General features: G+C 43.4%; 3 protein-coding genes across 16 annotated transcripts; all 3 read right to left on the bottom strand.

Moving 5' to 3' along the window:
* Positions 1 to 21,818: 21,818 nt before the first annotated feature.
* Positions 21,819 to 44,959, bottom strand: LOC109909488 (myelin-associated glycoprotein-like). Of its 10 annotated transcripts, none has more exons than XM_031790696.1 (13): positions 44,541 to 44,660; positions 32,926 to 33,067; positions 31,717 to 31,862; positions 31,369 to 31,444; positions 30,404 to 30,772; positions 29,834 to 30,130; positions 29,290 to 29,547; positions 27,171 to 27,431; positions 26,725 to 27,027; positions 26,335 to 26,434; positions 25,639 to 25,741; positions 25,209 to 25,262; positions 21,819 to 24,492 (listed from the first exon to the last, which is right to left on the bottom strand). In XM_031790696.1, exons 4-13 carry the CDS (start codon positions 31,412 to 31,414, stop codon positions 24,331 to 24,333), a joined length of 1,953 nt encoding a protein of 650 aa, XP_031646556.1. In that variant the 5' UTR covers positions 31,415 to 31,444; positions 31,717 to 31,862; positions 32,926 to 33,067; positions 44,541 to 44,660; the 3' UTR covers positions 21,819 to 24,330. The 10 variants fall into 10 exon arrangements, with proteins under 10 accessions (XP_031646556.1, XP_020364113.1, XP_020364107.1 ...); XM_020508524.2 differs by having other exon boundaries at positions 32,933 to 33,067; XM_020508518.2 differs by lacking the exon at positions 44,541 to 44,660 and adding an exon at positions 39,241 to 39,373 and having other exon boundaries at positions 32,933 to 33,067.
* A 637-nt stretch (positions 44,960 to 45,596) lies between these two features.
* Positions 45,597 to 54,445, bottom strand: LOC109909440 (lipolysis-stimulated lipoprotein receptor). 2 transcript variants are annotated; one of them, XM_020508483.2, is made up of 11 exons: positions 54,144 to 54,390; positions 52,488 to 52,817; positions 52,182 to 52,301; positions 51,581 to 51,637; positions 50,040 to 50,186; positions 49,222 to 49,425; positions 48,979 to 49,038; positions 48,515 to 48,643; positions 47,846 to 48,182; positions 47,254 to 47,713; positions 45,597 to 46,605 (listed from the first exon to the last, which is right to left on the bottom strand). In XM_020508483.2, the coding sequence occupies exons 1-11, from the start codon at positions 54,181 to 54,183 to the stop codon at positions 46,570 to 46,572; spliced, it is 1,920 nt and encodes a 639-aa protein (XP_020364072.1). In that variant the 5' UTR covers positions 54,184 to 54,390; the 3' UTR covers positions 45,597 to 46,569. The 2 variants fall into 2 exon arrangements, with proteins under 2 accessions (XP_020364072.1, XP_020364076.1); XM_020508487.2 differs by lacking the exon at positions 51,581 to 51,637 and having other exon boundaries at positions 54,144 to 54,445.
* An 8,769-nt stretch (positions 54,446 to 63,214) lies between these two features.
* Positions 63,215 to 70,132, bottom strand: LOC109909458 (uncharacterized). Of its 4 annotated transcripts, XR_004203145.1 has the most exons (11): positions 70,015 to 70,132; positions 68,400 to 68,430; positions 67,557 to 68,276; positions 66,712 to 66,759; positions 66,535 to 66,620; positions 66,005 to 66,274; positions 65,743 to 65,778; positions 65,581 to 65,637; positions 64,208 to 64,268; positions 63,953 to 63,970; positions 63,215 to 63,837 (listed from the first exon to the last, which is right to left on the bottom strand). XR_004203145.1 is itself a non-coding variant. In XM_020508502.2 (10 exons), exons 3-10 carry the CDS (start codon positions 67,867 to 67,869, stop codon positions 63,822 to 63,824), a joined length of 819 nt encoding a protein of 272 aa, XP_020364091.1. In that variant the 5' UTR covers positions 67,870 to 68,276; positions 68,400 to 68,430; positions 70,015 to 70,129; the 3' UTR covers positions 63,217 to 63,821. The 4 variants fall into 4 exon arrangements, 3 of the variants coding, with proteins under 3 accessions (XP_020364091.1, XP_020364085.1, XP_020364100.1); XM_020508502.2 differs by lacking the exon at positions 66,535 to 66,620 and having other exon boundaries at positions 63,217 to 63,837; positions 70,015 to 70,129; XM_020508496.2 differs by lacking the exon at positions 66,535 to 66,620 and having other exon boundaries at positions 63,217 to 63,837; positions 68,404 to 68,430; positions 70,015 to 70,129.
* Positions 70,133 to 71,361: the final 1,229 nt, after the last annotated feature.

The following is a 71,361-nucleotide window of genomic DNA, read 5'->3' as shown; positions in this document are numbered from 1 at the left end:
CAACTTTCTCACGGTTTCTGGAAGGAAATGCTGTAGGAACGCTCAACCGGTGTCGCTCATTCAGCCGACAGAAACTTTCAACCGGTTTTCCCCATTAAGCAGCGGGTCGGAGTCAGAGGCCGATTCTTCTCTGGTCTCTACTCTTCCCGTTACGGGGTCTGAGACGCCGAAGCTTCCCACCATTAGCTCTGACAAATTGAAAACTCTAGTCATTGGCGACTCCATTACCCGCAGTATTAGACTTAAAGCGAATCATCCAGCGATCATACACTGTTTACCCGGGGGCAGGGCTACCGACGTTAAGGCTAATCTGAAGATGGTGCTGGCTAAAGCTAAAACTGGCGAGTGTAGAGAGTATAGAGATATTGTTATCCACGTCGGCACCAACGATGTTAGGATGAAACAGTCAGAAATCACTAAGCGCAACATAGCTTCTGCGTGCATATCAGCTAGAAAGATGTGTCGGCATCGAGTAATTGTCTCTGGCCCCCTCCCAGTTAGGGGGAGTGATGAGCTCTACAGCAGAGTCTCACAACTCAATCGCTGGTTGAAAACTGTTTTCTGCCCCTCCCAAAAGTTAGAATTTGTAGATAATTGGCCCTCTTTCTGGGACTCACCCACAAACAGGACCAAGCCTGACCTGCTGAGGAGTGACGGACTCCATCCTAGCTGGAGGGGTGCTCTCATCTTATCTACCAACATAGACAGGGCTCTAACTCCTCTAGCTCCACAATGAAATAGGGTGCAGGCCAGGCAGCAGGCTGTTAGCCAGCCTGCCAGCATAGTGGAGTCTGCCATTAGCACAGTCAGTGTAGTCAGCTCAGCTATCACCATTGAGACCGTGTCTGTGCCTCGACCTAGGTTGGGCAAAACTAAACATGGCGGTGCTCGCCTTAGCAATCTCACTAGGATAAAGACCACCTCCATTCCTGTCATTACTGAAAGAGATCATGATACCTCACATCTCAAAATAGGGCTACTTAATGTTAGATCCCTTACTTCAAAGGCAATTATAGTCAATGAACTAATCACTGATCATAATCTTGATGTGATTGGCCTGACTGAAACATGGCTTAAGCCTGATGAATTTACTGTTTTAAATGAGGCCTCACCTCCTGGCTACACTAGTGACCATATCCCCCGTGCATCCCGCAAAGGCGGAGGTGTTGCTAACATTTACGATAGCAAATTTCAATTTACACAAAAAAAAATGACATTTTCGTCTTTTGAGCTTCTAGTCATGAAATCTATGCAGCCTACTCAATCACTTTTTATAGCTACTGTTTACAGGCCTCCTGGGCCATATACAGCGTTTCTCACTGAGTTCCCTGAATTCCTATCGGACCTTGTAGTCATAGCAGATAATATTCTAATCTTTGGTGACTTTAATATTCACATGGAAAAGTCCACAGACCCACTCCAAAAGGCTTTCAGAGCCATCATCGACTCAGTGGGTTTTGTCCAACAGGTCTCTGGACCCACTCACTGTCACAGTCATACGCTGGACCTAGTTTTGTCCCATGGAATAAATGTGGTGGATCTTAATGTTTTTCCTCATAATCCTGGACTATCGGACCACCATTTTATTACGTTTGCAATTGCAACAAATAATCTGCTTAGACCCCAACCAAGGAACATCAAAAGTCGTGCTATAAATTCACAGACAACACAAAGATTCCTTGATGCCCTTCCAGACTCCCTCTGCCTACCCAAGGACGCCAGAGGACAAAAATCAGTTAACCACCTAACTGAGGATCTCAATCTAACCTTGCGCAATACCCTAGATGCAGTTGCACCCCTAAAAACAAAAAAAATGTCTCATAAGAAACTAGCTCCCTGGTACACAGAAAATACCCGAGCTCTGAAGCAAGCTTCCAGAAAATTGGAACGGAAATGGCGCCACACCAAACTGGAAGTCTTCCGACTAGCTTGGAAGGACGGTACCGTGCAGTACCGTAGAGCCCTTACTGCTGCTCGATCATCCTATTTTTCTAACTTAATTGAGGAAAATAAGAACAATCCGAAATTCCTTTTTAATACTGTCGCAAAGCTAACTAAAAAGCAGCATTCCCCAAGAGAGGATGACTTTCACTTTAGCAGTGATAAATTCATGAACTTCTTTGAGGAAAAGATTATGATTATTAGAAAGCAAATTACGGACTCCTCTTTAAACCTGCGTATTCCTCCAAACCTCAGTTGTCCTGAGTCTGCACAACTCTGCCAGGACCTAGGATCAAGAGAGACGCTCAAGTGTTTTAGTACTATATCTCTTGACACAATGATGAAAATAATCATGGCCTCTAAACCTTCAAGCTGCATACTGGACCCTATTCCAACTAAACTACTGAAAGAGCTGCTTCCTGTGCTTGGCCCTCCTATGTTGAACATAATAAATGGCTCTCTATCCACTGGATGTGTACCAAACTCACTAAAAGTGGCAGTAATAAAGCCTCTCTTGAAAAAGCCAAACCTTGACCCAGAAAATATAAAAAACTATCGGCCTATATCGAATCTTCCATTCCTCTCAAAAATTTTAGAGAAGGCTGTTGCGCAGCAACTCACTGCCTTCCTGAAGACAAACAATGTATACGAAATGCTTCAGTCTGGTTTTAGACCCCATCATAGCACTGAGACGGCACTTGTGAAGGTGGTAAATGACATTTTAATGGCATCGGACCGAGGCTCTGCATCTGTCCTCGTGCTCCTAGACCTTAGTGCTGCTTTTGATACCATCGATCACCACATTCTTTTGGAGAGATTGGAAACCCAAATTGGTCTACACGGACATGTTCTGGCCTGGTTTAGATCTTATCTGTCGGAAAGATATCAGTTTGTCTCTGTGAATGGTTTGTCCTCTGACAAATCAACTGTAAATTTCGGTGTTCCTCAAGGTTCCGTTTTAGGACCACTATTGTTTTCACTATATATTTTACCTCTTGGGGATGTTATTCGAAAACATAATGTAAACTTTCACTGCTATGCGGATGACACACAGCTGTACATTTCAATGAAACATGGTGAAGCCCCAAAATTGCCCTCGCTAGAAGCATGTGTTTCAGACATAAGGAAGTGGATGGCTGCAAACTTTCTACTATTAAACTCGGACAAAACAGAGATGCTTGTTCTAGGTCCCAAGAAACAAAGAGATCTTCTGTTGAATCTGACAATTAATCTTAATGGTTGTACAGTCGTCTCAAATAAAACTGTGAAGGACCTCGGCGTTACTCTGGACCCTGATCTCTCTTTTGAAGAACATATCAAGACCATTTCGAGGACAGCTTTTTTCCATCTACGTAACATTGCAAAAATCAGAAACTTTCTGTCCAAAAATGATGCAGAAAAATTAATCCATGCTTTTGTCACTTCTAGGTTAGACTACTGCAATGCTCTATTTTCCGGCTACCCGGATAAAGCACTAAATAAACTTCAGTTAGTGCTAAATACGGCTGCTAGAATCCTGACTAGAACCAAAAAATTTGATCATATTACTCCAGTGCTAGCCTCTCTACACTGGCTTCCTGTCAAAGCAAGGGCTGATTTCAAGGTTTTACTGCTAACCTACAAAGCATTACATGGGCTTGCTCCTACCTATCTCTCTGATTTGGTCCTGCCGTACATACCTATACGTACGCTACGGTCACAAGACGCAGGCCTCCTAATTGTCCCTAGAATTTCTAAGCAAACAGCTGGAGGCAGGGCTTTCTCCTATAGAGCTCCATTTTTATGGAACGGTCTGCCTACCCATGTCAGAGACGCAAACTCGGTCTCAACCTTTAAGTCTTTACTGAAGACTCATCTCTTCAGTGGGTCATATGATTGAGTGTAGTCTGGCCCAGGAGTGGGAAGGTGAACGGAAAGGCTCTGGAGCAACGAACCGCCCTTGCTGTCTCTGCCTGGCCGGTTCCCCTCTTTCCACTGGGATTCTCTGCCTCTAACCCTATTACAGGGGCTGAGTCACTGGCTTGCTGGGGCTCTCTCATGCCGTCCCTGGAGGGGGTGCGTCACCTGAGTGGGTTGATTCACTGTTGTGGTCATCCTGTCTGGGTTGGCGCCCCCCCCCCCCTTGGGTTGTGCCGTGGCGGAGATCTTTGTGGGCTATACTCAGCCTTGTCTCAGGATGGTAAGTTGGTGGTTGAAGATATCCCTCTAGTGGTGTGGGGGCTGTGCTTTGGCAAAGTGGGTGGGGTTATATCCTTCCTGTTTGGCCCTGTCCGGGGGTGTCCTCGGATGGGGCCACAGTGTCTCCTGACCCCTCCTGTCTCAGCCTCCAGTATTTATGCTGCAGTAGTTTATGTGTCGGGGGGCTGGGGTCAGTTTGTTATATCTGGAGTACTTCTCCTGTCCTATTCGGTGTCCTGTGTGAATCTAAGTGTGCGTTCTCTAATTCTCTCCTTCTCTCTTTCTTTCTCTCTCTCGGAGGACCTGAGCCCTAGGACCATGCCCCAGGACTACCTGACATGATGACTCCTTGCTGTCCCCAGTCCACCTGGCCATGCTGCTGTTCCAGTTTCAACTGACCTGAGCCCTAGGACCATGCCCCAGGACTACCTGACATGATGACTCCTTGCTGTCCCCAGTCTACCTGGCCATGCTGCTGCTCCAGTTTCAACTTCCACCTGACTGTGCTGCTGCTCTAGTTTCAACTGTTCTGCCTTATTATTATTCGACCATGCTGGTCATTTATGAACATTGAACATCTTGACCATGTTCTGTTATAATCTCCACCCGGCACAGCCAGAAGAGGACTGGCCACCCCACATAGCCTGGTTCCTCTCTAGGTTTCTTCCTAGGTATTGGCCTTTCTAGGGAGTTTTTCCTAGCCACCGTGCTTCTACACCTGCATTGCTTGCTGTTTGGGGTTTTAGGCTGGGTTTCTGTACAGCACTTTGAGATATCAGCTGATGTACGAAGGGCTATATAAATAAATTTGATTTGATTTGATTTGATTTGATTTTTCCAGATGAAGTCAAGAAAGGTCTTATTAGTCTCTTTATAAGTAGCTGGATTTACACATAACAATAATGAGGGGTACACAAAACGAGACAGTTCCTCTGCCTTGGACAGAAGTACTCTCCCAAGTATAGAAAGATCTCTTTGTAGCCAATAATTAAATATATTTTTAGCTCAAATTCAAATGTTGTCTGACTAAGTGGTTTTTTGACAGATGAATTCCTAAATATTTAACAGGAATATATCATTTACAGGAATATTTTCTATTTCTTTATCACCCGAGTCAAATAAACATAAGATTTCACATTTAGAAACATTCAGCATTAATCCTGATGCAATAGAAAATGCAGTTATAGTATTAAGGGCATGCAGCGACCTGGTCTTTGTCTCTTAAGAAAATAGTAGTATCATCAGCCAGTTGGGAGATTTTGATTTCTTTGTTAAAAATGGTTAAGCCATACAAATTTGCATTGTTCAGAATATCTAGAGATAGAAGTTCCACAACCAAAATGAATAAAAATGGCGAAATTGGGCATCCCTGTCGTGCACTTCTGTTGATACTGAATCTTTTGGAAGTATTAAGGTTTAGTAGCACATAACTATTTATATCTTTGTAAAACATGCAAATTACTTTCATACAATTTTCACCAAATCTAAAAAGTTTAAGAGACCTAAAGAGAAATTCATGTTAAATTGTGTCAAAGGCTTTACAGAAGTCCAGAAATAGGACAACCGCATCTGATTCAATTGCATCTGAATAATCTATAAGGTCCAAGACTAAACGAATGTTAGAGCTTTTGTGGACACCCCTTCATAAATCCTGTTTGAGTCTAATTTATAATGGTATCTATTCCTTTCTTTAATATTTTGGCATAAACCAGAGCAATCCATTTGTAATCAACATTTAATAAAGTAATTGGTCTCCAATTGTCAATGAGAGAAGGGTCTTTATCGGGAATCAATGAAATAATAAAAATAGTGGAGACCATTTCCCCATTTTTAATGCAATCTTGAAACATATTGAAAATCGGGTCTTCTAGTAACTCCCAATACTGTCCATAGAATTCAACTGACAGGCCATCAGGGCCAGGTGATTTCCCTTTTTTCATTGAATTCAGTGCCTCTCTAATTTCTTCAATTGACACAGGTGAATTGCAAACTGAGTGGAACTCATCCTCAATTACAGGGACATAATTATGAATGTGGCAAATGTAGCTTTCACAACCATCTTCCTGAAATTGAGAGCTGTTAAGGTTTTCATAAAAGGAATTGACAAATGATGATATTGTACTGGGATCTTTGCATAAAACATCATTTGTTTTGAGTGCAGTTATACATTTTCTATTGTAGTTTCTCTTTTCAAGTGCAAAAAAGTAACTAGTGTTTTTTCCCCCCTCTTCAATCCATTTGGCTCTTGACCAGATCCATGTAAAGCTGTTCTAATTCTAGGTGTAAAGAATTGAACATAGACTCATCTTCTTCAGATAGATGATCTTTCTTTAGAAATCTGTCAAGCTTGCTCATCTCCTTTTCTCTAAGGTTCTTTAATTGCATCAGCTCTTTGGAGCGTTTAATGGCTACCACTCTGACTTTATATTTGTCACGTAAATCTAGAATAGATTTATTCCTAAATTCCCCTTTTTTGTTACAATTTGTTATAGATGTAGATCATCAGTTGGCTCCCCTTTCTGATCATCACTTGATTTACCTGAATTTACAAGATACAAAAAAATCAAAAGGTACTCGAGGATATTGGAAATTAAACAACACACTTCTTCAAGATACTACTCTCATTGAAAACATAAAATCATTAGCTAAAGATATATTTTTGCAAGAAAAGACTTGGGTCATGGAAGTACTTGGGAACTTTACCGGTATCATAGCATATGAAATACAAGTGATAGTGTAATCAATGTGTAATCAATGTGTAATAAATACATAAAAATGATTTAATGCGTTCAATTATTGTGTGACGTGCATCATATTCAGGTCCTGATTGGTCAACAAGCTTATTTAGTGTTATTTAGTGTTATTTGTTATTTGACGTGTATCTTTTTTGACACGCCAAGACCCAAACGGTGTTCCATACCACAGTTGCAAATATTATCAAGTGAAATGGTTTTAAAAATGCTTTGTGTGATGTCGCTTCTGCAAACAATGAGGGGTGGTGTGGGAGGAATAACTGTTACATAATGTATTAATAAAGTCATACTAATACATGGAGATATAGAATGTATTTGGGGTGTATTTTCCTTACTGTTTTGAGTATGAGAGAACAGATAACACACTATATAGATAAACTGAGCAGGTCACATTCTCTGTTGTTTACTTTATTTATCTGTTGTTTGGACCCAAAGAAAGATGGCTTTGCTTGAGGCGGGACAGACTTGTAAAATAAAGAGAGTGATCAAACATCATCATAGAGCTCATATTGTCATTAAGTAATAACATTGGTACGTTGCAGAAAGATTGAAGAAAGATTGAAGAAAGATTGCAGGATTCTGACTGGCAGCTTCATTAAATAGTACCGGCAAAACTCCAGTCTCAACATCAACAGTGAAGAGGCGACTCCGAGATGATGGCCTTCTAGGCAGAGTTCCTCTGTCCAGTGTCTGTGTTATTTTGCCCATCTTAATCTTTTCTTTTTATTGGCAAGTCTGAGATATGGCTTTTTCTTTGCAACTCTGCCTAAAAGGCCAGCATCCCAGAGTCGCCTCTTCACTGTTGATGTTGAGACTGGTTTTTTGCCGGTACTATTTAAGGAAGCTGCCAGTGAGGCCCTGGCCTTGGTGAGGATCCTCAAACCCATGATGGCCTCCACCATGCAGGCCACCAGGGGAACAGGGATGGAGGATGTAAACGAGTAGGCAACGTTATTGCCTCTAAAACAATCAGCAAAAGTTGTAATTCCTTTCCCAGTAAGGTGTATTTATGTATTCAAATTTCTGTTTGACTTCCTTGATAATGCTTCCATTTACTCTATTGATACTTAGTCTGAGGTGAGTTTTCAAACAGGGCCTCATGCCCGATATCTGCAAAAGTATCACTTCTCTAAAACAGGGGTTCTCAACTGGTTTTGCCTGTTACACAAATGGAGTCACGACCCAACATTATATACTGTTGATGACTCCATTTTGTAATGTTGTATTGCAGCTGCCTTCTTGGGCAGGCTTCACTTGCAAAATAGACTCTATCTCACGGTCTACTCTTATGGAATCAAATAAAGTCATTACACCTCCATATTAACTGAGAAAACATTTATTATAAATTCAAGACAATAAGCCATTTCAATTAGGCGACCAGTTCAGGAGTGGGGTGTAATAAATTACCACTCAGAACATGACATCATAACCAGTCCAATTATGTTAATGAACAGTAACACATACCCGTTTTAAAATGTATTGAACTGGTTAAAAACTTACACCTTTAAAAAAAAACGTTAAAGTTGTGAAACTATTCACATTGTAATTGGTGATTAAGAATTCCTAATGATTGCTGTTTTTTCAAACGTAATGTGAATGTCAGTATTAATTAACAATAACAATTAACACAGTGAACAATAACTCGTGAATCTGTTTATTTATTGTGTGTGTCTTTGCACGCGCAAATAGTTTGGTAAGTTTATTGAAGTCTGGGGTGCTGGTTGACAGGGCAACTCGGAGGTCATGCTGCCTGTCCAGTTTGTTTCTGCTTTTAGTTTTCAGCACGGCCATAGCAGAGAAGCCACTTTCACACAGATAGGTAGTGCTGAACGGCAGCATGATTCTGATTGCATGACAGGCGAGAGCAGGATATTCTCCCACTACGCTGCACCAGAACTGTGTCAGTGTCATTTCCGGGAAGCGCATGCTCAGTCCGTGATCAAATGACAGTTCCACCAGCTGATCCTCTTCGTTGCTTGGCAACGTGACGCCTCCCATCTCCACTCGAAAGGGGTCCCGTCCCGTATCCTGTCGTCTTGTCTCCTGTTCTCCTCCGGGAAGTAGTCCCTGCAGCTTGACAAGATGCTGTTTAACGTTTTTTCAGTGTGTCACCGTGCGCTTTGTTGATCAGATTATGAATCCCTAAATCATCATTAGGAAACATGATTTGCCCAACCGGTAAGCGTCATCTTGAAGGCAATCATTACGTCCCTCGCAAAGAGGCAGGCGCAATTAGAACTCAGTCAGATATAGAATATTATACCACAGCATTGTTGAATACGCACTTCTTATGGGCTAGAAGTGCATTCTAGAATGGACATTAAAACCAGATAACAGGACAGTTGGAACATTTATCAGGTCACCTTGCAATCATGACGCAATATGCACCTACACATTTAGACTTACATTCAGAAGTTACGTAAAGCTAAACCAACAACCACACAAACTGAAATTGGATACATTGTAAACGCAGGTCCAACGAGGAAAAGCTATTGATTTGTTTTTAGAGACTTATTTTTGTTCTAAAGTGGTGAGTGATGAACATGAATTTCTCCGGTCCCTATGTTGCAGTCATGACGCAAGTGGTGCTATGCTGTCAAATCATCCCACATGTCCGGACCTAGGTGCCCTCATATGTAGTTACGGCCCTGAATGCACATATTATCAATGTCAGAACTTACATGGCTGAATTCAATGTATTTAACGATCCATTTGTGCCTTATTCTAAACCAGTAACATGTTTTCTTTCAATCCACAATATTTCACCTACTATACATTTATATCAGACACACTTTTGAAGAGTGATGATTCCTCTTTCACTGTTATATTACTCTGACTTGATAAAGCGGAGTCCTGATTGGAAGCCTCCTAATTGTCCCTAGAATTTCTAAGCAAACAGCTGGAGGCAGGGCTTTCTCCTATAGAGCTCCATTTTCATGGAATGGTCTGCCTACCCATGTAAGAGACGCAAACTCGGTCTCAACCTTTAAGTCTTTACTGAAGACTCATCTCTTCAGTGGGTCATATGATTGAGTGTAGTCTGGCCCAGGAGTGGGAAGGTGAACGGAAAGGCTCTGGAGCAACGAACCGCCCTTGCTGTCTCTGCCTGGCCGGTTCCCCTCTTTCCACTGGGATTCTCTGCCTCTAACCCTATTACAGGGGCTGAGTCACTGGCTTACTGGGGCTCTTTCATACCATCCCTGGGAGGGGTGCGTCACTTGAGTGGGTTGAGTCACTGATGTGATCTTCCTGTCTGGGTTGGCAGACACATAAACTGCAGCATAAATACTGAAGGCTGAGACAGGAGGGGTCGGGAGACAATGTGGCCCCATCCGACGATACCCCCAGACAGGACCAAACAGGCAGGATATAACCCCACCCACTTTGCCAAAGCACAGCCGCCACACCACTAGAGGGATATATTCAACCACCAACTTACCATCCTTAGACAAGGCAGAGTATAGCCCACAGAGATCTCCGCCACGGCACAACCCAAGGGGGGCGCCAACCAGGACAGGAAAAACACGTCAGTGACTCAACCCAGCTGGAACTCTACCTGGCGACTGTCCACCCTGCTCCTTCGGGACGTGAGAGCGTGTCCGCCCTCATCCGCCCTGGACCATTACGCAGAGTTCACCCGCCGCTTTCGGGCAGTTTTCGTCCACCCGCCTGAGGGTCGAGCAGTGGGTGAACGTCTATTCCACCTGAGGCAGGGGACGAGGAGCGCACAGATTTCGCTTTGGACTTCTGGACCCTGGCCACCAGCGCGGGATGGAACGGCAGGGCCCTGATTGATTACTACAGGTGCAGTCTGCGCGAGGATGCCCATCGGGAGTTGGCCTGCCGAGACACCACCCTCATGTTGGACCAGCTGGTGGACCTGTCCATCCGGCTGGACAACCTGCTGGCTACCCACGGACGCCCGGATCGGGGCCTGTCAGTTCCATCCCCCAGCACCTCCGCTCTGACGCCCATGGAGCTGGGAGGTGCTGCGCTTAGGGCGACCAGAGGAGGGTCCATTCCCTGCACCATCTGTGGCCGCAGAGGGCACACTGCTGGTCGGTGCTGTGGGGGTTCCTCAGGGAGTCGCAGGCTGGGCACTATCGTGTCACTCCAGGTGAGTCGGCACCAGGCTCACCCAGAGCCCCCTCACATGTATGTGTTTATTACATTTCCTGAGTTTTCCCCGCATTCCCAGCATAAGGCGCTCGTAGATTCAGGCGCAGCTGGGAATTTTATTGACCGTACATTTGCCCATAGTTTAGGGATTCCCCTTGTTCCTGTGGATATGGCCTTCCCTGTGCATGCCCTAGATAGTCGACCATTAGGGTCAGGGCTGATTAGAGAGGCCACTGCTCCACTAGACATGGTTATGCAGGAGGGTCACAAGGAGAGAATCAGTCTCTTCCTTATTGATTCTCCTGTGTTTCCCGTGGTGCTGGGCCTACCCTGGTTGGCCTGTCATGACCCCACTATTTTGTGGAAACAGAGGGCTCTCAAGGGGTGGTCACGAAAGTGCTCAGGGAGGTGTGTAGGGGTTTCCATCGATGCGACTACGGACAGGGATTTTGGTCACCTGAGGGCTCTGTTTACCTCGGCTCCCGTGCTGGCTCATCCAGATCCCTCTTTGGTGTTCATAGTGGAGGTGGACGTGTCCGAGGCTAGGATAGGAGCCATGCTCTCTCAGCGCTCGGGTACGCCACCGTAGCTCCGCCCCGTGCCTTCTTTTCGAAGAAGCTCAGCTCGGCGGAGCAAAACTATGATGTGGGGGACCGGGAGCTGTTGGCTGTCGTCAAGGCTCTGAAGGCGTGGAGACATTGGCTTGAGGGGGCGAGACACCCTTTTCTCATCTGGACTGACCACCGCAATCTGGAGTACACTCCCATACTCCCGGCCTCTTGCCTGGTGGCACCGGTAGTGTGGGAGCTGGACCCAGACATCGAGCGGGCGTTACGGACAGAGCCCACTCCTCTCCAGTGTCCAGCTGGGCGTCTGTATGTTCCATCTGCTGTCCGCGACCGGTTGATCTATTGGGCCCACACGTCACCCTCCTCTGGTCATCCTGGCATCGGTCAGACAGTGCGCTGTCTTAGTGGGAGGTACTGGTGGTCCACCTTGGCCAAGGACATGAGGGTTTATGTTTCCTCCTGCTCGGTGTGCACCCAGTGCAAGGCTCCCAGGCACCTGCCCAGAGGGAAGTCACAACCCCTACCCATTCCACAACGGCCATGGTCGCACCTGTCGGTGGACTTCTTGACGGATCTTCCTCCGTCACAGGGGAACACCACGATCCTGGTCGTTGTGGATCGGTTTTCTATGTCCTGCCATCTCCTCCCTTTGTCCGGTCTCCCTATGGCCCTACAGACTGCAGAGGCCCTATTCACTCACGTCTTACGGCACTACGGGGTGCCTGAGGACATAGTCTCTGATCGGGGTCCCCAGTTCACGTCCAGGGTATGGAGGGCGTTCATTGAACATCTGGGGGTCTCGGTCAGCCTCACCTCAGGTTTTCACCCCGAGAGTAACGGGCAGGTGGAGAGAGTAAACCAGGATGTGGGTAGGTTTCTGCGGTCATATTGCCAGGACCGGCCGGGGGAGTGGGCGGCATTCATCCCCTGGGCAGAGATGGCCCAAAACACACTACGCCACTCCTCCACTAACCTCTCCCCCTTCCAGTGCGTACTGGGGTATCAACCAGTTCTGGCACCTTGGCATCAGAGCCAGATCGAGGCTCCTGCAGTGGACGAATGGTTTAAGCGCTCGGAGGAGACCTGGGACGCCACTCATGTGCACCTGCAACGTGCCGTGAGGCGACAGAAGGCGAGTGCCGACCGCCACCGCAGTGAGGCCCCGGTGTTCGCACCGTGGGACCGGGTCTGGCTCTTGACCCGAAACCTGCCCCTCTGCCTGCCCTACCGGAAGCTGGATCCGCGGTTTGTGGGGCCATTCAAAGTCCTGAGGAGACTGAACGAGGTATGCTACAGGTTACAGCTTCCCCCAGATTACCGCATTAATCCCTTGTTCCATTTGTCTCTCCTCAGGCCGGTGGTGGCTGGTCCACTCCAGGAGTCTGAGGTGCGCGAGGTTCCTCCACCCCCTCTGGACATCGAGGGTGCCCCGGTGTATGCTGTTCGAGCCATCCTGGACTTGAGGCGTCGGACGAGGGGCCTTCAGTACCTCGTGGAGTGGGAGGGGTACGGTCCGGAGGAGAGATGCTGGGTGCCGGTGGAGGTCTTTATGGACCCTTCATTGCTGCGGGAGTTCCACCGTCTCCATCCGGATCGCCCTGCGCCTTGTCCTCCAGGTCGTCCCCGAGGTCGGTGTCGGCGCGCTGCTGGAGCCGAAGACGTTCCCTCTCCTTGTTCAGGTGGCATTCAACATCACCGGCCTTCTAGCCATCGCGATCCACTTTTCATTTTCCATTTGTTTTGTCCTTGTCTTACACACCTGGTTTCATTCCCCCAATTACTTGTTCATTATTTAACCCTCTGTTCCCCCATATTTGTTTGTGAGTGATTGTTTGTTTGTAATACGATCCGTTATTGTGGGCTCAAATTATTGCGTTGTATTTGTGAATATATGAGTAAATTATGTTTATTACTCATATCTGCTGTCCTGACTCTTCTACACCAGCTACACACAGGCAATATTACAGCAGCACTAAGGTCTAGGAGCATGAGAACAGATGCAGAGCCTCGGTCTGACGCCATTAAAAGTTAATTTACCACCATCACAAGTGAAGTCTCAGTGCTATGATGGGGTCTAAAACCAGACTGAAGTGTTTTGTTTGTCTCCAGGAAGGCAGTGAGTTGCTGTGCAACAGCTTTTTCAAAAAATGGGAGATTCGATACAGGCCAATAGTTTTTAAATATTTTCTGGGTCAAGGTTTGCTTTTTTCAAGAGAGACTTTATTACTCCCTCTTTTAGTGAGTTTGGTACACATCCGGTGGATAGAGAGCCGTTTATTATGTTCAACATAGGAGGGCCAAGCATAGGAAGCAGCTCTTTCAGTAGTTTAGTTGGAATAGGGCCCAGTATGCAGCTTGAAGGTTTAGAGGCCGTGGTTATTTTCATCAATGTGTCAAGAGATATAGTACTAAAAAATTTGAGTGTCTCCCTTGATCCTAGGTCCTGGCAGAGTTGTGCAGACTCGGGACAACTGAGCTTTGGAGGAATACGCAGATTTAAAGAGTCCGTAGTTTGCTTTCTAATGATCATGATCTATTCCTAAAAGAAGTTCATGAATTTATTACTGCTGAGGTGAAAGCCATCCTCCCTTGGGGAATTCTGCTTTTTAGTTAGCTTCGCGACAGTATCAAAAATAAATGTTGGATTGTTCTTATTTTCCTCAATTAAGTTGGAAAAATAGGATGATCGAGCAGCAGTGAGGGCTCTTCGATACTGCACGGTACTGTCTTTCCAAGCTAGTCAGAAGACTTCCAGTTTGGTGTAGTGCCGTTTCTGTTCCAATTTTCTGGAAGCTTGCTTCAGAGCTCGGGTATTTTCTGTGTACCAGGGAGCTAGTTTCTTATGACAACTGTTTTTTGTTTTTAGGGGTGCGACTGCATCTAGGGTATTACACAAGGTTAAATTGAGTTCCTCAGTTAGGTGGTTAACAGATTTTTGTACTCTGACGTCCTTGGGTAGGCGGAGGGAGTCTAGAAGGGCATCTAGGAATCTTTGGGTTGTCCAAGAATTTATAGCACGACTTTTGATGATATAGCACGACTTTTGATCAAATTAATTTCAGTGTCATTTTGTGTAGTTGTAAAGCAAATGTGCATGTAATCATAAATCAACATAATTGACCACTACTGTACATGCAGAGATCTAACTGCAATTCATCTGAAAATGATACTACTGTAAAAGCCATCATACTTTCTTGGGTTATTAGAACAGTTATTTTAACCAGATCTGTTAGTTAGCCTTGCAGAGTTTGACAACAGCTCACAGCACACTGTGGGCTTCAGTTAACTTCCTCTTTACACTTCGAAAATGTGTTAAAGTGCCCCCACTTTTTTTTAAACAGCCTTGCTATATTTGTTTGTTGGGGTTTTACTTCTCCCAAATACAGATGTAAGATCTTAATTTTAGGCAGTTTCCTACAGCAGGATAACAATCCTGCAGCAACAGGAAATGTAAGTTATTATGTGGATTAATGATTCATGGACATTTTTGTAGGGGTTGATACATTTTCCATAAGGGAAAATCAAGTCTGAAATTTGAAAGTGGAAATTACAAACTTCAGAAGCCTTTTCGAACCTTAAATAAACTGCAATTGCAGGAAAGTTCACCTGCAACAGGGTGATGATCAAATTAAGATCTTACATCAGTACTTACATTTAAACTCTACCTCATGTTCCCTTTAATATATGTGTTGCTGTTGAAAAGTGGTGTTAGTTTCAGGTCTCAATAGTAGGCCTAGTGCTGCAGCAGGGACAGTAAAGTGAGCTAATTATTTATAATAGTTTCTGGATATGCCCTCCTTTTAGCTGAATTTCTGGTGGCCTAAGCCACAACCTGGTGGCTACTCCTGCAAATGCCTTCCAAAGTCCCTCATCAGTATGTACCAAACTACTGATACTCACGCAGTTGGAACCTTCACTTAAAAAACAACCTATATTTAACGATTTAAGCCAGTGAAGAATACATTCTTATTTTCTGTGACGGCCTACCCAGGCCAAACCCAGATGACGCTGGGCCAATTTTCCGCCGCCCTATTGGACTCCCAAACACGGTCGGATGTGATACAGCCTGGATTCAAACCAGGGACTGTAGTGATGCCTCCTGCACTGAGATGCAGTGCCTTAGACCGCTGCGTCACTCGGGGGCCCTAAACTAAAAGCCTTGTAGAGTTATTCCAGTCAAACTGAATGGAATTGAAATTAAATTGAGGTTAAACCTAAGTGGGTAAACAACATACTCAACTAATATATATATACAATGCATTTTCGCACAACCATTTTGATGGTACAGATATAATCATAATGCTGTGAAAAAGTGTTTGCCCCTTTCTAATGTTCTCTACTTTTGCATATTTCGGATACTGAATGTTATCAGATCTTTAACCAAAACGTAATATTAAATCAAAAGGAACCTGAATGGACAAATAACACAACAAGTACATGATTATTTCATTTATCTAATATACAAAGTTTTGCAACAACACTCAATAACTGGTTGTGCCACCTTTCACTGCAATGACTCCAGTTGCTGTGAAGGAATTTTGGCCCACTCTTGCATGCAGAACTGCTTTAAATCAGCGACATTTGTGGGTTTTCAAGCATGAACTGCTCCTTTCAAGTCCTGCCACATCATCTCAATTGGGATTAGGTCTGGACTTGGACAAGCTCAATCCAAAACTTCAAATGTTTTGCTTTTTAGCCATCGGGAGAGTTGTTGCACAATATGCGATAATGTCACTAGAATGATGTTGTAAACAACAGCCAACTTTCCGGGACATAGACATGTCTTAAATGTGCAGAAAGCTTAAATTATTCTGAATCTAACTGCAGTGTCTATTTTACAGTAGCTATTACAGTGAAAAAATACCATGCCATTTTTATATTCAAATGTAGGAACTGGGTTCTACAGTTTGACCCCGCTGCTGTCTCTGGCTTCACACCCACCATACCCATCTAGATGTGTGAAGGTTAGTGTCTTTTCTGTAGGGAAGCTAATGATCCATCATGTATGACATTCCAGGGAGTGTGTAAATGTACATTTTTATTACCACAGCATTTTTGTATATTCTCTATAGCTATGTACTTGAAATGTATCAATCGACCAATTCGGCACATTTGGGCAAACTCGTGAAGTACACCTGGCAGACTTGATACAACATATTGTGTAGTGATGTAATTATTCAATGGATCAGTCTGAAACTTTGCATGCACACTGCTTCCATCTAGTGGACAACATCTAGATTACACCTGGAATTCTACAGTACACCGCTGTCTGGCCTTTATTTTGTATTTCAAAGATAATGCAAAAAAATAAAGATAGATGTTAGATGTTTTATATTCTCCTACATTAATTTCACATTTCCACAAATTTCAAAGTGTTTCCTTTCAAACGGTATCAAGAATATGCATATACTTGCTTCAGGTCCTGAGCTACAGGAAATTGAAAAAAAGTGCCCTATCCTTAAGAGGATTTATAACAACGGCCTGAATGTCAATTCAATATTTTTTGGTTACTTTATGCTGATTTTAGCATCATCTACAACTGTGCCTAGTTGTGCTGACATTAACACAGTACAACAGTTTATTGTCCCGTTAACATTTGGTTGTGAAAATGGGGATCTAAAGACAGATACTGACTCTCAGCTCGCAACCATTATTAATAATAATATTTAGATATATCTGTGATCTGTAAATGTGCTCACAAGTATCAGAGAAAAAGATCTCAACCGAACAGTGAGACCTATAGTGAGACAGGGAGATGGCTGGTACACAGTAGAGAGTGGTAAGTTGATTTATAACATTATAAACAAGAGTAATTTATCAGCATTTTATGAAGTGATGAATTCTTTGTGCATTTGGCTAGCTGTTTACGGGCAGAATTTGTATATTCTCTATTACAGCATAAATTTGTGTCTCATTATTATTGATTCCGTATGTCCTGTGATAACATGACAGCAAGCTGTAGTCTGTGCATAGGTACAGTATAATGCTATATGACTTGACAAAAGAGTCAAGTAAACATGTTTTGGAATGAGGTTATTATTTTTTTAAGCATTGACTGATCAATTGTAAATGTACTACTATAAAACATTTTTATAGAGACTAGAGAGAGAGGGACAGAGTTCTCCATCTTAGTGACCCAAGACGTTACAGTAGAGGCTGGACGGTGTATTCCGATATCATGTAAATTCCAGTACCCAGGCAATATTAATAATTACGTACTAAGAATCTTGTTCAAAGGAGATCCACTTACACCTGTATTTGAAAAAGCTGCAGAGGTGTGCGGTGTTGATTGGCTGTTCCTGAGAGGTCCTGAAAGGTCTTGCAGCTTTTTGTAGAAGACCTGCAAGAAGGAGAAAACGAGTATAGATTCAAGTTAACATGGGGAGATGATCAAATGTATGTTTTTCCTGAGAGTGTACGAGTCTCAGTGTCTGGTACGTAAGAAACTACGTCAACAAATATACTACTTTCTTGCTGTTAAATCACGCTGCAGATTATAATGAGTACTACAGTATTTTTAAATGAAAATGTCACATTATGTGTTCTCACCTCAAGTGAGAATAAATGTAGCCTACACACTCTGAATTATAATATTGTTGAATTGAGGCCTATTATGTAACTATTTCAGAACAACCAAACCATAATAACCATGTTCTTCACATCACAGCATAATCTGCGTGAAAATGCAAGACAAATGAATGGTCAAAGTGATCAAACTTTGCCAAATTCTGTTTAGCTCTAACCCAGAAGAAGCCCACTGTGGAGACACCCCCTCTCACAGAGGGAGAGAAGGCCACACTGACCTGCAAAGTATATTCACTCAAACTAAATGACCTCTGCCCGCAAAGACTAGAAGAAGATTTTGTTGGAATAGACTGGAGAGGGAGAGAGAGTTTAGGCATGTATTTGGGGATAATGGATCCATCAACAGCAGAAAATACATTCAGTGTGGCTGAGTTGTCTTTCACTCTTCAATCCGAACATCACAAAATGAACCTCACATGTATGGGCATCTACAAGAAGGCCAACATTACTGTGGAGAAAACAGTGATTTAACAGTAAAATATAAGTGCATTCACTTTTCAGAGCATTCCCTCCTTATCAAAATACAGTACAGTACTTACTTATTCTTAAGGGGGGAAAAAAGCCATATCTCATGATGTTGAATGTAAAAACTATTTATTTGTCTTCCCTAGACCGTCCCAAGTTCCTGAATGGCTCGGTGTGTGTGGTCCAGGCAGAGGTCCTGACCTGTGTGTGTGTCAGTCAGGGGGTTCCCTTACCAGTGATTGCTTGGCCAATGTTAGGGGTCTATAATAGTTACAGTGTCATCGTCTCTAGGAGTGCCCAAACCGTGAACAGCACCATCACCATGTCTGCCTCAGAATACAAGAACAGCAGCATGGAGTGTGTCAGCAGAAATGTAATTGGCCAGACCGAGATGGAATTCCCCATACTACACCAAGCTGAAGGGAGCCTGAAACGTAAGTTCTTCAGTTGAACATTCTATGTATGTATAGGACTAGTGTTACATTTTACAATTTGAGTGAAGAAGAATCACCAATTCAAGTCTGCTCAAATTCAGCTCAAATCACAGACATCAGGAACAACATTGTCATAGAACAAAAGTTGTGTCAAGTGCAAAATTCACCATTAATCTCATTATAATCTGGCAATGTCTCAGCTCCTGCTTTTCCTAAATTTCTCTTTTTCTCACCCTCCTGGTATTGACCCTTGCCTGTCCTGACTGAGCCCGCCTGCCTGACCACTCTGCCTGCACCCCTATACCTTTGCCTCTACTCTGGATTTGCCTGCCCCTGTTGCTGTAATAAACATTGTTACTTCAACACAGTCTGCATGTGGGTCTTATCTGAAGCATGACAGTACGAACTGGCCATGACTGACCCAGCAGACTTGGACCAGCTCCGCAACGCCATCTCCTCCCAAGGAGCCACCATTGGTAGGCACGAGGAGTTGCTTCGCGGTCTGATGGAAGTGTTCCAGGCCGTGGTCGAACGTCATGATCTAGCATTGGACGCATTGCAGGAGCAATTCCGTGGGTTGCCTACTAGGCAGCCTACCATGATGATAACCTCCCAGCCCCAGCTGGTAGCAGCGACGTCACCCCGGTTCCTTGGGAACCCTGCTTACCTCCCCCGGAGCGCTACGATGGAGATTCCAGAACCTGCCGGGCCTTTCTCTCCCAGTTCTCCCTCGTTTTCGAGCTGCACCCTTCTTCGTTCTCCTCATACCGCACAACGATAGTGTATATCATTATGCTGATTTCCGGGAGGGCACTCGCTTGGGCCACGGTGGTGTGGGAGCAACAATCTGTCGTCTGCCTCGGTCTGAAGGGATTCGTGGCAGAGGTGAAACAAGTTTTTGAGCCCCTGACCCAGACTGCTGTCCTTGTACATTTGCCTCTACTCTGGATTACCGACCTCTGCCTGACCTGACCCTGAGCCTGCCTGCAGTCCTGTACCTTCGACCCGCTACTCTGGATTTACCGACCTCTGCCTGACCTGACCCTGAGCCTGCCTGCAGTCCTGTACCTTCGTCCCGCTACTCTGGATTACCAACCCCTGCCTGACCTGAGCCTGAGCCTGAGCCTGAGCCTGCCTCCAGTCCTGTACCTTCGACCTGCTACTCTGGATTACCAACCCCTGCCTGACCTGAGCCTGAGCCTGCCTCCAGTCCTGTACCTTCGACCTGCTACTCTGGATTACCAACCCCTGCCTGACCTGAGCCTGAGCCTGAGCCTGCCTCCAGTCCTGTACCTTCGACCTGCTACTCTGGATTATCGACCCCTGCCTGCCTTGACCTGTCGTTTGCCTGCCCCTGTTGTAATAAACATTGTTACTTCAACACAGTCTGCATTTGGGTCTTACCTGAAGCGTGACAATTATGAAGTTCATCGTATTTTTTGTACTTATTTTCCACTTTGAAAATGTCACCTGAAGTGTGAAAAGACAATTAATCAAGAAAAAGTATATCAGTAAACACATTTCCATCCAACGTTTTTTACTAGTAAAGCCATAACGTATTAAAAAAATCATGACATCTGTGATGAAAACAGGACGTTTCGGTACAATTTTATAAAAGGTAAAACTATAATCCCACAGTTTCACACATGGGGAAGTATGGCATAAGGTTGGAGCGGCAGCGTAGCCTAGTGGTTAGAGCTTTGGACTAGTAACCGAAAGGTTGCAAAATCGAATCCCTGAGCTGACAAGATACATATCTGCTCCTGAACAAGGCAGTTAAACCCACTGTTCCTAGACCATCATTGAAAATAAGAATTTGTTCTTAACTGACTTGCCTAGTTAAATAAAGATCAAATTCTTATCATTGTTATATTTATATATATTTTGTATCTATAAATGATGCAATGTAGGACTGTCTGAGCAAGGGAAATGATACTCAAGGAAAACCTTTTAGCTCCGTTATGTTAAGTGAAATTTGCAACTAGATACCGTAGCCTACCAGTTAGAGAGACGAGCCAGCAACCGGAGGGTTACCAGTTCCAATTCCGGGTCCGATGGGAAAACAGGAGGGTTTCTGGTAGAAAATATGCCATTGCCAGCCGTTGTTCTCTTGAACAACCCTCCACAACAACAGCTCCCTTGGCACCAAGTCACAGGTTACTGTTTTTTGGCATGAATCTCATTCTGGAGGCAGCTCTGCAGAGTGGTCAATAGCTGACACAGCCCCAAAGTCATAACATCTGATGTTAAACCTAATTAACCCTTGCCTTAACCACACAGCTAAACCTAATGCCTAACCTTAAATGAAATTTTCCATTGCTTTACGTTTTTTGGTGTGTGTGGAAGCGCAGAAACCATTTTTATGTGAATGAATGTGAACAAACTTTTTTCTGAGTTAATGTCTCTGGTTTTATGCAACAACAAAGAAAAAGCTAAATTTGAACCAAATGATGTTGTATTTGAAGTAAAAGCACATAAGGAAGCTACAAGTTGTTGTTATCTTCCTCATGTTCAACTATGTTAATAAAGATGTTATGTAGATAATCAAGGTAACACATTTGCACATATTATCAAGTGAAATGGTTTAAAGAAAAGCTTTGTGTGATGTCGCTTCTGCAAACAATGAGGGCTAGTGTGGGAGGAATAACTAGTACATACTGTATACGTCATACTAATACATGGAGATATAGAATGTATTTGGGGTGTATATTCCTTACTGTTTTGAGTATGAGAGAACAGATAACACACTATATAGATAAACTGAGCGGGTCACATTTTCTGTTGTTTACTTGATTTATTTGTTGTTTGGAACCAAAGAAAGATGGCTTTGCTTGAGGCGGGACAGACTTGTAAAATAAAGAGAGTGATCAAACATCATCATAGAGCTCATATTGTCATTAAGTGAAAAGTGTGGTAATTTGCAGAAGGATTGCAGAATTCTGATCGGAATTATTGTGTCAAAGATATATAAAAAAAAGAATCATCACAATAACAATAATGAATACCACAAAGTAAAGAAAGTACAAATCTGCTTTCCAACACACTATGTGACAAACAAATTAGATAAGACATGAACAGCGCTTCTCCATTTTGTTTCCAGGTTTAGAAAGAACTTAACCCCCCATGAGGCGTTCAAGAAAACTGACGACAGTAAGTGTTACTAAACTGATGTCCATATTGGCATGTCTCAACATTGGGTAACACATCTTGAGCACTCTGACATTACTTCTAGTGACTAAACCATGTCAGAACAATTACATAAAATATGTTGTTAACAGTCATGACAGCTGACATAAGCTTGACAGATGACTTGACACTGTCATGGCACAAATCTTTGCTTCAGTCAGCTTATTGGCTTAGGATACAGCTAGCCAACTAATTTACATAAATATCCATTTGTGTCATGACAGTGTAAAGGGTTGTCAGTATTTTGACATCGGTTTTCACGACCGAAAATGACATGTGATATGTTATGACAGCGTTATGTCACCCTTATGACAGAGAAGTCAGTTAAAGTGTTACCAAACCTGTATCCGACTTGCCTGTGTAAATCATTGTTGTAATACTGAGCATGTACTGTACATACCATAGTATTTTTACACATATGGCTGACAGCATAATAGTCATGCAGGGTATTTATTTACATAATGTATACTGGTATCTTTTTACCCATCCATATGCAGCTTATTAATATTGTATTAACAGTCATTGTTATCAAGTGATGCCATTAGTGAGCTTGGGGATTACATTACATGAGTTGATCGCGTATATTTGAACAGCACAACCAACTGGTATATCAGCTTTAATGTTGTGCCACTCAAACACCTCATCTGATACAACCTTATAGGATTAGGCTTCGATTTCACAATTCACAACCATTGAAGAAGACATTTTGGGAGAAGCGGTCTCCGGTAAAGTGATACTTTGAAACAGCCACAGTGATCAGTGTTCGCTGATCTTTCAGCACTGTTTGCACACACACACACACACACACATTGTCTCAACGAGATACATTTTGGCCTGCTGTGCAAGTGCTACAGTGGATTCATGTATGCCAGATTGATCCAAAAATGTATTCTAACCCATTGGTTCCTGTAAGTTAACACTTATCCTTAGCAAAACAGAGAAATCGTCCAAAAATACTATAATTAAATCATGGGCAACGGCATAAACAGAACATTCTGTGTTAGCCCGGCACAGTTCCCGAAGAGCAAACCACAACTCAACCAGTGCTTATAATGCATCAGAACTAAAAAATCTGCCCACTTCTTGGACGAACAGAACCTTGTGTTCAAGGCTGGACAAACCTCTAAGAGTATCCATCTTCTCTCTTTATATAAAATCAAATAAATATTCATTTCTCATCATCATCAAAAGCCACTGAGTCACAGCACACATCACTATTGAACTATATGTGGGATCAGAATATGTGAGATGAAGACGACTGGCTTCAGTTGGATATGTATCAGGCTTGATGTTTGTTGAACACTGGTCAGTGTTGACAACCACTGGATCAGGAAGAGAGAAGAGATCCTTCATTTCCTCCAGATCCAGGGTCAGAAATAGAGATAAGAAAATAAAAAGCACAAAATACACCCCTTTCCCGGACACTTCGACTGGCAGCGGACACAGTGGAGAAGGACTATAATGGACAGATCTAGATAGTTAGCCTGGTATCCAAGCTGAATGCGTTGCCTTTCACAGGAAAACTGGTGAGCGCAGCGTTCAATCTGGTTTAACCAGGCTAGCTATAAGTATGATATAGGGTGACATACAGAAGGGGAGCCCCAGAAAATGTGTTACTGTGTCCCAAGCTTGATAGCAATGCCAACAATTAATGGTATAGAGATGGGAATAGCAACATTGAATCTAGATGATACAGTACAGTAACTAACACATTGTACCTGTTATGAGGACATTTTCTGACTATGACCAGTAGGGTAAGAGCTGGGAGACCGACAGCTGCTGATAATACAAAGATCTTTTTACATTGTCCACTGGGCCGTGTTCCGACCTTGCAAGTAGCTACCAGCAGTCCTGGGTGGCGAGATGTCACTGGGGCTCCCCCTGGAGGCTTGGGGGTCAACTAACGGGGACATCATTTGAGATGAGTCAGGGACGGGGGGAGACGATGGGGGATCTCGGTGTGATGGTGAAGGGTGGTGATGGTGTCCACGGGGGAGGGGGGAAGACGTTTGAAGAGGGGGTGAATGACGTGAGGAAGGGGGCGACAACATTGCTGCCACTGTGTCCCGCGGTGACGATGGGTCAGGGAAGGATCGCGATTCATTTGGCCTTGATCTCGGTGTAGTCGCTGCCGTCATCCCCCCTCCCTGAGGCCCCCCCATCCCTGGAGCGCCCCCCCAGAAACTCCAGGGCGGCATAGTTCAGCTCTTGCCTCTCCAGTTCTGCCATAGAGCCCACAGGTTGATAATCCCCGTCTTCTCTCTGTTGAAGGTATGGAAAGAGAGAAGGCCATTTCAGACTCACAGGTCATACCTGCGCAGTGCCACCAAAGCCATTGACACCTCAGAACATAGAGTGTATAAAGGAATAACATGACAGACATTGAAAGAGGAGAAAGGAGGGTTAGTGGTTATTGGTGAGCAGAGGCGTAAGACAAGGAGATTGAGGCGGTTTAGCATTTCCTGTTAGTATCGAGGCGGCCATGCAACAACAGTCGTGGAAATGAAAGGAGATACAGCGCATGGAAGCGGATCTCAGACAGCAGACGAATATGGGCCAGATCTGGTTGTTTGGTGACACATACAGTATGGCTCAGTTTTGGCACCACAATGCGTCATATGGCCCAGATCTGGTCCGAATGTAGGAGCTGCGAACTGGGGGAGGGTTGGCACTTTGCTTATGGGCCATCTCTGGCTTGATTTAAGTGGCCCTAACAACATCCCATAGTTATTGGGCCTTTTGGTCAGAATGTGGGCCACATTCACCTTGCCGGGCAAGGTCTGGACATTTCATGCTACAGATCCACTTCAGGACCATAACACCAAGTGGTTAACTCGGCCAAACGGTAAATCATAATATTTTAGATTATGGCCGAATTTGGGCCATCGTATAATTTTGCTGTCTGGGGTGTGTGAGGGATGCTGTCTACCACTGAGATTTGGAGTTGGGGTTGGGGCGGGGTTGTTCAGGAACCTTACCGTGCTCTCCTCTAGAATGGAGTTAAACTTTGAGCCCAGAAGCTCTGTCTTAAGCTGTGCAAGAGTTAGGAAAGAGAAAAAGAGACAGAAGAACGCAGAGAAGCGATGAAGCAGAAAACAGTGGTCTGGAAAGGCTTTGGTCGCAGCTACCCCAGTGGTACTGGGACTGATAGCTATAGTGGTACTGGGATTCTCAGGCTAGGCCAGTAGTTGGCTGGGGAAGTTTACATGTTCTCTTTAACATGAGAAGTTTTATGAGTATTTATGAGTATCTCCACGGAATTAACCTTACTGTACATGAAAAATGGGACATGATTTGAACGAGTATAGTATCAGTATCAGCAACGGGTAAGCTATCATGTTCCCGTCTAAGACAGATCTGAGAATGGTCATTATCTCCATTATTGTCATCATCATCAACATGTCTCACCACTTTCTTCCTCAAACATTGTTTGTCCTTCTTGACTGTGCTGTAGTACAATGCTGGGTTCTCCAGTTTAGAGACCAGGTCCTGCCCAGGGTTTCCATTCTCTCTAGGGGGTGGAGTCACAAGATCAGACTCGGTCTCATGGCCACTAACTAACTCAGGGTGACACTCCAAGCCTGGGCATCCATTTTAAAACAAGGGCCTGTTTCCCAACCTAGTTAATGATCTACAGGCCTATGGTTCATGGTTGTGGTCGACGTTCATGGTTGTGGTTATTGTTTCATGGGTTTAGTTGCGGTTGAGCTGACACCCTCTCTTAGAGCGACTTCCTGTAAAAGCTTTTGTCTGAATGTGATGTATAGCTATAATGCTGAAGCACCTTAGTTAAGTAGGCTACCATGGCTGTGTTTTTAGCATAGCAGGTCAAGGGTACAAAGCAGTATCAAAGCAGGGAATTGAGCCTGCAAACTATAGGCTATGGTTAGTCTGGCTTGCTAACCTGCTAACTCGCTCTGGCGTTAGCATAACTAATGACCATGATTCTCACGTGTGTCCATCGATCAATCATTCACTCATGAATACACAGAGGTGTTTTAGAATGGATGGCTAGGCTGAAGTGTTTCCTTATCGTCAAACAGGAAATGGCTACCTGTAACTCGCATCGACCCCTGTCACAGTTAGCGAAGGGTGGATACTCACTTCTTGTTGTTATGGCCCACATATCTCACTGCTGCGATGATGAAGGCGATGACAGCCACTCCACCGATGGTGCCAACGATCACTGCCATCATGTACTTCTCTAACGTCAGACAAGAACATCATATTGAAGACAATATAGAAACATAAAATACTGTTTAACTAGGTCATGGTACTATAACTTATTTACATTCGAGATAATGCCATTTCAATATCAAGCCAATGGGGTAGCCAGTTGGTGTTCTTACTTATACAGTCAATCTACATATCTTATAAAGGTGCTACACATCTCATTTCAATTCAATCTCTCATGTATGCTTGGCTATACAATTGTTTGCCTTTTAATGGTATGCAGTTCTGTGTTTAACCATGAACCTGAACTTGTGTACTCACTCTCCTGCTGTAGCTCCAGATGAAAGCTCTCCGACCCGTACATGTTGCTAATGCTGCAGTGCACATTGACAGCACCGTTGCCCAGGCGCTCGCCCTTCTCCCGTAGTTTGATCATGCCCGTGGACGTGTGGCCGTCCGTGTGCGTGTAGTAGTTGTAGCGGCCGTCCGTGTCGTTGACGGTGATGTTCTTGTTGGGGAGGTAGAACTCGATGATGGGCTCAGGATTACCCGTAGCCATGCAAACACACTGGACTCCCTCCCTCACCACTGTGCACTTGGACTCGTCCAGAAGGACTGGGGCGTCTGAAGAGAGGGTGGAGGTAGGGCTATGACTGACATGTAGAGTGGGATGGGATGGTGTAGCGTAGTGTAATGTAGTGTGGTACAATACGGTGTTGATATGATACCATATGTTATGATACAACATGACATGATGACCCACTCACATTCCACAGTGATGTTGAGGGAGCTGCTGGCTCGTCCGTGTTCGTTCTCTGCCAGGCAGCGGTACTGTCCGTCTCCCTGAGGGTTGAGCTTCAGAAGCTCCAGCACAGACACCTCCGCGGCCGTGATGGCGCCCACCAGCTCCCCGTCCTTCAGCCAGGTGAGGGTGGGCGTGGGATTGCCTTGTGTGCTACATTGCAGGGAGATGGAGGAACCTTCCAAAATGGTCAGGGAGCCATTTACCACTGGCTCACTGGGAGGGTCTGCAAGGAGTATAGAGAGGTGATGAAAAGTAGAGTTAAATGAGGAGAAAGAAAGGAGTTTAACAAAGGAGTCAGTTACAGAGGATGAAATGTTGTGCTGTGTATCAACAAGAGCAGGAAGCTATGGGCCAGGTTTATCACATAACTAATATATTGTTATATATATTGCGCGTTACTACTTCACAGGAGACACATTTGAATTTTTTTTATTTTTTTTTTATTCATAAAAATAAGTTTTGGGGCAGAAATGCCTTCTGGATTATGTGCACTTTCATGTGCCTTAATATCAAACTTGTATGCCATCTGTAAATATGAATATAATTGTTAAATTACGAGCCTAGTTGGTTTAGCCACGGAAAAAGGGGGAACCTTCCCACTAGCCATGATTGGCTGAGATAATGGATGGGCTGGACAGGCTGAGATAATGGATGGGCTGGACATGCCGAGAGATGAGTTCGGACTGGTCTGCCATGTATGCTTCTGTCTATAATGAGTTGCTCAGTATGTCTAGGTCATCCTTTCTAACACAGATTTTTCTGAAAGATAGTTCTCCACTTTCTGGAGGACCGAGTTTTGAAATCAGTGGAATTCCCTGTGGAAGCAGAGCATGATAGCAAGGAGATGGAGAAAATGTAAGCGTTTTATAGCAAATGTGGAGGGAGTCAAAAAGAAAACACGGAAGTCTGCTGTATAAAACACCTGTCTCCGGATTACATCTTCATAATTAAGGGCAGCCATGTCATCCATGACAGAGGGAGAAGCGTTCATCCATGTACTGTAAGAGAGTATAGCTAGCTACATTTTCAGATACTATACATTTCTAATTTTGTCAGAAAGTCATTTTCATTGCAAGTTAAAGCATACCGTTAGCTAGCTAGTTAACGTTAGCTGGCTGGCTCGCTAGCAAATATTACGTGTATGATCTGTGTAGTAATATTATTCGTATCGCAGAGCCATTTGCTAGTAAAGCTACCTGTAGATTCATGCAGGGTACTAATGCTATGAGTTGGGATAATGGTTCATTGTTTAGCCAGATAGCTAGTTATCTACATGTCTAAACAAAAGACTCCACTATGCAATTAGCCATTTCACTGTACAGTTTACACCTTCTGTATCCTGTGCATGTGACAAATAAACTTTGATTTGATTTGTTATAGTGTGTGTTTACCAGAGACTGTAATGTGAAGAACAGCATGACCTGCCCCAAAATCAAATCAGGATATAACGTTAGGCCAACGACACAGTGTCCAAGTAAAAAAATTTAACCATAAGCTATTTTCTGTAATTAGCGAACCATTAACATGTAAATAATAATCTTGTTGTGAGTTTATTTTCCTGTAATAATTAACTGTATACAGACATGTTGATAGAAGTAGTATAAACCAGCCTATAGTCTTAAAATCTTTGGTTGTTTAGTACATGACCATACTCACTGTTTAGCACATGGCCTCACATGTGAATCCTTACAGAGATGGGTGAGGCTATGTCTTAAGAGGGTGTGAACAATGCTGAATGGGTGTAGACAAAGAAGAGCTCTCCAGTAAGTCTACCAAAACATTCAAGTGCCATTTTCTTAAAAGTGGGGTTACAAGTTAATCAACTTTCAAAGCAGAATTAGTTTGACATTGTTCCTCAACTTTAATGTTTGATATACCATTTTCTAGTCTCTACTTTTATCCAATGTAAAAAAAACACTGTTTCAAATTTGACTAAATAAGACCGACTCGAACCGGTCGGTCACATATGCAAGTGACAGAAACTAAAATGTCAGCTTGGTTGACATACTGTATAACTACAATGATTAAATGTCACTATTTTTGATTATTCCACAAACACCATGTTGCACAATGACACTTACACAAGACAGCCAGGTACATGGATGTGTTCATGACGCCGTAGCCGTTATCCCCCACACAGGTGTAGATACCCTCCTGAGAGGGGGTTAAGTCCTCCAGGGAGAGCGAGGCATTGGAGGCTGTGTCCCACAGCAGCTGCTCGTCCCCAAATAGCCAGGATATCCTGGGAGGAGGGTTACTGTCCACCTCGCAGTGCAGCGTTACCGAGCTGCCCTCCATCACCTCCGCGGACACGTTCACCCACACCGAGCGAGGGGCATCTGGGGTGAGAGGAAGGGGAAGGTGGGGTTAGACTTGTAAAAGTGACAAGTGTATAACCTGGTTAAACCAGACCCAACACTGCGCTCATCATTGTTTCAAAGAAAAACAAAGGTGAAATGTAAAAAAAACAGGTTCTGGATGCCAGGCTAACATACCCAATGCGTACCATGTCGCAATCATGCAATACATTGATAAATCAAGTTGTTATCCTTCTACTGTAGATGGAGAATAATGGGTGACTGTCGATACTGACAATGGTTCTGCAACGGTCAGTTGGTCACTTACACTTGACGTCCAGAGAGATGAGTCTCTCGTAGACCAGGGTGGTGTTGGGGTAGGAGACCCTGCAGCCCAGCAGCTGACCGTTGTGCATGGGCCTGGGGGTGAAGGTGAGCGTGCTTGACAGCACGGCTGTGTTGCTCTCTGCCACGTAGTCTGAGGTATACTCAGGTTCAGGCAGGTAGTCTGTGTACATCCATTGGATCTCTGGGCTATTCTCTGGACAGTTGTCTGGAGCATAGCAGGTCAACTCCAGATTCTCGTCAGCGACTATCTCCTCAGGGATGTCAATGTTCGGCTGGTCTGGGGGACAGAGAGGACATAAGTGAACAAGTGAAAATTTACCAATTCACAATATTTACCTATTCTCGTTAAAACTACAATAATTATAATCACAGCTAGTGCAATCCTAGCCTGGTCCCAGATCTATTTGTGCTTGCAATCTCCTACTGTCAGTGTCCACAGTAGTTGACAAGACAGCACAACATATATGGTACCAGGCTAGGGCAAACCAGCCCATAAATGTGGCACATTCAATTATAAAAATGGCCTCTCAGGGTCTCTCAGCAGGCTTACCCAGCACCTTGAGCTCAGAGAAGTCTGGGTAGGTGTAGATGTTGGCACCGCCCAGGTCGGCACGGAAGTAGTACCTCCCTGAGTGCTCTGTACCAATATTACTGATGAGCAGAGTGCAGTTCCTCTGGTGCAGGTCCCCGATGAGCTTGGTACGCCCTTGGTAACTTTCATGTACGATTTCTGTGCGCGTCTTGAACACCACAGGTGGGAAGAGCTGGGGGTAGGGCTGGCCAAAGTACCAGATTCCGTGGATGCCGTAGTGCAGACGGATACCGGACGGGTACATGAATGTGCAGGGGATGACCACGCAGGAGTTGGTCATGGCCGAGATGTCCCTGGGTATCCATACGTTCCACTGGCCACTGACATCTGAGGGAGGAAATGAGGGATATGGGACTAAGATTGGAAATGGGAATATTGAGAGCGAAACTGTATACTGTATTAATGAACAATAAATCTACAATACATCTAGAGTTTCAAATGGAATCACTGAGAAAAGATGAACAGAGAGACAAAGAGAGAGAGAGAGAGAACAGAGGATGATATCATGATGTTATCCCTGCTTGAGACAGTAAGAGCAGAGACCCTATGTGGAGGAAGCATATGTCTCACTCTCACCACTGGCACCACTGTTTAAGTGAGAGGGACTAGGTTGAGCCAAGATGGACGCCAGCCAGCCATCACAAAGCACTGGAACAGTAGGCTGATTCCCTGCTGCCATGTGTGCCAGTTGGACCCTGTGACAACGCTGTACCCTTTTGTTTTAGTGTTGTTTGCTGTAAGTTTGACACACTCTTAAAAAGTAAACTGTCAATCAGTTTCACATTGCAATTGCATATCTAGATGACTGGATTTCTTAGCATTACATCTGTAGTCTTCAAGGGAATTTACAGTCTTAGTTATTGTGATGTAATCGAGTAGTTATTCACACTGACAAGAGGGAATGAGAAACATACAAGTTTTACCTTTGATGATTAGCAACAGCGGCAGAAGCAGCTCCAAACACCACATGGTGTCTATTTAACCCTGAACCAGAGGCCTCTGCAACAGATATCGGATCTCAATTACACATTCGCAACTTCACACTTTACCATTCTGTTCTGGACCAATGGAGCCCAATGCTATGTGATATATATTGAATATAATATTATAGTGACATATAAGTACGTGGTGACATATAGCTGCAATGGTTAAATGTCTTTTTTTGTTTGTTTACATATTCTTACGAGCCTATGTCGCTTTTATCTCAGGTAACAATGACATATGTCAACATGATTGTGTGTAAAAAGACAGTAGATATTACTGACTATTACCTTGAATTGCTCAATGGGCGAAAAGTAGCCAAGACAGAAAATATCTGATTCCTCAGCTTGGTGGTTGCAGTAGTAGTAGTAGTAATGTTCACTAGAGGGTGCCCAATCACACCCAGACACCTCAACAGCCCTCTCCCTTAACTTCTCTGTAAAAAAAAAAAAACACACAACAAGTGACATCAGCATCAGGCGATGACATCAGCCCTGCTGCCTTAGATGGACAGCAGGCTCTTCACTGGCACTGGCACATAGACATGGTGACGCACACTCTCTCTCTCAGACAGCACCTGTTTGGCCGCGCCGTAGTGGGAGTGCTAGTAGAGTCACTCATTAGGCTATTCATACGTAAGTCCCAGGTCTTCGACGGACAGTCACTGTTGGGACCTGTTCAGAACCATGACTCACTACCCTAGTCCCTAGGCCCTTATCCGTTACATTACATCATGGCGTCAACCATCATCATTTGGTCCGTTGGTTGTTTGGACCCTTTACTCTGTATCTACCAGTCTGTGTCTCCCCCTGCATGTCATCCATGATGCTATGGAGGCAATGACTTGTCTTTGGCCCCCCTCCGAGCAGCCGGTGGCTGCAGATGGTGGGCCTAAGAGTGGATTGTGTTGGAGAGCTCCATGATTAACACATCACTACGTCCCCAGACAGTCTATAGGCTGATAAGCTGTGTTCCTACGGAAAATAAGGGCAAATTCTGTTGGTTTTAGGCAGTTTGGCAACAACCGCGAGAGGTTATTCTGGGCTGAGGCACACGGACATCCCATTCTCAAACTTGAGATTGTACGCACACAAACAGCATGCTCGTGCGCATTTCCAAACTGTGTCGTAACACTTATACACACAGACATACACATTTAAAATCCAAAGTAAAAAATACGGTCCACATACAGATCACTTATAAAGTTGACTTGGACCCCTTCAAACCAAACCATGAGGCTCTAGGTCAGGGCAATCATAGCCAATGCCAGTAATATTTCTTAAACATTGCGTCAAGCTGTACCGTCAAGCTGTACCATCTGCATTAGACAAAACCCCAAGAGAAGGGACTGTGTCTGAGCTGAGAGTCAAATGCATCAGCAATGGCGGGATGAACAGAATAGCCCGGAGAGCAGGGCACTGACACCACCAGCAACAACAACGAGAGCCATTGATTGACAGACAAACGGCCAGCACAGAGACCAGCCACAGACCACTTGCCTCATACCAGCTTCAGCACCAGGCTCCGGCTCCCTCTCGGTTCCTCCCCTCGGTTCTGTCGGTTCTACGTTCTCCCCGGGCGTGTAGTTCCCTTGTGTGTCTCCGCAGGTTGTAAAATCCTGTCTGCCGGGTTCTATGGATTCTAGGACAGTGGATGGGGAGAGAAAGAGGGACAGAGGCAGAAAGAGAGAGAGAGGGAAAGAGGGAAAGAGAGCGACTGTGTGAGCTGCAGGCTGTGGTGAATGTGTGTGGTGGGTAGTTTGGAATATGAATTCAAACATTTCTCTGCCTTTTCCTAGACCCACTCTACACATTCCTGTCCTCTACCGCCCTCTCTGCTGTGGCCAGTCTGTCTCAGACCATGGACCAGGCCTTTGACTCTCACAACCAGGTCAAAGTAACCCTGCTAGCATTAGATAACTTCCCCGCTAGAACCTACTGTATCCACAACGAGCCAGTGACCTCAGGGTGAAGCTGAGTCATAATATCACTATGACTAGTGACTATGACGAGAGGAGCATGACTGGGTTCATACCCATACAGATGAGAATATTCTCAATTTCCAAACAGTTCCATTGGAATCATACATCACCCTCAGCTAGAGGCTTTAGTTATTGTACAGTGCCCTCGTTGACTACCGTTTGCAGCCAAAATGAGTAAAAAAACATTTTTTTTTTAACTAAGCCAAAATATGCTAACCTGGGATTTTGATCTAGAAATGAACAACGACGGTTCTTATTTTATTACTAAAAAATAAGTATATTGGTGTTGTAAAATGTTTTGGGAATTCCCTTGGACACACGACACACACCAAATATTTTCCCACATAAGGTATGTTTGTGGATGTGGGATGACAACAGGGTCCAGCAAGCAACTAGGAGGATCCCCTACTTTACATATCAACGCAACAAAGAATACTTCTATTTCATAGTGGAGCGGTTGTTACAGTTTAAGTGGCGTGAGTCACTGTATCCAAGAGCCATTAAGCCATAGGCCAAATGATGACATCCACCAAGCCATGGATGTTTTCAAGGGAATCCCAACACAAACACAATTGAGGATGGGCTAAGTAGGCCTGGGTGGGGGAGGTTGGTAGAGTCAGAGTGAATACCTCATTCACAGACTGGAGCCTGTACAGACGAATGTGCAGCATGCCACAGACCCCTACACACACACGCAGCACATGGCGTGCCAACACACTTCGCACAGTGGCCCTTACGGCGCCACAACAGCTATGTGACCTTCCTCCCTGCCCCCTCCTCTCTCCTCCCCCCATCCTCCTCCACTCTCTGTCGTTCCGTTGGGACAAAGCAGTGTTTCCCTGCGCCATGGTAATTTTTGGTTTGTGCCTGTGCCTGTGCGTGTGCCTGTGTGTGTATGTACGTGTCCACATGGGGAGGGTTCCTCCTAAGAGCTGAGAGTGTATGCATGCTCATCTGCTAATCTGACCACTATCGCACTGTCATTGTTAGCACTGTTGGCACGGCAACATTTCCAAACTGCTATACTTTAGTTAATGGTATTGAGACAAAAATAACACGTTGATGAAATCATTTTATAAAGTTTTTTCTTATTCATGATTGTCGGGTTCTGTGTGCTATACAGTTATAACAACATTACACTGCTACAGGTCACAGTTCTGTATTGTGATACACACTGTAGTTGAAATGTACAGCGTAAGCAATGACCTTAGTGTGGACTTTCACTCTAGAAACATTCACATTGTATAAATGACTGCAACACAAATTCCCCTTTAGGAGTCTATGGGAGAATCTCAATTGGCTTTGCTCGCCTCCTGCATCCTCTCCTCTGTCCAGGGAATCTGGAAACAAATGTCCTTGTATGAAATGAGACTCTCCTTCTCCACTCAAGCATCAGCAGGCAAATTACATTTCTAGAGGTGGAATCCCAAAATAAATGTGTAAAGTGATAAAAAACAAACAAATGTAGCTAGTTGTGCAAGACGTTTTAATGGTAAAATAATAAGTAGTGTATTGTTTTTAAATGTGTGCATGATTTTCTCATTCAAGAAAACAACAGCTGATTCAAAGTGGGTGTGGCCTAACGGCACTAGCCGCCGCTAGGATGCTCTTGTGGACACTCCTTCGTTCGCCAACTAACGAATTGACGCTGTCCTCAACCTCTCGACCACTTATTGGTTTCCGGGTCACAGAGGAGAGGAGCACGGGGGAGTCGAGGAGAGAACGTACTTTTGCTCAATTGAGAATCTCCCTAGGCATACACTCGATCACTCCTTCTGTTCTTTATAACGTTTCACATAGCCTGTGGGGGCTGGATTATCCCAGCGCCAACACAGGGAGTTAATAGACAGAATAATCACAGGCATCCTTATACCTATAATTTCATTCTATCAATTATTATTCAAAGATAAAATCACAGTGTACACTGTGCATATGCCCTAGTGTAGGCTATTTCCATGACGAATAGTGCAACAATGAGACTATCGACACAGAATCAGTAAGGGCAGAAACAGGCCATGACACCTTGCCATATTACCATGACTCACATTCCAAATGATCAACCAACAACAAATGGCCCCACTGTCCTCAAGAGAATGAGCCAGCTTAGCCAAGATAATTTGTATTCTTAATATCATATACTTTATGTATGTGAAGCTCGCTGGTGGCTCATAGGAATAAAGGAAACACTGTACGCGGAACACTGCCCATTGTAAGGCAGAAACTGGAGGAATTCTCCGGAACAGGCCAGCTCACAGCTTGCATTGCTGTTTGCCTGTGACGAGCGCTGGTCCACAAGCTCTGGCCCCCACTAAAATACTCCAAGGAGCAGATGGTCTTAAAGCCCTTTCCCCCCTCCCACACACACAGCACTCGGAGCTGCCTGTGAGAAGCCCACCCCTCCACAATCACTCCATATGACACATTCTGTGTGAGGTAGAGTGCTGCTTATAAGGCCACAACTACAAACTGTAAATTGATGACAAAATGCAGGTGTGACATGTACAGTGCCTGTATAGTTCCTACGTGTGCATGTACAGTAACAGTCAAAAGTTTGGACACACCTACTCATTCAAGGTTTTTATTTTTGCTATTTTCTACTTTGTAGAATAATAGTGAAGAAATCAAAACTATGAAATAACACATATGGAATAATGTAGTAACCAAAAAAGTGTTAAACAAATCTAAATATATTTTATATTTGAGATTCTTCAAATAGCCACCCTTTGCCTTGATGACAGCTTTGCACACTCTTGGCATTCTCTCAACCAGCTTCATGAGATAGATACCTGGAATGCATGTCAATTAACATGTGTGCCTTCTTAAAAGTTAATTTGTGGAATTTCTTTCCTTCTTAATGCGTTTGAGACAATCAGTTGTGTTGTGACAAGGTAGAGGTGGTATACAGAAGATATCCCTATTTGGTAAAATACCAAGTCCATATTATGGCAAGAACAGCTCAAATAAGCAAAGAGGTCAGTCATTCTGGAAAATTTCAAGAACTTAAAAAGTTTCTTCAAGTGCAGTCGCAAAAACCATCAAGTGCTATGATGAAACTGGCTCTCATGAGGACCACCACTCAGAAATTGCAGCCCAAATAAATGCTTCACAGAGTTCAAGTACCAGACACATCTCAACATCAACTGTTCAGAGGAGACTGCGTGAATCAGGCCTTCATGGTCGAATTTCTGCAAAGAAACCACTACTAAAGGACACCAACAAGAAGAAGAGACTTGCTTGGGACAAGAAACACTTGCAATGGACATTAGAAAATATGTCCTTTGGTCTGATGAATCCAAAATTGAGATTTTTGGTTCCAACTTCCGTGCGTTTGTGAGACGCAGAGTAGGTGGGGGTGCTTTGCTGGTGACACTTTCTGTGATATCTTTAGGATTCAAGGCACACTTAACCAGCATGGCTACCACAGTATTCTGCAGTGATATGCCATCCCATCTGGTTTGCGCTTAGTGGGGCTATCATTTGTTTTTCAACAGGACAATGACCCAAAACACACCTCCAGGCTGTGTAAGGGCTATTTGACCATGGAGAGTAATGGAGTGCTGCATCAGATGACCTGGCCTCCACAATTACCCGACCTCAACCCACTGGAGATGGTTTGGGATGAGTTGGACCGCAGAGTGAAGGAAAAGCAGCCAAGCTGGTTGGGAGAATGCCAAGAGTGTGCAAGGCTGTCATCAAGGCAAACGGTGGCTAATTTGAAGAAGAATCTCACATTTGTTTGGTTACTACATGATTCCATATGTGTTATTTCATAGCGTTGATGTCTTCACTATTATTCTACAATTCTGAAAATAGTAAAAAATAGACAAAAACCCTTGAATGAGTAGGTGTGTCCAAACTTTGGACTGGTACTGTATGTGTGCATCCAGGCATTTCTTTTCTGAGTGCATTTGTGTGTGTGTATGCACTTGCATGCATTCAAGAGTGTATTTGTGTGGGTCTATCCTAATGTGTGTATCCTCTACCTGGCAGCCGTGTGTCTCTGGACCAGTATCCAGTACAGTGCCTCCCAATGCAGTCCCAGCACAGTGGACAGATGGTGAACCACAGGCCTCCTCTCTCTCTCTTCCACCCTGCCCAGTAGGGGGGCGGCAAACAGAGCAGTCACCTGCATAGCCCTAAAGGCAGGAGGCCAAGACCTACAGCGGAAAGATTTGTATCGCCATTTTCAATCCTCCCCCAAACCTCCTCAATGTCCGAATCCCTTGCCTTCGCATAACCTTCTATGCTGGCATTATTTCCTTTTGTACCACATATAGATTGAAGGTCACGCAGGAGAAGAGCCAGAGAAAGGAACCTATTTCTTAAGACTATTTAGCCACAATGGTTCACATGAAGAAATACATCTCTTAATACAGTTTCTGTAAAAATCTTTTGTATGTGTTCAGCACACAAGGACATTATGGCACAATAAGCTCAAAACAGTCCGTCCGAATTTGGATTTGGAATCTTCATTTACTGTAGTATCTGCTTTCAGAATTCTAAATAATTGTGGTGAGACACTGGCAAAAGCTCTGGTAAAAGCAGGAACTGTTCATTTCTCTGTGGTACTCGGAGGAAAATCTGTCCTGTGATTATTGCATGGCTTTCACTAGCCCCCACTCACTCACGCACGCACGCACACACACACACACACAATACTCAATCACAAGATCACTCACTTGCTCATTTGCCACTTCACTTACCCACTCACATTAGAATCACGTTGAAAGATGTATTTTATATATTTTTTACTGCAAATGAAAATCAAGAAGAGAAGCATTCTCGTTTTACTCGATGTCTTACCAATTTCGCGTCATGCCGCTGAGTATTAAATGTAAAACAACTGAAATCCAATACATTTGCTATATCACTGTATTATTGAGGACACATTGAACCCTTATACAGACACTGCTCCTCACCTTCAATATTACTGTAGAAACAGCAAGAGTCGTTCAGGTGTAACAACTCATCCAAAGTCAACACCTAGACCAGTGGTTCCCAAACGTTTATGAACAGCGGCACACCTTGATGGGATAAACATTTCGGCAGAACACCTAACATTAACCTATTAATGTATAATGTATTAATGCATAGTTCCTTACTCATTATGATTCATTTGAGTGTAGGCTACCCCCTTTAAGAGCATCCAGGAATCCACGCCCCCCCCCCCACAAATAACAGATGTGCTCAGGTAGTTTTGAACGGTTTGAGCTAGAGAGGAGCGGTTTTCTGCATTGTAAAGGTTCATCCATGGACACAAAGCCATGATCGGTTTGTTTCTATGGCAGAGGCTGTGGTACAGCTTAGCCTAATCAGACTTGCCTGTGCTAATGGTTCTCGTAGGCAAAGTACAATTATACAAATGACTTTGCTCTTGATGCCTGCCTGAGCGTATTGGACTTGAAAAACAACGGTACAGATATAACCATGTGCCAATGTCAATATATTATTAATGTATGGTCAATGTTTTATCTGAGCGCACTGGTGCTCCCAAGTCAAAATTCCATGTGCATTCCACAGGTCAGGTCACCTTTATAAGTAAGGGATAAAAACAATTCAGCACACCGGTTGAAAACCACTGACCTAGACATCTAACAAAATGTACGACACACAGAGAGGCCAAAAAGCACTGAGCAACCAAGTCAATAGCCTCCATCAATTGAAGTAAATAATCAATCTTGGCCATAAAACCAACTAACTCCATGGATCAACTGACTCCGACTATCTCCATGGACCAACTGACTCCGACTATCTCCATGGACCAACTGACTCCAACTATCTCCATGGACCAATTAACTCCATGAAAAGGATATTGTTCAGAGCTTTTACTCACCTGTGCAGTCAGGTGAGTGTCGCAGGCGTTTCTCTCCCTCTCTTGGGCTTCTAGCCTCAGCGCCAACAAGCCTGTCCCCAACAACAAGCACACGTACTACTATAAGCTAACCGTCACGCCACCACTCGCGCTGCCATGAAGAGACCTCTCGCTCCTCTCTGTACCATGCCCCATCAAGAGCGGGGGGGGGGGGGAACTGCCCACCCTCCTCCTCTCCCATATGGAAATCAGTCTCCTCAGTGTACCAGCATTGTTCAGTGCCTTTGCCTCGAGGCCCAGCCATTCATAAATGCACACCCCGCACCGCCCTGGCCACAATGACCTCCACTGTTCCCACTCATCCCAACAGACGTGGGTGAGGCTTTGAGCTCCAAGACCCTTTCCATCCAACACGGCCATTCGTTTAACATTGGATGGGACCGAGCATATTCGTTTGTTTTGGATTGATGGAGTGCCACATCCTTGTTTGAGGTCACTACTACGCCAAAGGGGAATGGGAGAGGGGACGGGGAGAAGGGGGACAAACGGGGTAAAGAGATGGGAATTAAAATAACAATGTCATTGTATGGAAATGTTAGTTGTTGTCTCTCAGAGGCTAATACAGTATATGCCACTCATGTCCATATGTAATCTATAGACCGATTTCAACTATAGCTACAGTACCTGTAGCTGTCACCTAACCTGGCCAAAAGAGGGCTTGACCGATACATTTTCCACCACAATGTTCTAAACGGCTGGATATTGAGAATAATGAAAGTCACTAAACTTGACCATACTGAACTTGTGTTTGAGGGCACAATGAGGAGCATGTGACCTCAAATCGCATCACTTCCTGCGTGACCAGCTGATAAACCATGGACGCATGGTCAAAAACTCCCTTACAGGTCTCAAGGGGCCCTATCCTTCCCTCCAGCCCAATTTTCTATGACCTTGTCCAAGATTGAAGGTTGACAACTCAAATGTACTATATAAGAAGGAAGGGCAATATATTTACCGAGCAAAAATATAAACGCAACATGTAAAGTGTTGGTCCCATGTTCCATGAGCTGAAATAAAAGATTTGCCAAGACATTCCATCCACCTCAGGTGTAGCATATCAAGAATCTGATTAAACAGCATGATCATTACACAGGTGCACCTTGTGCTGGTGACAATAAAAGGCCACTCTAAAATGTGCGGTTTTGTCAGACAACACAATGCTACAGATGTCTCAAGTTTTGGGGGAGAGTGCAATTGGCATGTTGAATTTAATGTTCATTTCTCTACCATAAGTCACCTCCAACAACGTTTTAGAGAATTTGGTAGTATGTCCAACCGGCCTCACAACCTCAGACCACGTGTAACCTCGCTGGATTGTCTGAGACCAGCCACCCGGACAACTGAAGAAACTCAGCATTTACAGTATGTCTGTAATAAAGCCCTTTTGTGGGGAAAAACACAGGTCCTGGCTCCCCAGTGGGTGTACCTATGCCCTCCCAGGCCCACCCAAGGCTGCGCCCCTGCTAGACCTGTGTATTGTAGTTATTTAAATTGACTGATTTTCTTATATGAACTGTAACTCAGTTTAAAACAAATGAAATTGTTGTATGTTGCGTTCATATTTTTGTTCAGTTTATTTACAAACATTTATTTCATGACACAAACAATTATAACAATAACAATATTATGGATGATATGACCACTTAAATTAAGATATTGAACAAATCTATTGGGGCAAGTTCAGGTGGCACAGCCTCGATCTGAAAATGTTTGCTTCCATTTGGAGCCTTCTGAACATGACCCATTGACTAGTGACTGTAATTGCAGTATGAGAACATTCACATGTGTTTTTAGGGCCAGAGGAAAGGTCTAAATATGGTTAAATGCTGAAAACCAATGATATGCACATGGCATATGTCCATATCCAGATAATAATACTGCAATATTATTATGATATTGCGATATACACTGAGTGTATACAACATTAGGCACACCTTCCTAATATTGAGTTGCACACAGTTTTGCCTTCAGAACAGCCTCAATTTGTCGGGGAATGGACTCTACAAGGTGTCGAAAGCGTTCCACAGGGATGCTGGCCCATGTTCACCCCAATACCTCCCACAGTTGTGTCAAGTTGGCTGATGTCCTTTGGGTGGTGGGAACATTTTTGATACACACAAACTGTTGAGTGTGAAAAACCCAGCAGCATTTCAGTTCTTGACACAAACCGGTGCGCCCGGCACCCTACTACCATACTCCATTCAAAAGCACTTACGTTTTTGTCTTGGCCATTCACACTCTAAATGGCACACATACACAACTCAGTTGTCTCAAGGCTTAAAAATCCTTCTTTAAGGTTAACCTGTCTCCTCCCCTTCATCTATACTGGTTAAAGTGGATCTAACAATTGACATCAATAAGGGATCATAGCTTTCTCCTTGATTCACCTGGTCAGTCTATGTCATGGAGAGAGCAGGTGTTCCTAATGTTTTTCAGACTCAGTACACACTCTGTCCTGCTCAGGCCTTTATTAGAAAATAGAGCATGAAAACACAATGTTGAGGGGAGCTGCTCCCTGTGCCTCTTGACTTAACCTCTCTCCACCCAAGACTCCTCCACCCCCCCCCCCCCCTCCTCCTCCGGACACAGTAGCCATTGTCTCCCAGATCCTGCTGGGAGAAAAGAACAGCACAGCTCGAGCCTGACACCGCACAACACTGGGAAGTCGATGTGCACAGATAATTGTCTTTTAATCACAACAATCCCCTTTTCTCTCTGCTCTCACTCCTCTCTCTCTCTCGTTGGATTTTTCTCTCTTCTGGTGGCATTAGCTAATTCAACCCATTGCCCTTCTTGTTCTACGATTTCTCACATTAGTCTTCCATTGTTTGGTCATGGCAGCATTCAAGTGAATCATGTTTCTTCTTCTGCTTCTTCTAGTTCACTGTCATCACCACCACCATCATCGCCAAATACACACTTACTCACTTACTCTCTCTCACACTTACTCACTTACTCTCTCTCTCACACACTCACACACACACACACACACACACACACACGCACACACACACACACGCACGCACGCACGCACGCACTTACTCTCTCTCTCACGCGCACACACACACACACACTTACTCTCACATACATGCACACACCATCCCCTATTTTTTGTGTATGATGTAGGCGTGTTTAGGGGGTTTTGGGCTCTTGTTGGACAGAGATGGTCAGGCCAGAGTGAGAGGGTGAGAGAGCAGAGCACACACTGAGAAAGGATCCACACCTACCCATCCACCTTTGGTGGACAGGAGAGATGCATGGTTGTCATTTGTGACCTCCCAAGTGGAGCAGCAGTCTAGCGGTGCTCAAGGCGTCACTAAAGACCCGGGTTCGATCCCGGGCTGTATCACAGACGGCCGTGATCGTAAGTCCCATAGGGTGGCACACAATTAGCCCAGCGTCGTCCGGGTTAGGGGAGGGTTTGGCCTTGGGGGGAGGGGAGGGCTATACAATTAGGCTGTCATTGTAAATAAGAATTGCCTAGTTAAAAAAAGGTTAAATAAAATAAAATGTGAGTTATTGGTATGCTTAGAAACAGGGTGTCAGTAGAGAGACATCAATCAATCAATCAAATGTATTTATAAAGCCCTTTTTACATCAGCCGATGTCACAAAGTGCTATACAAAAACCCAGCCTAAAACCCCAAACAGCAAGCAATGAAGCACAGTGGCTAGGAAAAACTTCCTAGAAAGGCAGGATCCTAGGAAGAAACATAGAGAGGAACCAGGCTCTGAAGGGTGGCCAGTCCTCTTCTGGCTGTGCCCGGGTGGAGATTATAACAGTACAACAGTCAAATACCTAAGCTCTTAGGGTACTACTCTCACTGATATATATATATATATTTTTTTTAAAGAACCGTAAACTCATTATTTTCTCTCTCATTGATTAACATTCATCATCATCATCTGATGATACTAGCTTGCTATCTTGGTTCATTTCAGACCTGGGTTCAAATACTATTTGAAATCAAGTACTTTATCTGGTGCTTTATTGAAGTTGCCTGGCTTAATGGATCAATAGAATAATCAAAACAATATAAACCCCATCTGGCACTTTATGCAGGCTAGAGCAAACTCTCAAAGTATTTGAAAGATTTGAAATAGTATTTGAACCCAGGTCTGGAACCTTCTGCTACATTCTACCATCATTGAAGTCTCATGACATTATGCTGACATAGAATGATAATGTTGTCATTACATCCATCTGTTCCAGCCATTGTTGGGTCCAAAGAAATCGGGCCACTATATTATTGGATGTGTCTGTCACTACTGGCTTGTGTCCCTGTGGAACGGAGGATTTGCTCCCCAATCTGTGCTCCACTTGGCCTCATACCCAATTCTGGCTCTATCTTGGGAACTAAGTCAACTGTACTGAGATATAATGCCAAGATCAACTGAATTGGTTTGAACTGGTTGTCTCTATACTGAGATATAATGCCAAGATCAACTGAATTAAATTTGTTTAAACTGGTTGTCCCAATGGACCCTTCTCCCGAGGCACCTCATCTTATTTTCTATAAGCTCAAATGGGATCACCCTCTCGAATAAGAAGAGAATAAGTGTACAAAACTTTGACGGGATATGAAACAGCACTCTACCCATCTAGCTATCCTAGTTATTCTGTTACAATGCTGCGTATAGACCCAAGACAACATACTGTACACCCCTTGGCATTAATGAATTGGTGTGAGTCAGGCTGTTTTCAGCCTTAAAAAAAGACCACGGATGAGGAGAGAAACTCTGTTGCTATATCAAGGCTTCTAAAGCCGTACTGGTCCCAAACCTCCACAGCTTTCACATGAAAACAACTCTTCTGTTATAAAAGGTCACCAACTCACTCTCACAATGCCACACTCACCCTGTCACCAAAGCCTGAATGTGGCTGCCAACAACCAGGTGCTAACACATTTGAAAGACACGAGGCTGAACTCACAAACCACACCTTGTGAACTGGTTTGTGATAACCAATGAATTGTAATGGTACCCTGATACAGAGCATGCAATACAGTGTGAGGTATTAAAGGCAAACAATGGAATACAATGGAAGCATTTCAGCAGACTATCAAATAAAGTAGTATTACGCAACAAGACCAATCGTGCTCTCAATAGGTATTACAGCCCTGAACAGACTGATGCAATTAAAAATAGTGATCAAAATCAAAAGTCAAGTAACATAATTGCACTAAAATCAAGATCAGTAATCTAAAGCTAAAATGAGAACACATAAGAACACAAGTCCCATACATGTGGTATGGCTCTTACCTCATCAGTTGATATGCACCCAGTGAAGAGCTCTAATGCCCAGCAGATAGGAACCAGTAAGTCCTCCTCTCCTATGGCATCTGCCTTCTCTCCTACTCCCTCCCGACTCTCATTTTCTGCTTCTCTCTCTCTCCATTGTTGAATCAATCAAAGAAAACAAAAGGAAAAACACAATTCTGTATCAGTTGTATTACCTTTAATATGTATTCATACCCTTAGGATAAATCTGTCAAACATAAACCACTGTCTTTATATAGGCAACATCATTTAATTGTAGTGTCAGGCAGGTTGTAGTGAGTGAATAACATTGATTTAAAGATAGTTGGGCCCTCTTTGTGGAACATTTCAATATATAGCACGGCTTTCAGCCAATCAGCATAAAGGGATCGAACCACACGGTTTGTAATTATCTATATACCTCTTAGTTTGCATATTTGCTTTCATATCATTAGATCTATCCAAAAACAGGGTGACACAGCAAAATCTGGTGTGCTGGCAGAGTTGATGTACCAAGCAGGTGGCAGCTGGGCTCTTACCTTGTACAGTACCAATCCTCATGACTTGCCATAGCAAAATTTGTCAACAATTAAATTCCTGAACACATTTCAATAACAGGTATAAACAAAGGCAGACCCAGTGTTACAGCACATCCATCACATCTACATATTGGCAGACATTGAACATGGAGATTGAACAAGCAACGTGAAAGGCCTTTAGAGTAAAATCTATGGAAATAGGAAAGAAAGTATGGTTATGATGTTCATGTGGTGAAAATAGTAGATACCCATAAAGACAAAAACAAATACTGAAATACTAGTGTGCATTCTGTATGTTATACAGCATTCCCTAAATGATACTCCCTCAGCGAACAGCTCTTCTTCATGCCACAGAAACAAGACAGTGACATCCGGTGGTACCTCCTAGAACAGCATGTCAGAGCCTAATATAGAATTTTCACCCGGTTTCCAATTGACATCAACGCATGACTAAGTGAATATTTGACTTAAGTAGAAGTTTTCCCCATAGACTGTATTTTTATATAGAAAAAAACCCTGAGCATTTTGAAAAAGCTTTATTGTAAAATTACACGTGTTGTAAATCAGTCAACACAGTACGGACAGTGGGTATGACAAGTAGACTGTACAACAATGCAGTAAGTACATTTTTCATAGCAATAATAAAAATAAATGTTTAAAATGAACAAATATAATCTGCCTATGGCTGACATTATTCATGACAAATATCATTGCTGGACAGACAGTTAAAACTAATCCAAAACTCTAAATACGATGATAAACAATGTAAAAATAACATGGCTATTATTTGATTTTAGTCATTTAGTAGAGACTCTTATCCCGAGCAATTAGGGTTAAGTGCCTTGCTCAAGGGCACAGCGGCAGATTTTTACTTAGTTGGCTCTGCGATTTGAACCAGCGACCTTTCGGTTAGTGGCCCAACGCTCTTAACCGCTAGGCTACCTCCCGCCCTAATAAAATCTATTCCATTTAAAAATGTACAGCATGATCTAATTTTCATTTTAAAAATCCATGACTTCTCACAGTAAATCATTAAAAGTTCCAATTAATACTTGCTTTACAATCTTAAAGCTCCGGGTTACTCACATTGACTGTAAGATGACTGTAAGATGAAAATGAATGGTTAAAAAGAGTGAATGAAAACCATTTTTGGTTTACTTTGGCTATTGCAATTCCAGTGTAGGCTACTTTAATTAAGCCTTGGTATGTTCAACCACACACTACACTTAGTGCTTCAGTTAGAGCTATTCTGTACATTAAAAATAATTGAGAGGACATAAGGCTGACAATGTTTTCAGTAAATATGAAGCACACAATTACTAAATTAAATAAGGTCATTTGTACATAAATATCCAGCATCAAATTTTGATATCTGAGTTTAGGTATTGAAAATAAAATCACGGTATCAAGTTTGCAACATTAGTACTATTGACATAGACGACTAGTAATTGTGTTGCGGGACAGATCAGTTACGCTGGGGGATACTGAACGTCTCACACCACCAGGCTCTCCCGACTCACGGCTCCATTCTGAAAAGAAAAGAAAGAGAGTTGAAACAAACAGAATGAGTTGGCCTAGTACTGTACTATAAGCATTACTGTCAGTCTAGAGACAACAAACATACATATGAGAAAAACCTGCTAAAACATACCACCACAATTCTGGCAAAACTAGGATCTGGATATATATTTTCTTCTGCTAAATATGATTCTACATTTTTTTGTAACTAGCAATAAAGGGATACTTTGGGATTTTGGAGCCCTTTCTACTTCCCAAGAGTCAGAGAAACTCGCTGTAGCCTCTACGAATCAGAGAGTGGAACTCTTCTCTCGTCTCTAACATATAGGCTTCCTTTTTGTGAACAGTCCCTTCACAAGTTCTCACTAGCATTAGCGTAATGACTGGAATGCTATGGGGAACAGCATGCTACCTTTTGCTTCAAGCAAGACGCAGAGACATAAAAAGGGCATCCACGAGTTCATCGGACGCTGGGGAAGTAGATAAAGGGCTTCATTGCCAAAATCCTGAAGTATCCCTTTAACTATGTTGATGAAAGTATTTCTATGAAAGAAACTATCAATAAGGCATTATGGCAATGCAGTAAATAACGCTGTGGCCTTGAGTGGCACCCTGAATGCTCAACGCCCATATGCAGAACCCTGTGATGACTGACTGACCTTGCGTAGGTTGCTCTTCTTGGAGGACGTCAAGCTCTCATCATCGCTAATGTAGGGAGACGGGTGAGGGGCTGGGTAGTTGTCGTCGTAGCGACGGTCGGGGTAGTTGGAAGGTGGGGACAAGGGAAGTGGAGGGGGTCCGCGGGGGGCCCTGCCTCGGTCCGAGCGTTCGCTGTCGCTGTCCAGGCGCTCGCGGCTCCTCGCCCTCTGCTGCTCGCCTAGACGCTTCTTCTCCATGGCTTCCCGCAGAAAGCTATCATCGTAGGCGTCCCGCCCACCACCACGGCCGCCACCGCGCTCCCGATCACGTTCGATGTCCATCAGGTCGTCACGGCTACGGCTGCGTCTCCCCTGGAGACCACTGACTGGGCTGCCTCCGCGGCGACGGTCGTCAGGGGAGGGCTCGCGCCGTCTGCGGTTGTCAAAGTCACGGCCGCGGCTGCTAAAGTCATCATCCGAGCTGAGGGGAGAAAAAAGCCACTGGGTAAACAACTGGGTCGAATCATTATCTTCCGCAGATTTGACCTTTGAGAAGTAAGGCTCATGCACTAGAAGGAGAAAGAGTGAGAGAGGCGCCAAATAAGAACCTCACCCTCTCCTTTCTCTGGCTCCTCCTCCGTCGCGGCGGTGGGGAGGGTAGTCGTCGCGGGGATCCCGGGGGTCTCTGGGGTAGCGGTCTCGGCGGGCGATGTCATCAAGGTTGTCCATGGAGCGGGCACGCCCGTGGGCCCCCTTGTGGGGGGAGGGCCCACCTCCTCGCCGCGGGTAGTCGTCACGCCCCCGCTGGCCGTGCGTGGACACGCTGCTGATGGTGCTCATGGCCTCGTCCTGGTCGTACACGGTGGCGAGGGGCGGGGCCTGGGAGCGTCCACCGCCACGGCCCCGTGGGTCATCGTGTAAGGAGCTCACCTCGCTCATCCCCCCATCCACTGAGAGAGAGAGAGATGGGGGGAGAAGGAAAAAGGAAGAGGATGGAGAAACGCACAAGAAAGACAGTGAGAGAGATAAAGTGCAAGTCAGAGTTAAAAAAGCCCTATCACATTAACATTAAAACACATTAAAGATGATGAAGCCAGTTGAAGGCTCCGTGTGAAATGAACAAACACTTCCCCCTTTCACTTGAACAACACCCACAAAACACAACATTGAACTGATCCTAGAACAGCACTCCTACTCTGAGGCTTTTTGTGATTACAGGCCCCGAACTCTGCAGTACAGTACAGTTGACATGGCTGTGTTTATGTGTAGGTGTAAGACTCACAGCGGTTGTAATTCCCAGCGGCGTCACCAGACCGGGTGGGGTCCAGGTTGGCTAGCTGTCTCTCCATGTAGTAGATGGCCCGCGTTGCATTCCCATCTGGGTCCACCTGGATACGGTAGCCACTCCGAGCTGAGGAGGGAGTAAATCATGAGAGATTGTGGCAAGCAGGGTTGATCTCAATTCCATTTCAAGTAAACAAACAAAGGTTTTTTGCTTCATAAACTAAAATTCTAAATTTGAAAAGAAATGTGGAAAATTTGAATGGGAATATCAGTTTAATTTGTGAATTGACTGAACGGAAATGGTAATTTCCCCAACCCCGGTGACAAGGTGAAATATGCTGACGTTTTTCAGCCCCTGAGATGATTCGGGAGCGGAGCTGTAGCTCTGGATAGACTTTTGTATTATCACAAATAATCAAACAAACAGACTGAGAATTTGTACTAAGCATTTTAACCACTCACTTTGGTCTCCTGCGCCACTGTCCTGGTCATGCAGCAAAGGCACCTGGGAGCCATGTCCAACTACAAGCAGAAAACAAAAACAGAGATTATCAAAAGGTTCCTCACACCAGCATTGAAAACCACATTGCTGCGAAAATGTGCAATACTGGGATTAGCCCACAGAGGAAAAAAAAAGTTGCGCATCAAGTCCTTGCTTTTATCAAGCTAATTGTCATGTTAAAACTGGAGAGGGGCTGTAGTTACCCGAGCTGGCTCCGTCGTAGTCCCGTCCGTAGCCGTTGGGGTGTAGTGGGGGGCCGCCCATTCCCTGGGGTAAGGGCAGCATGGGTATGCCGGGCTGTTGCATGACCCCTCCGTAGGGTGGCTGGGCGTACATGCTGGGAGCGTAGAGCGTGGGGGCGTAGTTGCTGGGGATGCCTGACTTCACCGCCTTGCCTGCTTCGTACACTGAATTGAGAGGAGTGAGTTCACAGTGTTACGACACATTGACGTTGTAGTTAGGTGGCATACTGTAAATACATATTCTGGAGAACTTACTTCATTTGCCAGTGTGTTGTGCGTGAGCAAAACCTTAAGTCTTTCTATGAATTGTATTTTATTTATTTTGATTTAACCTTTATTTAACTAGGCAAGTTAGTTAAGAACAAATTGTTATTTACAATGGTGGCCTACCCCGGCCAAACCCTAACCCGGACGACACTGGGTCAATTGTGCGCCACTCTATGGGACTCCCAATCATGGCTGGTTGTGATACTGCCTGGAATCGAACCAGGGTCTGTAGTGACTCCTCTAGCACTGAGATGCAGTGCCTTAGACCACTGAGCCACTCGGGAGCCCCAAGAAGATAAGAGTAGCAGCACATAGTGTATAAATAATATGTACATGAGAATGGCAAAAGAAAGGTAAACAGTGCCAGGGTCACAAATTCACAACGTGAAACTAAATGAGAAAAAGGAGTTTGGTTGAATGGAATGGGCATACTAAAAATGAAAGTGGCATCGAAGCAGGATGCTCTGTGCCAAGTGGAAAAGAGACAAGTAGGGGTGGAGGGTGGTACTTACGTGCCCGAGGGCAGCAGCATTTCTCTGGGCAGCAGGGGCAGCGGATGTAGCAGCAGCAGGTGTGGGGGCAGCACTGGCACCAACAGATTGCTATGAGGAGCAACAGCAGCAGGAAGCCAAACACTACCAGTACTACCAACAACCAGTCTGTATACAGAGAAAGAGTAGAGGGGGAAGAGAGAAAGAGTAGGGGGGGGAGATTATAATTATGTATGTATAGGCAAGCTAATGTGTGTGCCATTCAGTCAAAATGAAACATCTCCTCTGCGTTCTCTGGGTGACTATCAGCGTGGTTGAATATTAACGTTTCAGTATTTACATAGCACTTGTTCATGCAGTTCTGGGTTTCCTGTGGCTCTGTTTAAACCAGAGAAGTAGAGGACTTCCATTGTTCAAAAAGTCAACTTGACAAAGCTAACTTCTTAAAAAATGTGGACAAGAAAGTGACAATTTACTAGTCTATCAAGAACACTGGAGAACAGAGCCCTAGTATCGAAAAATAAACATTTGTATTAGAACCTGTAGCTTGGCTAGTCCAATGGTCGGTCTAGTATGCAAGGCTACAGTATGAGTAGTGTGAAAAGTCACAAGGACAAGCAGTAAACAATGGAGCATCTACACGAGTGGTTCATTTCAGACATCAGAGAAACCAGATAACACAGGTTTCGGTTTTCATTTTTTTCAAACAATGGGTTCAGTGAGTCATTCTGTCAGATGAGGGAGCTAGCTGCACGGGAAAGAAAAACAATACATGCCAATATACTGAAAGATATATTCAACCACACATTTCCTATAAATGTCATAGGCTGCAGTCTGACTGAAGAGTTCTTTTGCGGTTTGAGTCAACACAAAACAGACCAGAGCTATGTGCTGAGTGGCCCCATATTACAACAATGTCACAGCTTTTAGGGCTATCATGATGTTCTGCTGAGAGTTTTGTGGTCTCGACCATGAAGGAGAGAAAAAAATGTTACAGTTGAATATAACTTTTTAACCACTGCAACCAACTAATTTTATATTTCAAGGGTTAATTATCCATTGTTTGAGTTGTTGTGAGGGGACTTCCCTAAAAGAAAATATTTTAAAGAGGTGTTTTTTGGTAGCTTTTTAGCTGTCTGTCAGTGCACATTTTGAGATGTTAAGCAATGTGGTTCCTCATTCTAAAGTTAGACCTTGAAGGTGCTGTAATGTTTAAAAATAGACAACAAAGGCTTGATTCAGTACAGACAAAATCGTTGCACGAACTACCTTGATAAAAACACCAACAAGCTTGTTAAAGTCAACCAGGCTTGATCAATCAAACCAGCAAAACCGTAGTTTTGTCTGCCTTTCTCAAGGGAGGCTGCTTCTTTGACTCTATATTTTCTAACCACATTGACCACATGTCGTCTCATTCAAAGCTGTGAGGTATTTGCAAGAGGGATCAGGCCAAATGTCATTCTCCTGAAACTGAACCTAAACAGTGACCTAGTTTACTAAAAAACAGGGCTCTTAGGCTAGGGTTGAGCTCTACTGGTTTTAATGGGCAAACTGGAAAGTACCTTCCATAACCAGTAAGTCAATCTCAGGCAGGAGATCAGTGGTATTTGACTTTCTCTCTGTGAAAGAAAGAAAGCCACAATTATTTTAAAAAGCCCCAACTATCTTTCTAATAAATGACTACACTTTTGCCCTCTTGAGTCTCCCTCACAACAACTTGTCCTTCTTGGAAGTCCCTGCTAAGTGGTTCATGATTCATGAATCACTTCAAAATAGAAGTCATGGATCCTTCCGGAGAAACTTCACTGAGCCTTGATGGGTGCCGTCTCATTTATACAGAATCCGGAGTCAAATAGCAAATTTGGAAATTGTGGAACTGCCTGAAAATTGGATTTGGCTTTTCAAGATCTTTTACATTTGATTGCTACTGCTATTAGATTTTGTGTTGCTCCACATGGTGTCCAGCTAACTCAACAAATAAACCCAAGAGAACTAAGGGGAAACTAGCACAGAGAAAACGAGTTCCTCATAGGACAGCAGTTCTGTGAGGAGAGGTAGTATAGGACTTGGTGGAAATGGAGGCGGGGTGGTGGTGGACAGGTGGAAGATGACAGCAGGTCAGGGGTGCTCTAAAAAGGGTCTGTGAGGATAGGAGCCACTCACCCAGAACTATGAGCTCAGTGTAGTCCTCGCTGTTCCCTGTCAGGTCCTGAGAAGACACCACAGAGCACACGTACACGCCGCTGTCTCCCCACGCCGTCTGGGCAAGGTTCAGGTCTGCGTCTAAAGAGATAAGTAGGGTGGGTTTGAGGAGGGGACACTGGCAACAGACAAGACTCACTCTGATATAGGAGCCTTGTAATGGAAGTAACACGCAGACAGAGAGAGACAGGCATACATACGCGCACACACCGGTGCGCTTGCCCCCCTCACACACATCACATTTGAAATCACAAAAGTCAAACTCACTGTTCAAGATGCTGACTTTTCGCCCCTGGTACGCCTCGCCCAGAGTGACAGCACTGCCCTGCTTGGAGGCCACGATGCGCACTGTCCGCATGTTGTCGGCACACTCAATGTTGGCGTTGTAGTTAGGGTTGTTCTGGGACAGGATGTTGTCAGCGCTGCTGGGGTTCAGGGCTGCCTGGATGGGGTCCCTGCAGTAGGACTTGTACCTCCAAGTGATGACGGGCGGCTGCGTGGAAGACGTCTGGAAGTTGCAGGTGAGCGTGACCGGCTGGAACAGGATGACCACGTACCTCTTGACAGGACACTGGACAGAGATGGCCATGGTGGAGCCTGGAGAGAGAATAGGAGTGTTTAAAGAGGATAGTTTATCTCAATGCATGCAGGTAGAGATAGATATCTTCACCACCCATAACAGTGTGCAAGAAAGTGTTTGTTGTTAACTGAAGGCAGTGTACTTTTCTCGTGAGTACATTATTTGCTAAATGTTCTAATTTGTAATTCAGCAGCTCTGTGAGAGTGAAGGTACTCTGGGTGTAGCAGGAAGCTGACCAGTCTGCAAGTGACAGTCACAACGATATGTCATAACTAAAGACTGGTATCATAGAGAATATATGCAATGAGTCACCAAGACCTTAAGCTGTGCATGTTCCATCAACAAAACTCTACATTTGAGTAATAGCCTAGCCCTAAATGCTGTAATAGTTCAGCTTTGACTGAATTCTACATTTCATAGGGGGTAAAATGGTATCAAATGTATAAGGCAGACATTGGCATTTGGCAGGAACATATTAGATGTTACTTGGCTCCATCAGAAACTTCAACTTGCTAAGATTGCTTCACTGCTCTTCAATTGTCAAAAAGGTAGCATCACTGTGGAATTCCTGCTAGATAGACTAATCTGTTGAACTACAGTTTCATATGATATTTGGAGTAGGGAGGTAGTCTGACTAGTATCGTTGATGTGATATTATCAAAATCACACCCCTTCACCTTATTCCAGGCCATGTGTGTGCACAAAACAATGTCAGGAGTCAAACATATTATGATATGATGAATACTTCATCTGAAAGTAAAAAAAGAAAAGGCATTGACTATGATTCAGGCATTAAAATGAAAGTGTCTAGTAAACCTTAGTTTACTGTATTCTGACATGTAAATATAGATTGTTGCCCACCACTGGAGAACTGGATATCTGTGATTTAACTAATGAATCACAAAAATACATAGGACTATTATTAACGTTATACATTTTCTTTCTATAGGAAAAACACTCAATATTACTTATACGGTGGTGATTTTACAAAGCCTACACAAAACTGTAAAAAATACATAAACATAGTATTTCGGGCACGTGATGATGCCAACGGATACATAGCATTTATACATGTTCAAATTAATACAGATGTAGCCATTTGGTGATCAACACCTGACAAAACAACGAACTCCAGAGATCCAGGTCACCTCTAACGATGAAAAATAAAAAATACAATTGAGCACAATGCTACTTTTCCCTACGAATTCGACATCAAAATAAGTTAATATAAACGGTTTAAAAGAAGACGTTTATTAAGAAATACACAAATCAGTAACTAACTTATTGATTAAATTGTGCCCTGACCCTCCCTTCTCGAAAAACATTGCATTTCCTCTCCCTACCTGTTGCCATAAGGACGGTCACGACGAAAATCAGGAACATCTTTCGATCCGAAGTGAGTATATTTTAGAGAAGTCTCAATTTAAAAACCTTAATGTAAAAACCATGTATAGTAATTAATTCAAGGCCTGCATAAATGCCATTAGAAACCTTGTAGAACCCCAAGCAAGTATTGTTTTTTTCTTAACTAGGTAGGCCTTCCGACATTTTGTCTCACGGCGTAGGTATGCGAGTAGGAGGCGGACCAGACAGGTGAGATTGCCAGGCCTCTGGCACAATTGGGGGGGTGGGACTTTTGATGCGAATCCTAGGGCTAGCCATTGGAAACTAATATTAGTTTCCAATGGCCAGCCCTAGGATTTGAATGTGAAATATGTTGGAATAAAAAATATAAAAAAGTTTTATTACAGTTTATCGCTCTCTGCATTGATAATATACATTTGAACGTGACCTGGGATACACCCATTCCACCTCAAACTACCGGTAGCGATAGTTGGTATGGCCTTAGCTCGAAACTAGTTTTTTTTGTTTTGCCTGTATGCTAAGCAGCAGCAATGTGGTGATCTCAAGCTCATTGCCTAGTCAAACACTGTTTTATGAGGATGGTTTGTTTAGTATAACCCCATGCGTGAAATGCCAGTATTGCCAGGGCTTTCAATTGTGGGTTTCAATTTCTATTTGAGTTTGAGTTGTGGACTTCAACTGTTTCATTTTCTTTGAAGAAAATTCGTTTTACACACAGTTTTCACTCTGAATATCCTTAGCGATGGTATCCTACACGTTTCACATTTGTTTTGATACCGAGGTAAAGACAATTTCAGGTTGGATATTCAATAATCGCGCTTTCAAACCACACTCCAGATAAGTGTCATGATGTTGGAAAAATTGCACACACAACATTGCAGAGGTCTTATTTTCACAATTTGGACATTATTAATTTGCCTTGCAAAGCTAATAAACATGTGGAAATGTGAGCACCATTTTGTATTCCAAGTTGAATTGTGTTGGTCATGTGACTCAAACGAGGTTCAAAATGTACACTCAGTGGGCCTACACATTGCACACCCTTTAGTTTGTCTATTTTCATCTCACACGTTTTACATTCATTTTTCAAACTTGTATTATTTCAACAGCTCCTTGGTCATGTGACCTACTTGACTCAAACAAGGTGCAGAATGTCTACCCTTCTATATTGCACACCCTTTACTTTGTCCATTTTCATCAAGATTTTACATGAATTTAAACATTCACATTTCAATAGTCCTTGGTCATGTGACCTGACTTTAAACACAATTCAGAATGTACAGTCGTGGCCAAAAGTTTTGAGAATGACACATATACATTTTTTAAAGTTTGCTGCAGTCTTTAGATATTGTCAGATGTTACTATGGAATGCTGAAGTATAATTACAAGCATTCCATAAGTGTCAAAGGCTTTTATTAACAATAACATGAAGTTGATGCCAAGAGTCAAGAGTTGACCCTTCTCCAATACCTCTGCAATCTGCCCTGGCATGCTGTCTATTAACTTCTGGGCCACATCCTGACTGATGGCAGACCATTTTTGCAAAATCAGTGCTTGGAGTTTGTCAGAATTTGTAGGTTTTTGTTTGTCCACCTGCCTCTTGAGGATTGACCACACGTTCTCAATGGGATTAAGATCTGTGGAGTTTCCTGGCCATGGACCCAAAATATGGATGTTTTGTTCCCCGAGCTACTTAGTTTTGCCTTATGGCAAGGTACTCTATCATGCTGGAAAAGGCATTGTGCGTCCCCAAACTGCACCTGGATCGTTGGGAGTAGTTGCTCTCGGAGGATGTGTTGGTACCATTCTTTATTCATGGCTGTGTTCTTAGGCAACATCGTGAGTGAGCCCAACCCCACACATAAATGGTCTCCGGATGCTTTACCGTTGGCATGACACAGGACTGATGGTAGCGCTCACCTTGTCTTCTCCGGACAAGCTTTTTTCCGGATGCCCCAAACAATCGGAAAGGGGATTCAGAGAAAATGACTTTACCCCAGTCCTCAGCAGTCCAATCCCTGTACCTTTTGCATAATATCAGTATGTCCCTGATGTTTTTCTTGGAGAGAAGTGGCTTCTTTGCTGCCTTTCTTGACACCACTCCATCCTCAAGTCTTCACCCGCACTGTGCGTGCAGATGCACTCACACCTGGCTGCTGCCATTCCTGAGCAAGCTCTGTACTGCTGGTGCACCAATCCTGCAGCTGAATCAACTTTAGGAGATGGTCCTGGCTCTTGCTGGACTTTCCTGAAGCCTTCTTCACAACAATTGAACCGCTCTCCTTGAAGTTCTTGATGATCCGATAAATGGTTGATTTAGGTGCTATCTTACTGGCAGCAATATCCTTGCCTGTGAAGCCCTTTTTGTGCAAAGCAATGATGACTGAAAGTGTTTCCTTGCAGGTAACCATGATTGACAGAGGAAGAACAATGATTCCAAGCACCATCCTCCTTTTGAAGCTTCCAGTCTGTTATTTGAACTCAATCACCATGACAGAGTGATCTCCAGCCTTGTCTTCGTCAACACTCACACCTGTGTTAACGAGATAATCACTGACAGCTGGTCCTTTTGTGGCAGGGCTGAAATGCAGTGAAAATGTTTTTGGGGGATTCCGTTCATTTGCATGGCAAAGAGGGACTTTGCAATTAATTGCAATTCATCTGATCACTCTTCATAACATTCTGGAGTATATGCAATTGCCATCATACAAACAGGCAGCAGACTTTGTGAAAATTAATATTTGTGTCATTCTCAACTTTTGGCCACGACTGTACACTCAGTGGTCCTGCACATGCTTTAGTTTGTCCATCTTCATTTCATGAAATTTTACATGAATTTTCAATGTTTTTCCATTATACTAATTTCAATAGCTCCTTGGTCATGTGACCTACTGACCTCAAACAAGATTCAGAATGTCCACTAACTATCCTTTTATATTGCACACCCTCTAGCTTGTCCAATATTATCTCACACTTTTTTTAAACATTAATTACCCTGCTCTGCCCTTCTGAAGGACAGTGTCACTCATACACCTATTCACTTGGGCCTTCTCCCTGGGGCCTTCCTGATCTCCAGGCAGGCCCCCATTGACCTGGTGACCTCTGACTCCTGGCCTCTAGGCCTACACTCCCTGCCCGCCCACCTGCCTGCCCTCTAACCGGGAGCTGAGTGTACAGCTTACTCCCTGGAACTACAGACCTCCAGGCCTCCACACCTACTCTCCCTACCCGGTCAACACCCCTCTCCCTTGGCCTTAGAGTATAGCTTACTCCCTGGAATTACTAAAATGTCTATAGTCCCGCTGTCAGGAACCACGTGCACCTGGTAACCTGAAACAAGCTCTGTGCACCTGGTGACCCGCCCGCTTTTATCCGCTCAGAGACAAAGTCCCCAACCCAACCTCCACAGCCTGAGTGCTGCCCCCAGCCCCTGAATCTGGCCGCCCCTGCTCAGTGCCCCCTGCCTTGGGGGAGGCCTCTTCGTGCACCTGGTGACCATTTGACTTCCACAGCGAGTCCTAACCTGACTCACAGTCCCATCAGAGGATGGGCCTGGGCGGATGGGCGACCACAACCTAGCCCCCTACCTATCCAGAGCCAAATGTCTTATGCCTTCGACCCACCTGCCTGGGCTCTCTCACACTCTGAATCTGGCCCCTGGTCTTTCTGCGTTCGCCTGGTAACCCGTAAGTAAAGGAGGAGGATGGTGGAGGAAGACGCCCTCCGTCCCCGACAAAAGCTTGGATCGAGGGCTGACTTTCAATAGATTGCAGCGAGTGAGTGAGCTGCTCTGCTACGTATGAAACCCTGACCCGGAATCAGGTTGTCTACGAGTGATTTAGCACCAGGTTCCCCACAAACATGCGGTGTGCATCAGGAGAGGGGCGACAACTCATCCGTCCGCACCCCAACCCCGTCACGGACGGCTCTACTCACCTGCCAAAAGAGGCAGGTTATTCCGGGCCAACCAAAGATCCGCTGTGCTATGGTATTGTTACATTTAAGGGGATTCTGACTTAGAGGCATTCAGTCATAATCCCACAGATGGTAGCTTCGCACCATAGCCAAGCAAATACACCAAATGTCATTAGAGTCACGCCTTGTGGTATCATCAGAGACATTTTCTGTCTTACAAACTGGACATCAGTTGCCGCTACTAACCTTCAGCGGACTTTAACTGTGTTTTTACACCCAATCGACATCAAGTGCCAGTGCAATACTTATAGGCTTGAGAACCAAATACCCATTTGCAGTATCTAGCGGCACTACCCACATCAGATGTAGGCCTCCCTCCCCAGACAAGCTGGAGATGCCTCTCCCCACTTCATAGGGCATGAGCCAGATCCATGAAATGCCCTATCACTGTGAGCATAGAGGAGACCTCCCCACCTTCAATGAGTGGGGCCGGCGAGCACCGTAGCTGAGGAATTCCACGAGAAGGGCCGCCAACTGCTGGACCCCCCCCCCCCCCCCCCCCCAAAAAAAGGTCCGCCTTCGGCCCTCCGACGGACACCACACCGACGAACCCCCGCATGCAGCCCCTTGCGAGACCACGCACGAGAGACCGCGAGATGGGCCGCACAACGAACTTCTAATATTGATGAGGAGGGCGACAGAGCAACTGCTCCCCTAGCCCAACCCCCAACCGACCCAGCCCTTAGAGCCAATTCTTATCCCGGATCTTTTTTGCCAACTTCCCTTACCTACATTGTTATAACATGCCAGAGGCTGTTTACCTTGGAGACCTGCTGTGATTATGGGTACGGCCCAGTGTGAGATTTACACCATCTCCCCTGGATTTTCAAGGGCCAGGGAGAGCTCACCGGACACAGCCAAAACCACAAGGCTTTCCAGGGCTTGGACCCCTCTCTCAGGGCAAACCAATTCCAGGGCGCGATGCCCTTCACAAAGAAAAGAGTACTCTCCCCGGGGCTCCCGCCAGCCTCTCCGGGATCGGTCGCGTTACTGCACTGGATGTCTCGCTATTTAAATCATTTAAAATAGTACAAGATGTAAATCATCATCAACAACAACAACAAGTGTGTGCAATGTGTGTCTATGCCATTCGGTTAGCTACAACCAGTTTTAGGAGTAATGGTTAAAGAGCTATTGAAATTTGATAAATTAGATTTGTCACAATGTTGACGGCCCCTAACTGCTGTTTGTGAACGTAAGGAAAACTACAGACAAATATCCGTTGAATATCCAACCTGAATCTGGCTTTACCTCGGGTGTTTTGATTGGGATTCCTCAATCCCCTTCATACAGATGCTTACCCATGAAGTACATTTTTAGTTTAGCTGGTTCGGCTTTTTCACATCACTATCAGATATGAAAGATAAGAGGTCCCTTTCAATGCAATGAACATAATAATAATAATGTAATCCAGATGCATAACATAGGAGACAATTATTCTGGTTTCACACTATGAAGTTTTCTCAGTAGGCCTGGCTACATAGATGGTGACAAAATATTTGCAGTCCAATAATTTTGTTTTACTTTTGTCAGATAGTAAATCAATTCACAACCTTCCACAGAAGGTGCATATGCCTACTGTAATATAGGACACATAGTTGGGGATAGAAAGCAGACACCTCAACAAATGAATGTCAGTATACATGTATGTCTCAGGGTGTAAAGCAACAGGTTATTTTGGATCTGGGTTGAGCATGCAGTGTGAAGCAGAGACCGAACACAAAGGACAGCTTTGATAGATTTATTGTGAAAGACTGAATTCACCTGGGTGAAAATGGCTCCCGGCTGGGAACGTTGTTGGTCAACTAAATAGACATGAGGACAATATTAGCATTACATGTAAGTAAGTTTTTACCATCTCCTCATTGGTCACTGTGAGAGTTCCACATGTTGTGTCTGAAAGTGGTGACATGCCAAATGGTGCTAACTGGAGAAATGTCATTGCTATTCCTGCTGTTTTCCTAATAGGTATAATCCAATCTTTGAGTATCCTGTTCTGAAATCTCAAAGTATAGAATCCATATGATTTTAAATGCAGAAAAGGTTTGACATTTTTACATGTTAATATTTGTAGTTTATTACCTAAAATTGATCATGATATTTATATTGTATCTGAGACCTGGTTAACTAATAAAACCCTGGACTCTGTTGCTACGGATGGTTACAATGTGTTCAGGGCTGGTAGGAAAGGCAAAGGTGGTGGCATTGCTATTTACACAAAGAATCTTTCTGTGTCTCTGTTAAAGGCTACTTCCAGTCCTAAACTATTTGAATTGTTGGCTTTAAGTCTTCAGTTGTACAAACTCAAGAATAACAGGTATCGGAATCTATCGTCCACCTTCTGCCAAGAAGTGTGTACTAAACGAACTCACTGATTGAATTGCCATTTTCATTACCCCAGAGGTGTCGATCGCTGGAGATTTTAATCTTGCATGGTGAACGCAGGATGCGGATTGTCAAAATGATTTTTGTACTAATCTAAATTTGACTCCGCTGATTACAAAGCCCACACGTTCAAACTTAAAGGACCCTACAAAGTCGACTTTGACCTCATATTTACAAATACTCCAGAGAAATATGCTGGGAGTGGGGTATTTGCTTTGGATATTAGTGACCACTGTCCCATTGCATGTGTCAGGGATATATGGATGCTTTGATCCAAACCTCGTTTTATCAACAAGATATATTTCAATGAGCAGGCCTTTTATTTTGTACCTTTTTTATTTTGGTGACTTTGATTGTATTGCATCTATACCTGACCCAGACTTGGCTCTGAACCACTTCTCAAATGTTTTCAATTGTATTGTAGATAAACATGCTCCCAATACAAAATCGATCTTGCCCTTGGTTCAGTCCAGAGCTATCTTAAGTTCTATAAAACAGAGATGCTGCCTAGGCCAAAGCTAGATTCACAGACTCAGGCCCAGACTTGCAGTCTTTTAGGCAGTTGAGAAATCTGTGTAAAATTAGTTTAAGAAAAAAAAAAAAAGAAGAAGCAAAAGTGTATTAACATAATAATCAGATATCTGAATGTACAGGGAACCAAGCTCCATTTTTGGAAAGCTGTTAATTCACTGAAGGGTTGTATCTGCTCTTCTCTCCCCAATAAATTAATTTAGATTATGCCCCTATTAAGGACTAAATTGATATCATTAATGCATTTAATCACAGTTTTATCTCTGCAGGCTTTATATTTGAATGTATTTTCAAGCCAGCTTTTGAAAATAGTAGTTTGGATGTAGATGGTGAAAGTTTATTGAATGATACTGAAAATGCTAGTCAGGAGTTCTCGTTTCAGAAATTCACTGATAAAGAAGTCCTGGATGCTTTGTTAACATTAGACCCCCAAATAATCCACAGGGGCTGGTCATTTGGAGCCTTGTCTGCTTAAGTGTGCAGCACCCCTTATTGCTGGCTCAGTAGACCACATTTTTAATTTAACATTGTTATCAGGAAGTATTCCAAAAGCTTGGAAATCTGCATATGTGCTGGCACTCCATAACGGTGGGGACACAAAAGATCTTGACAACTATTGCCCCACTTCAAGACTCATTGTTTAGCTAAAATTCTTGAATCCTTGGTTAATGTACAACTTTGTTCCTTTTTATCTGATAATTGTATTAATATAAACCAATCTGGGTTTAGGCCTGGGCATAGTACTACCACAGCAACCACGCTAGTTGTTAATGATCTTGTCAATGTCTTCGATGCTAAAAAGAGCTGTGCTGCCTTGTTTATTGATCTGTCAAAGGCAGTCAACACTGTTGATCATTCTGTTTTGCTGAAGAAATTATCAAGAGTAGGCCTGGGATATAGAGACTGTTTACGGTTTTAGAATTATCTTAGTGACAGAACTCAGGCCATCTTGATCGATGGGGTTAAATCAGAATTTCTTGATTCAAAAACGTGTTCCTCAGGGTTTGATTTTGGGTCCATTATTGTTAACTTTGTATATTAATGAATAGGAAACACGTAATTCTTTTAGCATTCATCTCTATGCAGATGACACAGTTTTGTATTCCTGTGCCACCTCAGTGCAGCAGGCCATTCGTGAACTTCAACATGACTTTGATTCAATTCAGAAATCACTTACAGATCTTACATTAGTGTTAAATACAAGTCAAATCAAGCTCATGCTGGTCTCTAGGTCACGAAATGTTGACCCTAAGGACCTGCATATGTGCGCTATAAATGGAGCACAAATTGAGCTTGTTTCTCAATATAAGGATCTGGGTGTCTGGATTGATGACAAGTTATCCTTTGTAATGCATATAAAAAATCTGACTAAGAAGCTAAGATCCAAGATTGTTCTTTTTATATCGAAATAAATCATGCCTTAGTATTAAAAATAGGAGAAAGATTGTTCAAACAACACCTCTCCCTGTATTGGCTTTAGGTGAAATTGTTTACATGCATGCGGCATGTTTTAGGGTTTTAAAGGGTTTTAAAACCCTTCCGCAATACATTTTATCACAGGGGATAATTTTAGGACTCATCATTGTAGTCTGTATAAAATGTGTGATGGACCGCTCTGTCTGTAAGAAGAGCTCTGCATTCTCTTTTAGTTATTTACCAAGTCATCTTAAAGAAACTCCCTCGGTATATAACTTCATTAATTAAGATAAGAATCATAAGTTACCAAACCCGTTCACAGGAATGGACAGCACTACAGATCCCTTCAGTCTCCACAGATCTGGGAAAATCGTGTTTGGTTTTTGCCCCTAATTTGTGGACCAATAGAAAGAGTTCACTGCAGCTAGATGTGATGGTGCCACTCAGGCAGTTTAAATTATTGATTGAGGACCTCTATGTAGTTAAATGTGATTGTTTTTATTAAAATGTTTATTTTTGTTAATTGTGTGCTGAATTATATTGTTTTAATATTCTGTTTTTATTGTAATGTGTACAGGGCTCTCTTGTAAAAGAGATTGTAATCTCAATGTGACTCCCTGTTAAAATAAAGGTTAAATTTAAAAAAGACAAGCATGGTTTTATCCACAAAAACTGTTTGCAATCACAAGTTCCAGAATATTCTTTTGTGATTTCTTTACTATTCTTCTTATCAATCACTGTTTACTTTTAAAAAACATAGTTAAAATTGGAAAAACAAAGAAACGGAAAGCAGTGCAGCACAAAAGGCAGGCGACGGTCTAGGATTATTACCATTACAGCTCTCAAACTTTATTAGCCACATGCTCCCATCAAACAGGATCCACCATGCCTCTAGACTGCATCTCTCCCTGTGGGCAGTTGTCTAGAACTACAAATGACAGGGTTTAAAATGCACCGAGCTCAATTTACATGATCACTTTATTCTTCATTCAGCATCATTCTTAAAATAGTGATGATCCTAACTGACCTAAGGCAGGGAATTTTTACTAGGATTAAATGTCAGGAATTGTGAAAAACTGAGTTTAAATGTATTTGGATAAGGTGTAGCTCAACTTCCGACTTCAACTGTAGGTAAGCATATGGAAAACATATATAGGAAAGAAAATGTTTCTAAAGGCATGCACTGTCATTGTAACCTTTTACCCCTTATAGAAGTGTCCAGCACAAACGATACAATTGTAGTTTCTACTAGTGTTAACAACTCATAAGACATGTTTGTTTGAAAATGTAGAATGCTTCACTGTTCCTCTCCCAAATGCTCCACTGCATGTTCCTCATACTTTCGTCGTCTACAGAGCTTCAGGCCTATAGAAAGAAATGGATCAAAACCCTTACTTAGGCCAATAAGAATAAGTGTGTGTTGTTAATAGCTGTCTTACCCATCACCTGAGGGGTGGGGGACAAATTTGACCAAACCTACCTCCTCTCTTGACGATCGCTGTAAAAACACAAAAGGGGAGAGAGAAAATAACATTGAGCCATAAGTTTAGCAATTTTATTGGTTGTTGCTGTTTTAATAAATACATTAGCATTTTATTGTATAGAATGTTGTGGTTGGATTATGATATAAAATAGAGAATAGCCTTCCTAATTATAACTTTTCATCTGTTTTAAAGAGGTCATAAAATCTGGATAAGAGGACCCTTAAATTTGTCATCTTAAATTGTGTACATACCGTTCAATCTTGCGATAATAGAAACCGATTGACACGATGCCAATCCCAGCACAGCAGACCACTATGGATAAACAAACTCAGGTTGTTTTAGGTTGTTTCTTTTTTTGCTGTCTTTCAAAGAATTTGTAAAAATCCAAATAACTTCACAGCTCTTCATTGTAAGGGGTTTAAACACAGTTTCCCATGCTTGTGACAGTCATTAAGACAGCTTACAGACGGTAGGCAATTAGGACACTGAAGAGGCCTTTCTACTGACTGAAAAACACCAAAAGAATGATGCCCAGGGTCCCTGCTCATCTGCGTGAACGTGCCTTAGGCATGCTACAAGGAGACATGAGGACTGCAGATGTGGCCAGGGCAATAAATTGCAATGTCTGTACTGTGAGACGGAAAAGACAGCACTTCAGGGAGACCGGATGGACAGCTGATCATCCTCGCAGTGGCAGACCACGTGAAACAACACCTGCACAGGATCGGTACATCTGACCATCACACCTGCGGGACAGGTACAGGGTGGGGGCAACAACTGCCCGAGTTACACCAGGAACGCACAATCTCTCCATCAGTGCTCAGACTGTCCGCAATAGGCTGAGAGAAGCTGGACTGAGGGCTTGTAGGCCTGTTTGTAAGGCAGGTCCTCACCAGATATCACCGACAACGTCGCTCACCTATGGGCATAAACCCACCGTCGATGGACCAGACAGGCAAAATGTGCTCTTCACTGACAAGTCGTGATTTTGTAAAACCAGAGGTGATGGTCGGATTTGCGTTTATCGTCAAAGGAATGAGCGTTACACTGATGCCTGTACTCTGGAGCGAGATCGATTTGGAGGTGGACGGTCCGTCATGGTCTGGGGCGGTGTCACAGCATCATCGGACTGTGCTTGTCATTGCAGGCAATCTCAACGCTGTGCGTTACAGGGAAGACATCCTCCTCCCTCATGTGGTACCCTTCCTGCAGGCTCATCCTGACATGACCTTCCAGCATGAAATGTCACCAGCCATACTGTGCGTGATTTCCTGAATTTCCATTTCCCCCAGGTACTTACAACTTACAGGTACCTTGGTGGAAGAGTGGGGTAACATCTCACAGCAAGAACTGGCAAATCTGGTGCAGTCCATCAGAGGAGATGCACTGCAGTACTTTATGCAGTGGGTGGCCACACCAGATACTGACTGACTTTTGATTTTTACACCCCCCCCCCCCCCCCCCCCCCCCCCCTTTCATACTTTTAAACTACAAAATATATTTTGATCTTGACATTCCCAACTCTAGTATCAAAAAAAAAAAAAAAGTAATTGGTGTTTATTCAAGTTACACAAAACACCAAAAGTATATTTTCTAAAAACAGTACTGGTACATGGATACATACCAATAACGGCAATTCCACCAGGGTTGAGGGTACCAGAAATATCACCAGGGATAAGGTCTTAGGGGATACAAAATCATATTTGATTTAGAAATATGGTATTGATCTTTTATAGGTGAATATCACTTTCTATTTTATAACATCAATGTTTTAACAGATGTTTACCTGTTACACGATCAACAGTCTTCATGGCTGGGCAGTCTGTCATTAAAACAGTTCATGATTATAAACATCAATCGAGGGAAGGGTATTTAAATTACTTATTTCTAGAATAACAAATCACATTTAAAAAAACAAAAGACAATATGCAACTGTGAAGATACATTTCCCATCCTGACAGTTGAATAGTAATGTTATATCAATCTGTTTTGTCACATTTTGCTTTAATTCACTATTGAGTCTGATTTTAGCCATATGTTATACTTACCAACCATAAAGATGTTTTTCAATCGGATACCATCAACCTCCCAGTCGAGCGGCCCAGCTGCTTCCCAGCTGTCTGAGCAAAAGAGGGTTATATCTCTGATATCAGCAAGACACAAAACACACCTCCGACTCTGAGGAGGTGGTGCAGAGGTGGTGGAACAACTTGTGAGGTTTTCGATGGGGTTACTTCTCTGATACACTATGGTGTCATTCGATCCATATATTGTCTGCACTTTTGCACATCCGTCGTCATTGCAGGCTGAACAGCTTCCTGAGGTAACACGAAAAGGAGGCATGGATGAACAAAGGCAGCAAGTAGGAACATTAAAATGAACACATTTGGAATATTATGTTTTCCTCAGAAGGTTGACTATATAGATGGATTTAACTTTAAAATGTCCATTTACATTTTTATTGATGGATTTGAAAATAGTCTCATACAGGGTGGGAAAGAGACATAGGGAGAGGGTGAAACCGAGGGAGTGAGAGAATGACACTACTAGTTTCAACTGATCACACAGCCTCACTTACAGGAGTGTTCCTGAGAGCGAGTGTTCCACTTCCTGCATGTGTGTCAGTCAAGTTGAGCTCATTACATGACTGGCTGCTCTATCAATCTAAACACACATCAGAATGTATAGAGCTTTTCATTGCAAAAAATGATCTCAAAACATTTAAAGAGCAAACAGATAAAAAGGCAGAGCTCACCATCAGAGTCTTGAATTAGTGCGGTGATGATTAAGAACTGAAGAAACACTGGAAACACAGGACATTATGGTTATTTTGTTTGTGTTCATTGTAACAATCACCAAAAAGCACCTATTTTGTTCAACGTTATTGATTCCAACACAAGCTGGAATAGAACATGTATGGATTGAAAAAGTATCGTAAGTACTGCAAACACAATTTACTGTTTGACAGTGATAGACTGTTACATCAACGTGAAAGAGAGGATGATGGCATTGGTGTTTCTCTACAAGTAGGGTGAGTCAACATTTCTTTTTCTACTTGCACGAGCACACAGAAATCCGAACCATGGACAGCCACATGATATTTAGCTCACGTTAATTGGACTAAGTTGTTTTTTGATACATTTTAGTTGTCACTGTATTAGACTAAGCATAGGTGTTTTGATGAGGTTGAAATGGTGCTGGAATAGTGGATGCAGCTCCTGTTTTCTTCGACTTGTGGTAACTCTCTGTGGTTCTAAATCAATAGTTTAGTGGTTAGACAGTTTCTGAAACATTAACTTGCTTGACCATGCTCTAGATCATGTAACTGTTTGTTACATGCATTATGCTTTGTGGACTTCCCCGGACAGAGGTTGCTCTCTGGTCTTGTGATGAAACAAAGGTTTGAATTTTTTACTGCCACGGTCTTCTTATTGTCTCGGCCTTAGGCCTATATATCACTGTCGCAAGGCATATGAACTAACAGGTTATAGAGTAAACAACGCAAGTATCACAACACAAGGCTTGGCTTCCCCAGTGATTTTTACTCTCGCACCGCTACTGCAAACACATAACAATGCAAGTGAAAGGAAAAATACATACCAGTATATGTCACATGCTCCATCCCAGCCCCTCTTCTGTAAAAGGTCATTTTAATTTGTTGACGAGCTGCAAGTTCACTCACACACTGGGTAACAGGAAGTCGCTGGGTAACGGGAAGTGGGAGGCCTTTCAACTCCTGACTTTGAGCCACGGTTAATTTAAGATTTGGGGCCTCTTCATCTCTTCTGTAGGTAGCAATGTTCCATTTTGCACCTCTCTTGTACCCAGTTACCCCATCCATTGTCGCTGGGCCTTTCTTTGGAACCAGAGCTAGATCCAGAGTATGATGGTCCGGGATGGACTGCCTCAGCATCTTTTCCAGAGTTGGTCTCTGGTTCAAAGGCAGATATGGATTTGCTGGGTGCAGCTATCACCCCCATTTCGGATTGGTGATCCCCTTGAGGACTCATACATTTTCTTCACCACTGTAGAGACACAACCTGGGCGGGTAGATCTCTGGTCAGTCCCATGAGTGTAGAAATCATCCACTTGAGCATTTTTCTTAACATGACCAGAGATAACTTGATGATCCTCAGGGCTTTCAGACACTTCGCACAGGTAGATTAGCACAAGTAACAGGTACTCCTGGTGTCCTGTAGCTGTTGAGTCCTTTTGTTCTCTCTGTTTTGCTAGGGATAGGCCTTACAAAACTGTCACTCTCAGCTTGATGTGATGTTTTCTCAGGGTAATGATCAGTCCAGATGCTGTGCTGCATATCTGCTGAGGAGCCATAATATAAAGACATTTAATCAATTTATCATCTGGGTTAACCTGCCATGGTCAATGCCAATCCATGATCTAAGCAAACATGTGCACACACAGACGAGTTATTTGTAGATTTACCCACTTTCCTGAGCATGCTGCAATGATCCACCTGTGGGGTAAATAAAAACAGTAAATATGAATCATTATCGTGACGTTGGGAAAACGTAAATAGGGGCCTGGGGAATATGATGTTGGCATAGTTAAATTCATCAGCCGTTAATTAAATGCTTACACATTAATAATCTACTGCCAAATAACGCCAAGAAAAATAAAACGCTACGTTTTTGTAGAATATGAGTTGCGTTATGGACCTTGTGATGTCTGAGGACAGGTATTTTTTCTTTACTAGGCTACTAACTATTGGAATTGTAAATGGCATGTCACACGTTATTGGAGTTACACGCGCCTTATCTAAACTTTTTTTTTTTTAAAGCAGGTCAAGAGAAATAGCACAGGCTAATAGAAATACAAAAGTCCTATAATAGCTTATATTCGTCCAATTACACACACTAAATAGGATAACGATTAAGCTGAATTAACCATTAATCTTCAAAAATGTGATAATCATAAATGATGTCGATGATTCACCTGGCAAAATTTAAGTCGTATTAAAACTACGAGTTTAAGGCAGGGAAACATTTTATTTAGTACTACCCCACGAAATACAGGCTATTCTGCACGGGCTACATACATTTTTTTAATGTTCCGTTTAGGCTATGCTTTATCAAACTATTCATCATTTATTCAAGATTTAGCTTAGCTACCAAAAGGTTTCGGCATGGAATATCTCTCCAATATTGGATTCCGTAATTGATTTATCTAGCAGGCTATTTACTTTTTTCAGACTTTCTGTGAGCCCCAGGCTATACCATTTATTGATACAGCATAACAGCATTCATTGCAATTCTGACTGTCACCCAAGTTCATAGACATTGTTTTAAGAAAGACACCCATAAACGTGTTATTTTATGACCTCGGCTTACACAAGCTGGAATAGAACATGAATTAATTGAAAAAGTATCATAAGTACTGCAAACAGTGTACTGTTTGACAGAGTGATAGACTGTTTCATCAACGTGAAAGAGAGGATGGCATTGGTGTTTATCTACAAGTAGGGTGAGTCAACATGTCTTTTTCTACTTGCACGAGCACACAGAAATCCGAACCATTGACAGCCACATGATATGTAACACACGTTAATTGGACTAAATTGTTTTGATATCTTTTGGTTGTCACTGTATTAGACTAAGCATAGGTGATTTGATGAGGCTAGAATAGTGGAGGCAACTCCTGTTTTCTTCGCGACTTGTGGTAACTCTGGTTCTAGCCAAAAAAACAAATAAATTGGCCTGAGGCTATTCGATGCAGACTGAGACCCCGCTGTGAAAATTTATGAACTTCGATTCAATTTTAATATGCTAAAATGGGCTACTCTAGACAGCATTATCAAAGACTATGATAACTAACCCCATACAGGTTTCACCTTTCCTCCGTGACCGTATTATCGGAGAACAATTATTGGGCTTCTGCGCGCAACATGTCTACAAAGTTCAGAAATAGCTTGGCAGGCCTTACTCAGCCCAACCGGTACCGTTAAAAAAAACTCCGGCACCGTATAGGCTATTCCGAGCACAATAATGAACATTCAAATCATACAAGTTAAGTTAGATGATATATTTGAATGTAGACTTACTCAGCTTTGTGATAATAATAAGCATTGTCGCGAAGTTTGCGTGAGCCCAGTACGTGTCGGGTGTAGCCTACAGTATGCTTTAACCGACTTTCAAGAAAATACACATGCTGGACTGGATAGTACCGGTATGATCCTTATATAAAGAGTAATTGAAATTTGAGAAACATCTCCGCCTGGTGTTTCAAATGGGCATAATAGGCCTATTCATATTATCCTAAAAATAAAGCTGTATTACATATAGAAAACCGGTTCTAAAGGGCTCTTCTACAGGGGCACGGGTTCCTTCTCTTTGGAATAAAGGCTTCTAAACTTTGTTGGGTGAAAAGGTTCTACTTGGAACCATAAAGGGTTTTTCACCTTGGACAAGCTGAAGGACCCTTTTATTGTTCTAGGTAGGGTGTTCCCAAACTGGGGTACGCGCAGTGCCGTCGGGGGATCGCTAAATACAAATGTGATTCACATTTATACATGTATATATTTCACATCACATTTTCAAACAGTCCATTTCTATTTTCCAACGGGGCTATACATTTGGGTGTTTTTTTTCTTTCTTGCCTGAGTAGTCTCGTTTCATTACTCAAAAATCAAATGAAACCATCTAGTGTTCAGCGAAATAATAACAACACAATGTGAAATACAGGTAGCCTAGTCAAATAATTAACATTCAATCACATTAACCGTAACTCTCTTGCGGGAATTCCACTAAACGTCCGTATGTAGGCAAACGTAACTGCTGCTCATTCCGTTTGTTTGAAAATTAACAATAAAATAAAAAAGTAAGGCCAGCGTCCATAGATGCACATACCAGCTCTACTGGTAGTACAGCTACTAGCAGCAGTACTACATCTGCACCTGTCGATGACACAAGTTGTTCTGCTTCCACAAGCACATCCACTGCTAGCATCAGTAATTCTACATTTGTTGTTAGCCCAGCTAGCACGGACACTGACAGTTGTGAATCTGATGCAGCCGAGGAGCTAATGCCCCCTTACCTGGGAAAGCACCGAACAACAGACCGGGACGTTGGACAATGGAAGAGGCACAAATATGATGAGAACTACATTTATTTGGGGTTCACTTATATTGGGAGTAGTGTCTTTCCTCAGCCACAGTGTGTTATATTTACAAAAGTATTATCTCATAACTCGATGAAACCTTCACTCTTGCGCAGACATTTAGAAACAAAACATGCCAATTTGAAAAATAAGCCACAGAAGTTATTTGAGCGAGAAGTAAGATTACTTTTGAGTAGTAAGACATGTATAAAAGCAACAGATACCATTAATGAGAAGGGGCTAGAAGCGTCGTATATGGTGTGCTACCAAGTGACTAGGACAGGCAACCCCT

The sequence above is a fragment of the Oncorhynchus kisutch genome, linkage group LG2, assembly GCF_002021735.2.
Source record: "Oncorhynchus kisutch isolate 150728-3 linkage group LG2, Okis_V2, whole genome shotgun sequence".
In the NCBI taxonomy this organism is placed as follows: Eukaryota; Metazoa; Chordata; class Actinopteri; order Salmoniformes; family Salmonidae; genus Oncorhynchus; species Oncorhynchus kisutch.
The sequence above is the reverse complement of the archived record's forward strand: the minus strand, read 5'-3'. Positions and strand labels throughout refer to the sequence as shown.

Coding starts and splice junctions, on each gene's coding strand:
- LOC109909458 (XM_020508502.2), bottom strand. CDS start 67,869: ATGCTGAGGCAGTCCATCCCGGACCATCATACTCTGGATCTAGCTCTG. Junction 65,779..66,004: donor GAAAAACATCTTTATGGTTG/GTAAGTATAACA, acceptor TTTTAATGACAG/ACTGCCCAGCCATGAAGACT. Junction 65,638..65,742: donor GACTGTTGATCGTGTAACAG/GTAAACATCTGT, acceptor GTATCCCCTAAG/ACCTTATCCCTGGTGATATT.
- LOC109909488 (XM_031790696.1), bottom strand. CDS start 31,414: ATGTGGTGTTTGGAGCTGCTTCTGCCGCTGTTGCTAATCATCAAAG. Junction 30,773..31,368: donor GCTGTTGCTAATCATCAAAG/GTAAAACTTGTA, acceptor TTCCTCCCTCAG/ATGTCAGTGGCCAGTGGAAC. Junction 30,131..30,403: donor CTCTGAGCTCAAGGTGCTGG/GTAAGCCTGCTG, acceptor TCTGTCCCCCAG/ACCAGCCGAACATTGACATC.
- LOC109909440 (XM_020508483.2), bottom strand. CDS start 54,183: ATGTTCCTGATTTTCGTCGTGACCGTCCTTATGGCAACAG. Junction 52,302..52,487: donor AAAAGTCAGCATCTTGAACA/GTGAGTTTGACT, acceptor TTATCTCTTTAG/ACGCAGACCTGAACCTTGCC. Junction 51,638..52,181: donor CACTGAGCTCATAGTTCTGG/GTGAGTGGCTCC, acceptor TTTCTTTCACAG/AGAGAAAGTCAAATACCACT.